The 72089-nt window shown below is 35.7% G+C and overlaps 4 protein-coding genes, 1 long non-coding RNA gene and 1 other non-coding gene across 11 annotated transcripts in view; 4 read left to right on the top strand and 2 right to left on the bottom strand.

The window, feature by feature from the left end:
• Positions 1 to 7841: 7841 nt before the first annotated feature.
• On the top strand, positions 7842 to 7914 carry TRNAK-UUU (transfer RNA lysine (anticodon UUU)). The gene has a single exon. It is a non-coding gene; the product is annotated as a tRNA-Lys (tRNA).
• Positions 7915 to 7981: 67 nt separating this feature from the next.
• Positions 7982 to 12907, top strand: LOC136207094 (peptidyl-prolyl cis-trans isomerase FKBP17-1, chloroplastic). Of its 5 annotated transcripts, XR_010676569.1 has the most exons (6): positions 7982 to 8308; positions 8405 to 8527; positions 9055 to 9171; positions 10304 to 10934; positions 12327 to 12369; positions 12561 to 12901. XR_010676569.1 is itself a non-coding variant. In XM_065998369.1 (4 exons), the coding sequence occupies exons 1-4, from the start codon at positions 8012 to 8014 to the stop codon at positions 10424 to 10426; spliced, it is 660 nt and encodes a 219-aa protein (XP_065854441.1). In that variant the 5' UTR covers positions 7982 to 8011; the 3' UTR covers positions 10427 to 12490. The 5 variants fall into 5 exon arrangements, 1 of the variants encoding a protein (XP_065854441.1); XR_010676567.1 differs by having other exon boundaries at positions 10304 to 12369; positions 12561 to 12907; XR_010676570.1 differs by lacking the exon at positions 12327 to 12369 and having other exon boundaries at positions 12561 to 12900.
• Positions 10728 to 15362, bottom strand: LOC136207410 (probable polygalacturonase At3g15720). The gene is made up of 8 exons (XM_065998672.1): positions 15303 to 15362; positions 14254 to 14496; positions 13247 to 13384; positions 12657 to 12833; positions 12136 to 12343; positions 11953 to 12034; positions 11200 to 11308; positions 10728 to 11087 (listed from the first exon to the last, which is right to left on the bottom strand). Exons 1-8 carry the CDS (start codon positions 15360 to 15362, stop codon positions 10728 to 10730), a joined length of 1377 nt encoding a protein of 458 aa, XP_065854744.1.
• Positions 15363 to 36351: 20989 nt separating this feature from the next.
• On the top strand, positions 36352 to 44486 carry LOC136205625 (vesicle-associated membrane protein 722-like). Its single transcript, XM_065996304.1, has 5 exons — positions 36352 to 36737; positions 37951 to 38092; positions 38169 to 38289; positions 44005 to 44067; positions 44163 to 44486. The coding sequence occupies exons 1-5, from the start codon at positions 36548 to 36550 to the stop codon at positions 44310 to 44312; spliced, it is 666 nt and encodes a 221-aa protein (XP_065852376.1). The 5' UTR covers positions 36352 to 36547; the 3' UTR covers positions 44313 to 44486.
• Positions 44487 to 48042: 3556 nt separating this feature from the next.
• LOC136205819 (uncharacterized) lies at positions 48043 to 52804 on the top strand. 2 transcript variants are annotated; one of them, XR_010676093.1, is made up of 3 exons: positions 48105 to 48638; positions 48731 to 48847; positions 51493 to 52804. It is a non-coding gene; the product is annotated as an uncharacterized lncRNA (long non-coding RNA). The 2 variants fall into 2 exon arrangements; XR_010676092.1 differs by having other exon boundaries at positions 48043 to 48638; positions 48731 to 52804.
• An 18983-nt stretch (positions 52805 to 71787) lies between these two features.
• Positions 71788 to 72089, bottom strand: part of LOC136205131 (BOI-related E3 ubiquitin-protein ligase 1) — a 5759-nt gene continuing 5457 nt past the window's right edge. Inside the window, exon 4 of the mRNA XM_065995616.1 lies at positions 71788 to 72089. This exon is cut by the window's right edge and continues 889 nt beyond it. The gene's annotated coding sequence lies outside the window, so the exon portion shown is untranslated.

Genomic DNA, 72089 nt, shown 5'->3' with positions numbered 1-72089 from the left:
AAAGCGTTAATTTTTAGCTTCTTTAGATCATCATATGTCCATCTATCCTCAATTTTTACGACTAGAGTCCCCTCTACTATTTCAGTAGGTTCATAAGGGCCTTTGGTTATTACTAACCAAGCGTTCATGCTCTGTGTTTGGATAAAAAAAATTCATTATGTTCTTCCACAATGTATAACAAATCTAATAAATAGAGGGGGTCTGGTAATGGATAGACCCTCCTGGATGATTTCGGTGGTCTCATTACTAGGGAGGTAACGTGTGTTGTTAGCATCCATTAGAGATCTTGAGCTCGAGTTAGTGTTATCTTTTAGATAGAGTTTAGGCTCTGATACCACTTTATTGGCCCCTTATGAGGTAGGATTAGTTCCAGGGGTGAATGGAACTATTGCTTAACTTTAACCTTTTTATAAATTTACTCACTTGGCGTTTTCTATTTGCTTAGCAGAGAGGAAAAATTCGGAGTCAGAAGCAAGTTCAGATCAACGACTAATACAGTCTACTAATCTTGACTCTGGTTCGGAAGAATGCACTCAACATATTGTTATTTGGATAGAGCTTCTGACTAAGCAGTGATTAAGATTTGCGTGTTAATTAGTTAGAGCTTAATATAGAAGATAAATATGTTAGAGAAAATAATATAATCAGAAGCAATAAAAGGCAGAGTTATGAAATCGCTACTCAATATATTTATACTAGTTCAACCTCTAGCGTACGTCCTTTCCTCAAAATACCTTCTTTTGAGCTTTAATCCACTAAAGCACTCTTTTACGGGTAGAGCATAAACCTTTATACAATAGGCAGAGCCTCTGTAAAGTACTTTCATTTACAATTTCATTCATCTATCTATCTCTCAACAATTTGCTTATAATTGAAGCAAACAACAGAGATTTTGAATATTATGAACATAAAATAAGTTCTAATGTAGAATATAATGAAGATCTAAATCTCTTTTTGGACGAACACAAATATAGAAATGATTGTGTATTACAAAAATTGCTCTAAAATCACTTGGAAGTTTTGATCTCTTTTCCAATTTATAATTTCATCAAGTTCACAATGAGCATGTCATTTGGTATTTATAATAGAGGTTGGACAAAAGTTCCATTTGAAATTCAAACTAGCCATTTAGAGGGAAACAACCCATATCAACATCAACATCAGCTTCTGACTTCTGTGTCTATATAGTCCAAAAGTTTTCCATAGCAAAAGGATGAGCTCTTCTATTAAATATGGCATTCACGTCAAAGATGACTTCACCATCCTTCATTTCGAACAGCTCGTAGAGTCTCATGTTCAGATTCACCTCTGACTCATTTACCTTACTGGTACCTTCACAGGTTACTTCCAGCTTATTCCAAATCTCCTAGGCCATTTCACAACCTGAGATCTTATTGTATTCTGCAGCATCTAAAGCGTAATGAAGCCTATTGATAGCTAAATCGTTAATTTTTAGCTTCTTTAGATCATCATATGTCCATCTATCCTCAATTTTTACGACTAGAGTCCCCTCTACTATTTCAGTAGGTTCATAAGGGCCTTTGGTTATTACTAACCAAGCGTTCATGCTCTGTGTTTGGATAAAAAAAATTCATTATGTTCTTCCACAATGTATAACAGATCTAATAAATAGAGGGGGTCTGGTAATGGATAGACCCTCCTAGAGGATTTCGGTGGTCTCATTACTAGGGAGGTAACGTGTGTTGTTAGCATCCATTAGAGATCTTGAGCTCGAGTTAGTGTTATCTTTTAGATAGAGTTTAGGCTCTGATACCACTTTATTGGCCCCTTATTAGGTAGGATTAGTTCCAGGGGGTGAATGGAACTATTGCTTAATTTTAACCTTTTTATAAATTTACTCACTTGGCGTTTTCTATTTGCTTAGCAGAGAGGAAAAATTCGGAGTCAGAAGCAAGTTCAGATCAACGACTAATACAGTCTACTAATCTTGACTCTGGTTCGGAAGAATGCACTCAACATATTGTTATTTGGATAGAGCTTCTGACTAAGCAGTGATTAATATTTGCGTGTTAATTAGTTAGAGCTTAATATAGAAGATAAATATGTTAGAGAAAATAATATAATCAGAAGCAATAAAAGGCAGAGTTATGAAATCGCTACTCAATATATTTATACTAGTTCAACCTCTAGCCTACGTCCTTTCCTCAAAATACCTTCTTTTGAGCTTTAATCCACTAAAGCAGTCTTTTACGGGTAGAGCATAAACCTTTATACAATAGGCAGAGCCTCTGTAAAGTACTTTCATTTACAATTTCATTCATCTATCTATCTCTCAGCAATTTGCTTATAATTGAAGCAAACAACAGAGATTTTGAATATTATGAACATAAAATAAGTTCTAATGTAGAATATAATGAAGATCTAAATCTCTTTTTGGACGAACACAAATATAGAAATGATTGTGTATTACAAAAATTGCTCTAAAATCACTTGGAAGTTTTGATCTCTTTTCCAATTTATAATTTCATCAAGTTCACAATGAGCATGTCATTTGGTATTTATAATAGAGGTTGGACAAAAGTTCCATTTGAAATTCAAACTAGCCATTTAGAGGGAAACAACCCATATCAACATCAACATCAGCTTCTGACTTCTGTGTCTATATAGTCCAAAAGTTTTCCATAGCAAAAGGATGAGCTCTTCTATTAAATATGGCATTCACGTCAAAGATGACTTCACCATCCTTCATTTCGAACAGCTCGTAGAGTCTCATGTTCAGATTCACCTTTGACTCATTTACCTTACTGGTACCTTCACATGTTACTTCCAGCTTATTCCAAATCTCCTAGGCCATTTCACAACCTGAGATCTTATTGTATTCTGCAGCATCTAAAGCGTAATGAAGCCTATTGATAGCTAAATCGTTAATTTTTAGCTTCTTTAGATCATCATATGTCCATCTATCCTCAATTTTTACGACTAGAGTCCCCTCTACTATTTCAGTAGGTTCATAAGGGCCTTTGGTTATTACTAACCAAGCGTTCATGCTCTGTGTTTGGATAAAAAAAATTCATTATGTTCTTCCACAATGTATAACAGATCTAATAAATAGAGGGGGTCTGGTAATGGATAGACCCTCCTAGAGGATTTTGGTGGTCTCATTACTAGGGAGGTAACGTGTGTTGTTAGCATCCATTAGAGATCTTGAGCTCGAGTTAGTGTTATCTTTTAGATAGAGTTTAGGCTCTGATACCACTTTATTGGCCCCTTATTAGGTAGGATTAGTTCCAGGGGGTGAATGGAACTATTGCTTAATTTTAACCTTTTTATAAATTTACTCACTTGGCGTTTTCTATTTGCTTAGCAGAGAGGAAAAATTCGGAGTCAGAAGCAAGTTCAGATCAACGACTAATACAGTCTACTAATCTTGACTCTGGTTCGGAAGAATGCACTCAACATATTGTTATTTGGATAGAGCTTCTGACTAAGCAGTGATTAATATTTGCGTGTTAATTAGTTAGAGCTTAATATAGAAGATAAATATGTTAGAGAAAATAATATAATCAGAAGCAATAAAAGGCAGAGTTATGAAATCGCTACTCAATATATTTATACTAGTTCAACCTCTAGCCTACGTCCTTTCCTCAAAATACCTTCTTTTGAGCTTTAATCCACTAAAGCACTCTTTTACGGGTAGAGCATAAACCTTTATACAATAGGCAGAGCCTCTGTAAAGTACTTTCATTTACAATTTCATTCATCTATCTATCTCTCAGTAATTTGCTTATAATTGAAGCAAACAACAGAGATTTTGAATATTATGAACATAAAATAAGTTCTAATGTAGAACATAATGAAGATCTAAATCTCTTTTTGGACGAACACAAATATAGAAATGATTGTGTATTACAAAAATTGCTCTAAAATCACTTGGAAGTTTTGATCTCTTTTCCAATTTATAATTTCATCAAGTTCACAATGAGCATGTCATTTGGTATTTATAATAGAGGTTGGACAAAAGTTCCATTTGAAATTCAAACTAGCCATTTAGAGGGAAACAACCCATATCTACATCAACATCAGCTTCTGACTTCTGTGTCTATATAGTCCAAAAGTTTTCCATAGCAAAAGGATGAGCTCTTCTATTAAATATGGCATTCACGTCAAAGATGACTTCACCATCCTTCATTTCGAACAGCTCGTAGAGTCTCATGTTCAGATTCACCTTTGACTCATTTACCTTACTGGTACCTTCACAGGTTACTTCCAGCTTATTCCAAATCTCCTAGGCCATTTCACAACCTGAGATCTTATTGTATTCTGCAGCATCTAAAGCGTAATGAAGCCTATTGATAGCTAAATCGTTAATTTTTAGCTTCTTTAGATCATCATATGTCCATCTATCCTCAATTTTTACGACTAGAGTCCCCTCTACTATTTCAGTAGGTTCATAAGGGCCTTTGGTTATTACTAACCAAGCGTTCATGCTCTGTGTTTGGATGAAAAAAATTCATTATGTTCTTCCACAATGTATAACAGATCTAATAAATAGAGGGGGTCTGGTAATGGATAGACCCTCCTAGAGGATTTCGGTGGTCTCATTACTAGGGAGGTAACGTGTGTTGTTAGCATCCATTAGAGATCTTGAGCTCGAGTTAGTGTTATCTTTTAGATAGAGTTTAGGCTCTGATACCACTTTATTGGCCCCTTATGAGGTAGGATTAGTTCCAGGGGGTGAATGGAACTATTGCTTAATTTTAACCTTTTTATAAATTTACTCACTTGGCGTTTTCTATTTGCTTAGCAGAGAGGAAAAATTCGGAGTCAGAAGCAAGTTCAGATCAACGACTAATACAGTCTACTAATCTTGACTCTGGTTCGGAAGAATGCACTCAACATATTGTTATTTGGATAGAGCTTCTGACTAAGCAGTGATTAATATTTGCGTGTTAATTAGTTAGAGCTTAATATAGAAGATAAATATGTTAGAGAAAATAATATAATCAGAAGCAATAAAAGGCAGAGTTATGAAATCGCTACTCAATATATTTATACTAGTTCAACCTCTAGCCTACGTCCTTTCCTCAAAATACCTTCTTTTGAGCTTTAATCCACTAAAGCACTCTTTTACGGGTAGAGCATAAACCTTTATACAATAGGCAGAGCCTCTGTAAAGTACTTTCATTTACAATTTCATTCATCTATCTATCTCTCAGCAATTTGCTTATAATTGAAGCAAACAACAGAGATTTTGAATATTATGAACATAAAATAAGTTCTAATGTAGAACATAATGAAGATCTAAATCTCTTTTTGGACGAACACAAATATAGAAATGATTGTGTATTACAAAAATTGCTCTAAAATCACTTGGAAGTTTTGATCTCTTTTCCAATTTATAATTTCATCAAGTTCACAATGAGCATGTCATTTGGTATTTATAATAGAGGTTGGACAAAAGTTCCATTTGAAATTCAAACTAGCCATTTAGAGGGAAACAACCCATATCAACATCAACATCAGCTTCTGACTTCTGTGTCTATATAGTCCAAAAGTTTTCCATAGCAAAAGGATGAGCTATTCTATCTTGAGCCACGTTTTTTTATAAAGCAGACCTACCATCTGCCAACTTTCCATCTTAGGTATGTGCAAAGAAACGTTGAGGGGACAAAGCTTCTGTAGCTTATACTTATTCCCATAATGGGGAATAGGCATGATGTGACAGGGTCAACGCCAGTTGTATACGTCTCTTTTTACTTCTAGGCTTCTAGTTCCTTTGGACTTCTCCTCTTAGTTCTAGAAATCAGCCAATGGGCCTTTGCCTTCTTTATGGCCTTTTGTATTTCTTTTGATTTAAAGCTTAGTATATAATCACTTAATAAATATATTAGCTTAAATCAAACTTAATTTAATTCTAGAATTTGAATGTTTTTGGGGATCTAATTTTCTTATTAATTTATTTTTGTTAGAATAAAAAAAACTCTTGGAAATTGTGTTTCAATGAAAATAACATCTGGATTGGAAACAATGCCAACAATGTTGGAGATTAAAGGCTTATTATCTAGCCAAGATTCCGTCCAAAAATGAGTAGTTCGACCATTATGGACCAAGCGTCTAACCCCATTAGTAAGAAGCTCACAACCTATCATATTGCTTTTTCCAAGTATAGGAGGATTTGCTCGAGAGATGAAAAATCTCTAAATTAGACCTTCCCTATCATACTTGGCCCGCACAACAGTCATCCAATCAGAATTCTCATCCATCAAGATACGACACCCAAGTTTAGAGAGTAAGGAAATATTCATTTCAAACATAGGGAAGATACAAAGCCCTCCATTGCATCAGAATAAAAAAAAAAACTCTTAGAAATTATGTTTCAATAAAAATAACATCCAGATTGAAAATTATTTTTTATTTTTTTTCTCTTCTTGTTTACTCTTGATCGCATACATTATCAAATTCTAAGTTGAGTCTAGATAGAAACTGTAGTAGCTGTTCTTCCCGTCATATATCATGTATGATCTTGCTGGATTCTCCACATTTACAATCAACTTCTGGTTTAAGAGTAAGATATCCATCCCACATACGCTTAATTTTGTTGAAGAATTGATCAAGAGTAGTGTCCTTGATTGACACTTCAAATCTCTTATCGAAAATGAAAAATCAAAGGATTATTGTTATCTCTGTACCTCTGTTCGATCTCCTTCTAGAGTTCATAACAAGATAGAGCGAAAAGGAAAACATCTGCTAATTCTCGAGATAAAGAATTGATTATATAAGAGAATACTAAATTATCACTTTCCTTCCAACAATGATATTCAACTGATGTGTAATGAGTTGGAACTTCATTTGTTTTTATGAAATTCATTTTTCTCTTTGCACTCAAAGCTGAGAGCATTGATCTTCTCCAGGAAATAATTTTTTTACCAATTAATACTGTTCTAACAAGAACATGACCTAGATTGTCATGATGATTCAAATTATGTGAGTTTCGATTCAATTGAGCTTCATCTTCCCGCGATTCATCAACATTGATGTTCTTCGATCCATTCTTTGACCCACTCTGGTTTGAGTCGTTTGATTTTGAAGCCATTGTTTGTGATTATAAAGTTTATAGATAATTTTTCTTCTTTGCGAACATGAACAATCAATTCACAGTTTTGATTTTTAGAGAATGATTCTGGATCAAAATCTAGTGCTCTGATACCCTGAAAAAAAGAAAAAAATTGATAATTGAATTAATTTTTTATTGATTTAACACATATTTGTGTCTATATATTAGTACAAACACAAAGTAATGAGAAATAGCAGAAAATAACAGAAGGTTAATGAGTTGTCCGTTAACTCTAACATTCTAATAAAAAAACTTTAAAGACTTTCAATAGTAATTCTTACTAAGAAAAAAAACATCACTTTTATTATAGTATGTTTTCTGTAATACTTTTTTACTCATAAATTGATATTTGACATATTAACTTAATTAATTATAATTATATACATTAAATTTCGATTTGATCCGACGACCATCAAATTCGGTCATACCAAATCAAAATAGACACATTTTGAACTAAGTTTTTTTTTATAGTTCATTTCTCATAAAGTCAATTAAATTGTTTTTTTTTTTGAAAAGCTAAAGTTAATTAAATTTTTAATAAAAAACATACAAGATGATATTTATTTAATTTTCAATATATTTATTTTGAACTAAGTTTAATATATCTAAAGAATTTTTGTTACAGGTATAACATATATAGAATACATGCTTACATCACAATAATTTGTTTCAAAGGCTCACTCAATAGTGCTAATCAATATAGAGTTAAATGTATGAAATTAAACTGTTATTATTTAAATAGGTATACTTGGATCAAATAACATCAGCCGTCTTAGCTCAGCTGGTAGAGCGCATGGCTTTTAACCATGTAGTCGTGGGTTCGATTCCCACAGACGGCGTTATTGGGTTTTCATGTTTAATTATAATTTATTTTTTATTTTCTTGTTTATTGGGCCATTACATTAGCCAATTTCCCAAAACAGAGCAGATAAGGAGATGGCGCTCAAGTACTGCGCGTCTGCACCATATGTTGATGCAGCCCAAAACGATAGGCTCCGTTTGGCAGCATCATCCTGCTGCGAATTCAGTCCAACAAAGAGAAGAGAAGTCATATGGAGTGGAGGATCATTTCTCATATCAATAGCAGCTCCACCTTTTCCATTCTCTGCTTCTGCTTCTACTTCTTCTTCTTCTACTTCAAGTAGTGTATTCTCGGAGCTCCCAAACTCCGGTGGAGTTAAGGCCTTGGATCTTCGCATTGGTTCTGGTGAAATCCCCGTTGATAGCGACCAGGTTTCCTCTCTTTATTCCTTTAATTACATTTACCGCACAATGCAATTCGATTCGGAGATGTGTAATTCTATTATCTTGTCATTTGAATTTAAAAAGGTTGCTATACATTACTATGGAAGATTGGCTGCGAAACAAGGATGGCGATTTGATTCAACTTATGATCACAAAGATGCTTCTGGTGAACCGATTCCTTTTGTTTTCATTCTCGGATCAGGAAAAGTGAGTTGCGTACATCCACACTCTTGTGATTTCTACTTTGAATTATATCGTTTTCTGTTATTTATATGGTATTGTAAAAAAAAAAAGGGCGGCCCGGTCGCATTACGCTTCCCCGCTGAGATTTATATGGTATTGTACTTTGTGAAAATGGCTTTTGATTAAGTTGTTGGACTTCGTTTAACTTCGTGCTCTGCTAGGAGTTGGACATGGAAATATGACAATTTCTTGGTGGTTTTGCTATCTCATTCTATTACTTTAAAGAAGGAATTTAAGTGTCTACCCGTTTGTTGTCAATCTTATGTGTCAGTTGAAGTAAAGAAAGAACAATCAGCTGAATTCAGGAAGATTGTCAATGAATGTATAAATGATAATTGAAGTGCCATTTTGGCCAAGAGCAGATTGCTATTTGAAGTAAAAAATGTGGAAAATTTGGTGTGAATTTAAAGTATCAATAAACACGTGAAGTTAAAATGTGGAATTACAAAGATAATTTAGAGGGATGTAATTCTGTTGAGAACTGTTTGCAGGTCATTTCAGGAATTGAAGGAGCTGTAAAATCGATGAAAGTTGGTGGCATTCGTAGAGTCATCATTCCGCCATCACAAGGATACCAAAATACAACACAAGAACCGTTACCTCCTGATGTATGTACATCGTCTTTCCCTGTGTTTTGTTGCTGTACCTTCATTTTGTTTTGTCATTTTTCATTTTGGGTTTGAATTTATTTATTACTTCGCCTTTTGCAATGCTACGTTTCTCTAGTTGTTATATACGAGCAACTTCTCATTTTCCTGATCTAACTTTCTACATCTGGCCTCCTTATATTTTCAAAATTGACATCAAATTCTATGCCCAAGATCGTTTTCTTCAGTACAAGTATCAAAATCCAAAACTGCTCTATTTGTTCTGATCATTTTGATTAGTTGAAAATTGTACCATAGGTGGGATGACAAGATAGCAGTAGTAGTTTTGGTAATAGCTGCATTGTTGGTCAACATAATACTTCATAAGTTTGGTGTTCAACCTTGGTGTGCTCTGAATTCTGATACCATAAAATATTGTGTGGAACAGTCATCGAAGCAACATAATTTTGGTACTACTGGTTATTATATTTAGTACTGCTTTGCTCTCTGATATTGTACTGAAGTAATTTCATTCTATTTAGAGTAGTATATTTTGTTTAGAAAGATTGGATTGGTCCCAATAATTCTGGACTATTCATATTCAACCAGCTCTCTCTGCTGCTGATGGCTAATGCAGGGAGATGAAAGTAACAAATATCTGATTCATTAGTATATTATCCGATCATGGTTAATGACTTACCTTGGGTCTAAATTATTAAAATCTGGAAGTCTTTTAGTTTCAAAAGTATTCAGCTATTAATACTTCCCAAATTTGTCAAGTGGGTTTCTCTGATATAACTAGCTCAAGCTGATAGTTAGGCTCCATAATAGATTTATTATAATCTCTGACACACCCCTCACGCGAATGCCTCTTGAGCTTGAAGCATGCACAACACATGTCCATCCCACCATGTGTTTTTAATTCCACCTTTTGGTGGAGGAGGCTCTTATACCATATCATGAAACTGTATGAACCAAAAGTTTAAACCGATAGTTAAGACCCACAGGTCATTCAGTTTAGTGCTCACAACAGCATGGATACTATTTCATAGAACAGAATTGTAATTTTTTGGTTGGTTTAGACGGGTCCCTGTTCAGCTTATTTTCTTTAGATTTACATGCAGACTCCTTCCATTTAACTCTTCCTCAATAGTTCTTTGACAGGCAGAGACTATTCACAACTATTTTCAATCCAACCCGTTTAGCAAATGGAGAAAGCTCTACATTGGGCACTTTAATATTTGATATTGAACTCGTCAACCTGAGGCACAAGTGATGTCGACTTTACATTCTTGAGGAATTACAGTGGTGTATATGGTAGTTTCTTTGAGCTGAATAAATTTTTGAGAATACTTTACTGTATCATAATAGTAAATTTGATTATTGTTTGGGAATTCACATGTTACAAATGGAAGTAAAAAAGATAAATGAAGGAATACTAACACCTTCATCCCATTCTAACTATGAATCCCTAAATATAGTTGACTATCATAGGTGGTTAAACAAAATGTTCTCCTAGCAAATGTAAAAGTTACCTATCTATCAAGTTCGAAGGGTTGAAAAAAGCCTCGAACAAACTATGCGGCTTTCATTGACAAGCAAGGCACATATGGAGAAGCAGAATAGGCAAATCCATCGGCATTGTTGCAGAAGGCACGTACTTGCATTTGAGGGGCTGCAGAAATGATGTCAACATTCTCCATTACAATGTTGCGACAACCTATGTTTCTTCCACAGTTCAAATCAATTGCTATCTCATCTGCTGAAGTTCCATGAATATCACGGTACGTAATGTCACTGATATGTACATCTGATGACTCTCTGTCTTCATACACTAAATGATGATTTATGTAGTTCTGATTTATAATGATAGGATTCTGGGAATCTATTAGTGTTATATGCTCAAATGAGATTCTCTTAGCGTATCCTGATCCACCCTGAAAATTGAAGTGCACGAAAGAAAATGGGAATCTAGAATCAGCATTGTTGTTAACAGTAGGCGCAGGTTATAAATTTGTATTTAATATATACTATCCTTTTCAATTGTACCTTCCATGTCTTGATTCTCACACCATTCTGAGTTTCCTTAAAGGTGCAATTTTGCACATGTACATCTTCCACTACTTCATAAGCTCCATCTTTTCCTAGGCTTCCAACACTGCTAGCAATGATCAAAACTCAAAAGATGCATATATACCACCATGAATTAAGATCAAGAAAAAGAAAACAAAAAGCGAATTGGGGTAAATTGCACGGATTGTCACTTAGGATTGGACAATGTCCCAATAAGGTCACAAAAGTTCATTTTTAAAAATGACTCATTTGCATTTTCTTTTACCAATACAGTCACTTTAAGCATTTTCAGGCTAAATTCCCGCCGGAAATGCTAACTAGAATACTTAGTCAATTCAACTAGGTCACATAAGTGACACTTGTATTAATTAATTTACTGCCATATGGCACCCATTTACTAGGTTAGTTAGGGTAACTGAGGTTAAATGAAGATTGAGAGAGGTAAGAGAAAACGGGTGTCACATAACATGGCAGTAAATTAATACACATAGTCTAGTTAAATTAACTAAGCATCCTAGTCAATATTTCTAGTGAGAATTTGGTATGAAAATGTTCGAAACAACTTTATTAGTACAAAATGCAAAAGATGAGTTATTTTATTGATACAAAATGAAATTTTGTGACCTTATTGGGACATTATCCAAACTTAAGTGAGGTGAGATTTACCCCAAGCGAATCGATATATTTCAGGTCTTGAATGTCTCTTAGTGTTCAAGTTACAAAACAGACCTTATTCCATGTCCTGGTCCACACGTCACACCAGCAATTTTGATCATTGAAGAGAAACCATTGATGGCTATACAGTCATCACCTAGTTGAACAAAAGAGAACAAACTTATTAGGCAAATTATTGAATTTGAATAGGAAAAGTATATTAAAAGAAAATTAATAATGTGGAAGAACTTGAATAACCTGTGCTGATAATAGAGTCTTTGATACTGATATGGGATGATGCAGATATGTCAATCCCATCAGTGTTTGGGCTATCTTTCGGTGCTATAATATATATACCAGAGATGTCAACTCTGTGGCAGCTATTTATACTTATGTGATTTCTTTGGCTGTTCATATGCTTCAATTGACTAAGCTGGAGACCATTGCAGTTGTGGAAACTTAGAGCCTGCACCATTTGAGTTATTTTTAGAGGTAACTAGTGATTACTTTATAGGGGTATCATAACATATTGTCGTGTTATTTTATTTGATGTATATATTCTACATGATTATATATGATATAAATGCAATAAAAATGATAATCATTTGATGTATATATTCTACATGATTATATATGATATAAATGCAATAAAAATGATAATCGTTTTAAACATGCCTTGTCAGGCGGGTTATTCTATTCTTTGGAGTAAAGATGTAAAAAGGAGAATGAAACGGATACTTAGAATCCGAAATAAATAGGTATTTTAGGCATAATCTTACTGTGGGTCTGGAGCAGCTTTGAGAATTGTGGCAAAGTTTCCACCAAATCTCTCCTTGCCCATCAATGGTGCCTCTTCCATCAATCAAGAGGCCATTAACTTCTTTGAATTGAATCCACTTGTCTGTGTCATCATCCCATGCATTGATATTGTTGGGTGCAACAATCCTTCCTTGAATCTGTACTTGAATAAATATTATACTTTAGCACAAAAATCACCCTACTAATGCTTTAGGTCATTTCTTTGGATGTGTTTTTTTAGGTGATTTTTCTTTTAAATGATTTCATGTTTGATATTAATTGTTTTTTATTTGAATTATGAAATATAACTTTTATTCTCAAAAGGGGAACTGTTTTCTCTCTCTCTCTCTCTCTCTCTTTTTTCTATTGACTGGCAAGGTCCAATGGACCGGGACCATAGTAGTATTTCTGTTTTTATAGAGTTCCCAAAATTAGAAAATAAAGAAAATATTATCCAGACGAAATATTTTTTTGTGAAACAAACGTAGTCTTAATTTTTTTGATTGTGAAAAAAAAAGCAAGTGGAATGGATAACTTAATTATCGAATAAATAGAGAGAATATCTTATGACCTGAAAATGAATATTTGTAGCGATGCAAGGACCTTCAAATATGAGAGGCTTAAGAAGGTATGTTCTACCCACTGGCACTTCTACTGTTGTCATCCTTCCTCTTAATTCACAGGCATCCCTCCATGCACTAAGAAATGCCTATTGAGCCAATTATATCATTGTATCAAAATTACTTAAATTAGACAAGAAATACTAGTATAAAATTATAAACAAAAATAATAGATATCTATATATATAAATAATTGGTGCGGAACTAGAATCCCATAGCCGATCTCTCTTTCTTTATCTCTCTTTCTAGATGAAGAGTTGCTTGGAACCACCATTCACAACAGTGACATATCAGGACTTGAGCACTCACTAGTCGTCCCTCTAAGTTATTTTTGTAACACTTTTGAGCTCATTTTTATAGTATCTCTTTTTTATAAAATGAGAAAAAAAAATTTAGTTTTAAGAACTAAATTAAATTTTATTTTATGAAAATTATAAAAAATTTACAACTACGAATAAAGAAATTTAGAAAACCGCTGTTTTTCCGGGGGTTTCAAAACAAAACCAAAACCAGGCGATAGCATTTAACTGCGAATTACCACTTTCCGTTCCGTTGCAGCATTCTAAAAGGATACCTAAATTGCCCCGAATCTTTTGTGTCAGGCTATTGTTCCCGGTAGGCCGATGCCAGATAAGATGAGGAATGATCACAGGCATAATAACGGGAAATCCCGGTAAAAGGGTGGTCCACGATCAGGTCCCTACTGCATTTCCTAAGAGCGGATGACTTGCCACAAATGATATTTGTGACACCGCTACTACTATTCTAACAGCTACCGATTCGCACCCGCCGGGAATAAAGAAAGGTAAAAATGTTATAATTTTTAAGAAATTAGAATTGATGAACACTTTTAAATTTTTAGCCAATACACAACCCTAACTTTTTTTTTGCCAACCCTGATAGGTTGAACCCTAGGTATAAATTTCTGGCTCTGCCCGCTGCTTTGCAAACAATATACCTGTGAGTCATCAGTAAGGGCATCTCCTTTAGCACCATATTGAAGCACATTAAAAGTAGTTGACCTTAAAAATCCATGATCAATAGATGGATTGGAAGAGTATTCCCTATGAAATTCTGGAATTCTGGATTTAAAATCCATAATTTCCTCTTCATCAGTTGTATCAAAATAATTTACTGTCCTTGCCTCCAGAAAATGACAAGACCATAATAAAGTATTAATCCAAAACAAAAACAAGGTTAACTGGAATATCATGATGTAATCAAGAAAAAAGAAATTGAAGAACAGAGGAAGATGTTCTTTTGGATATATAAGAAGAACGATGAATTGAGGCTTTGGATTTACAGTAGTAAGTACCAATTAATGGTAATAGTTTTATATACATAAAAAATAAAATTTTAAAAAAACTCCTTTTTTTGTCATCTCAAATCTTCTGTTACTATAAAAATTATGCAGTTTTTGCTACTTTGTAGCTTCCTCTAAAATTCTTAAATTAATGCTTAAAATAATTAATCATATTGATTGAAAAATAATAATAAATAATGGTGCATTTTAGGAAAATTTTATTTTATTCCTACCAAAGAAAAGGAAAATTTTATTTTATATTTCTTTTAATGAGCTGCTAAATACCGCTCCTAAATTACATATCATCGTCCCCATTTGGACTTTTTACCATTCTCATAATTTTGATCAAAAACTGAAAATTCTCTCTCCAAAATCATAAACCCGAACAACAATAATTGAAATTATGAAAATAATTGATGTGTGACAACCCGAACCCCGAAAATGGGTGATTACGAGTCGGAAACATTAAAATTTATATTTTTTATAAAAAAACTCATAAAAATAATACATATTTTTTCATGACGATTTTACATTTTTCGTCATAAAAAATTGGAGAATTTTGCAATTTTCGTCACAAAAAATTGAACGATTTAGTATTTTTCGTCACTAAATTTTTTACGATTTTGCACATTTCAAAATTTGGCCTAAACGGGTGCCGCATCCGTTCAGCCCATGGAGGGAACGGATGCCGCATCCGTTCTTACCATGGGCTCAACGGATGCAGCATCCGTTCCCACCATGGGTCGAACGGATGCGGCACCCATTTAGGCCAAATTTAGGCCGATTTTTTCAAATCTTTTTTTTTTCAGTTTTGAAAAAAAATTATGCAAAGGGTAAAATTGTCCAAATGGGGACAGTGATAAGTAATTTGGGGTGGTAAATAGCAAAACTCTTCTTTTATAAGGGCCAATTAGTGATATTTGTAACCAAAAAATTAGTAGCTTAAGGCCCTGTTTGGCAAATAGCTGATAGCTTATTAGATTAGTTGTTAGCTGATTACCTTTTCGGTTAGCTGATTATGTAAACTTGTTTGGCAAAACTTAGTTGATTGCTAATAGTTTGTGTAAAATGACAAATAAGGACATAATAGTGAAGTCTTTATTTGGGATTAAAGTGTAGTAAGTAGGGGTAAGAGATGGAGCAATAAACTAATTGAAGAAGCTCGTAAAAAACCCAGTTTTTTCAAAATTAGCTTTTTCAACTCAATAAGCTCCTTGAAACATCTCTTTACCAAACACTATTATTAGATATTTGACCAGTCAAAATCTCTAAAATAACTCAAATCTCTAATTTTATCCTTAAAAAACTTTTTACCAAACAGGGCTTTAGCCTTTGTTTGGGAGTTTGGAGGTTCATGTGTCACACCTGACCCTAGACGACCTCAATCGGCATCGGACGTGAAATAGAGAGATCACGATCACATTTAATAGTCTCCAAACATCATAAATATCACTTTTCTAGATATTCCTCTTAAATGTATATTCTAAATAAATCCATATTCCTATTACATTAAAACCTCAACATATTTACCAACTTCATCATATTACAATTAAATACTAAAGTTCTAACCATAAATCTAACCATAAGTAGCGAACTTCCAAATCTCGCCTAATCGGTCGGTAACCTTCTCTATACTTGTACTTTCTCATCTAAAAACATTAAAACATTTAAAAACGTGAGACAGAAATCTCAGTAAGAAACTATCAGATATAAAAACCCAACTTTACTTAACATAGCTACATATATACATTTGTAAAGGGATTTAATCAAAACCTTATAAAATATACTCAAACTTAAGTCTAGAAATTTAGACACGGACGTTACATCATGAATGTAAGAGTTAAAAGAGGTAATAGAAAGGGAAGGGAAGTGATGCAAAAGAAAGTTAAAAATTAACCTTGGTTGGAAGTTTACAGAATGTAAACGAGATTAAATGTTTAACTTCGTTTGAGAGTTTAAATATGGAGGGGAATGAAAGTTCAATTTACTCTGCAGAGACAAAATTTTTAAAAAAATTACATTACTCCAATTAATCCCTAATTTAGAGGTTAAAGTTTGGAGGTTAGAGGAAGTAATCATTTAACCCCATTAACCTTCATTTACTCTCAAAAAATAACTCCCAAATATTTAACCTTCCATTACTCCTATTTACTTCCATTAGTCCCATTCCAAACAAGGTCTTAGGACCCGTTTGGTAAGATGTAATGAGCTTTGTAATGGAATGCCTATTACATTGAAGGATCATTACCATGTTTGGTTGCACTTTAAAATTTTGTTGTAATGGAATGAGAAATTCATAGATTAAATTTTGTTTAACAACTATTGTAATCCCCATTACATAAAAAAATGTATTGAATTCTCATTACATCCAACAAGTAATCCTAACTTCTATTTTTAAAGTTCCATCTAACCTCTCATTTGTCAAATCTCACTTCTCATCATTCTCAAAAACGCAAAAACTAGAAAACCTAAAAACGAAAAAAAAAACAAAAAAAATGAAAAATAAGAAAATGACAAAATAGAAAAAAACGGTGAAAATGGAAAACGAAAAACGAGAAAAATGTAAAAAAAAATTACTATGAAAACACGGAAAATTATATACTAATTTCACGATTTTCATGTTTTTTTTTTGTGGATTTTAATTATGTAAATAAAATTTTGCGATTATATTTAACTAAACAAACATAAGTAATGTAATGCTAATTACATTTCATCATGGTAATGGAATCACCATTCTATTCCATTCCATTCCATTACAAATTTGATTACATTACATTGCATTACGTCATACCAAACGCATCCTTAGTGTTTTTTTCCCCTTATTTTGTTGTCTCAAATCTTATGTTGGTAGCTTCCTTTAGCATTCCTAAATCTACGGAGAAAAGTAATAATCATTAATTGATAAATAATAAATAGTGGTGCATTTTAGGGAAATTTTGTTTTATTTTTTCTATAAGGGTCAATTTAGTATTATTATATATAGCTTAAGGATTTTTTCTCTTCTTAGCTACGTAAAGTTTTTCCATTGCAATATTCGAGAATATCAAAACGGAAAAATAGATATATAATTTGTAGAAATTTTCCTAACAAAATCATATCCAACTAATTAATATTTTAATAACTTTCCTAAAGTCTTATTTTTATAGCCACTGTAAACCAAGTGTTGAAAGAATTTTATATAGGAAACTTATCACTGCTAAACAATGTTATCAAATTCGGATTGGATTGAGAATCGGCTAGATCTCCCGTCCAAGTCATGTTGGATTTGTTAATTTTTAACAACTTGGTAAGAATTGGGGTCAATTCGGAACCAGATGGTCCAACCAGAACCTATGGTGGCCCTGATCTTTTATTTTATTTTTTCAAGATTAAAAACTGTTATTTTTGGACAATTTTGGATTTTGAATCTCATTATTTTCACAATTAACTAAACCTTTTTCTTTCTACTTAGATAATAAAGAGGTTCCGTGTTGGTTGCAGGATACTTTTTGTTCCGATTTGATTCCTTAATTTATTTTTTTTTGGTAACAAAGGAGGGCCGAGCCCAGAGCAAACAGAAAGAAAACTAAAAGTTGATATTCCGACGTGCGGAACGTCCAAGTCGATCCGCACTCAGAATATCCTGGAGGCCTACAGGAGGCACATCACACTCGTGACGACCCAAAGAACAAGATCCTGCGAAGTTCGCCATCCAGTCAGCGGCCTTATTACCTTCTCTAAACACATGAACCAACCTAACCTCCCAACACCTCAAACGAAGCTCCTGACACTTCTTAATTAACCAGACGTACGGATGGTGCATTCCGCTCAACCCTAGTATGACATGAAGGAGGGCTTTTGAGTCAATTTTCATAATAATTTTCCTATACCCTTTATTCCAAGCCAGCTTCATGCCTAAGTAAATGTCCCAAAGTTCAGCAAGTGTGACCGTACAGACACCAAGATTAACCAAGAAACCACCTTTCCAATCTCCCTGATGATCACGGATCAGGCCTCCTGCTGAGGCATACCCGAGATTCCTTTTGCTAGCGCCATCAGAATTAGTTTATTGATTCTTTTTTCCTAAAAAAAAAAAAAAGATAATAAAAAGCTTAACTTTGAAATACTAATAGTTTGATGAAAAAATTATTGTAATAAGACCAAAACATAGTAGTGAATCCACAGTTGAAAATACAATTCAAATTTCCAAGGGATAAATAATTGGTGTATAATATTAAATTAACTATATATATAGATTATTTATTTATTTATTTATTACGTCATTTGGTCTGATCAATCCAAGTTATTTGGTTGAACTAAATGACTTATGATCCAATTTAAATCAGGTTTGATGTCAAGTCATTCTAATAATATAAGTTTCTAAGGTGGTATCTCGTGTACCTCAAGGAGTACTCACTTTTGTGAAAGAGAGATGACCTATATTATAATTCTTTGCCTTTTACTACTATGTGTGTCATTGTAGTTCGTCCGACTATGTCAGGTTAGATTGGTGTATACACTTATATTTTTAGAGAACATTTTATTTAATTAAGTAATTGTTTTTGATATATTTAATTAAGTATTTTGTAAACTAAATGTTACATAATTATCTTTTTGTATCACTAAAAAAAGTTCTTCTTTTGAGAGTGGATCTCAACTCAGCTAGGAGAAATTTTACAATACTCTACAAGTAATACTCCCGATCAATCAATACATGACATAGGTAACTAAAATTGTAATTTCACTTCACATTCTATTTCTTTTTTGGAATTGATATATATAAATATTACTCGCTCTAGCAGTGTCGAGTAGAGTAATTCAAAGCTAATTATACGAGACGCTTACTAGAAATGTTGAGTTTTCTTTACTAAATTTTTTGGTGCAATATGTTCATGCATGATTTTTGCATTCTAAACTTTTAAAGGCTATATTTAAATTTTTCCAAAAATGTTAGAGCATATTTATCCTTATCCCTCACCTTTCCATGTTTAAAAAATTAACTAGGATGATTAAATAAAAAAAAAAAACTAGGAAGACAATATAAATAAAAATATGACCCATGAAAATCATTAAATATGTATGTTTTTTTAATCTTCATTATGGTTTAGAGCCTTAAATATATCTATATTCTATGATTTTAAATATATCTATATTCGTGGTGAAGCTCTTAGCCTAGTGGTTGAGAGCTTACCTATGCCTTGGGAGGTCATGGGTTCAAACCACATCCGGGTCTGGTGGGGATTTTTCTTTCTTCTTTAAAAAAAATAATAAGAAAATTATAAATTATTAAGCCTCAACATTAATGTTGGTATTTTTAAGTATTTTTTTTATGGGGGTATTTTTTAAGTATATGATATAAAGTCTCTTGTCCGTGATTGTTCCAAATGAAAACAGAATATATAAATATTAAATATAAAATAGCATAAATTAAGTGAAAGTGTATGAAACACTTAAAACGGAATAAGAAGAACAAAGTCGGATAAAGATGGGGCCTATACTAACAGTCTCTTTAAAACAAATTTTATCGCTATTGAAGATCGTCTTCCAAAACATAACAAATTATATTACCGAATTTTTACCGTGCATAATGTGTTATCACCGGAAAGAGAAGAAGAACATTTTGAACAAACAAAGAGCAAAATAATTCCAGAAAGTAGATTCTGGAGTTTTGTGTTTTTTTGTAGTATATTGGAAACTGACATCGATTCTGTATAAATAGAACATGAATAACACGACTCATCACGAACAACGTCGAAGGCCCCCATTTGCGGCACTCACGTCGCCCACATTGTCACACCCGACCCAAATCGGCACCGGGTATGAATGGAAAATAGGATAACGAACGCCTATCGGTCTGAAACACGAATCTATCTTCTAATAGATAAAAATTATTTGAACTACCTAAAATTTATTTAATTATTTGGCTTGAACACGATAATTCTATCGAGCTTCCTACGTATCCCGAACATCTTTTAATCTTTTAAATCGGGAATCAAAGCCACGTAGTTCTACCTATTTTAGGTAGTTCTCTTAATTAGGTAGTTCTCTTAACTTATTAACTCATTTTAACTTATTGACACGTTAATTGATTTGCTAATAACTTAATTGTATATTTCACTTTATTACTATATAATTTAATATATATAAATCACTTTATCAAATTGAATAACGTTTTATCAAAACGAATCAAATCGAACAATGTTTTATCAAAACGAATCAAATCGAATAAACCGCTTTAACAAACTAACTCATAATCAAATAAATCGCTTACCAACCAACTCGTAACCAAATAAATCGCTTTAACAAATCAACTCGTAATCAAACAAACGTAAAATATCATAATTCAAATCATCAAACATTATCAAAACGTAATACAAAATTTGCGTGTGTCCATCCTCGAATTCCACCCGTGTAGCTTATCATAACATCAATCATATCAATAATCGAGATATCTCATTCATATCTCGCCTTGCCTAAGGTTAGGACTACCGGCCGTGCACTCTGGCCATACCGCCCTTAGGCATGGTCTTACAATTACAACCCCTACCCCGGGCAATCCAAGATGGACAAAACCATTTTTCTATCTTTCAAAATATCACAACATAAAAATTGTATTTGGACTTCACTCCAAATCACATAAATAATAACAATAACAATCCAAAACAATTCGTATAAAATAGTCAAATTCATTTTCTCGGCCCAATTCTCAAAATACCACAAATATAAAATTATACTTCAATTTAATCATTTTACAATCAAAATCAAAAGTAAATAATTTCAATCGTATATTTTCATAGAAATCATAAGTTGACAATTTCATCAATTTCGAGAATGAAAATCACTTAAATATGATATAAATACACTTAAATAAAATTTAAGACAAACATTGTTATCAGACTATTTTTATATATTTTTATCGGACTATTTTTATTTGTCATTGTCACCGGAATAGTTCATGTAATACTAAACCGATATCATTAATTTTGACCGAAGGTTCAGTTAGACTCGTTATATTAGGATAAGTTACTCGGACTAATTTTTATATTCAAAATTTGGTACGAATTTTATATTTGACTTTATACCGACTCTACTTGATAAATATCAGTATTAGTCCTTCTATTTCAAGGTATTTTAATTCTAACTATTAAAGTTATTTGACATATTTTATCAATACAATTTAAAATAATCAACTATTCTTATTGGTCTATTTTGGGTCAATGAGATAGTTATTTTAAACCGACGTTTTTATCAGACTATTTATGTTCGTCATCGAAATTGTACTCTGTAGCACTAAACTGGTATCCTTAATTCTGATAGAAGGTTCAGTTCGATTCGTGACACTGCTAGAAGTCTATCTGTACTAATTTTTATTATTCGTTTCTTTATATTATTATTATTTTTCAATATATAGAATTTCAGACTGACAATTTAATACTTAACTAATGTCATATATTTTCCGTGACCAAAACGTCTAATTGATCGTCTATTAAATTCTTTCCGTAAATTCGTTCCGTGACCGTGAGCTAAACCTCTCTCATTGATCATCTATTTTAATATGTAATTGTCTAAATTTTATATTTTTATTAATAACTTATTGACTTAATAAATCACTATTCATCAACGTATTGTAATTTAACGAAACTATCAGAACCAAACTAAAATCATACCTATAACATTTTTAAAAAATAATTTGGATTAAAAATACCGTTACCGAAATGTCGTCATCGGTCACTGAAAATTCATCGGTGTGAAGTGGTTCGCGTCGCTATCAGAAGTTCAACGATAGTGGTTTCGTGTCCTATTTCTTCATCGTTCGCTCGAATCGAACATTTAAATCCCAATTTTCCATTGTATCCCAATTTCCATAAAACAATGTATATGGAAAACACTTAAACTCCTATTTTTCTTTGATATTCTAAAATCCCTCTTTTTTTGTTATATATGATGAGATAACCTACATTATATGATGAATAAATTATTTTCCTTTCCACTCCCTTTTTTTCCTTTTACACTATCCTATTTATACTAATCCTTTATACTAATTAAAGGTTTAATGTGTCACTTGTACATACAAGTGAGAAATAATATATGACAAGTGTTTTTATTCTTTACACAATTTCAACAAGTGTTTTTACTTTTTTTTTTTATATAAATTTTTTCATATAAATTAATATGATATTTAATTGAATGGCAACATAACAATATTATATTTATATTCTTACATATGTAGTTGGTTTGAAATAGGAAAAATATGAATTTTAATCCTTTTCATTATAACTTTTTATAAAATTTACTCAATTCTTTTAATTTGCACCTAAAAATATTAAATTGAACTCAATAATATATTTAAAATCGTAATTAATTAGCGTTATTTATTTTGAAATAAATAAATATTAGAATTTTTAGACACGGACGTTACACACATTCCCATTTCGGTGCGGTATTTGTGTCGCCCCGTCGTGCGGATGCGCCCTAACCTGGTAGTGCTTCAACTATACCACTTGCGCGCGAAAGAGTCTTTCCCCTAGTAATTTGTTAAAGGTTTGTATTTACTTATCATTTCTTTCCTATGCGTGATAGAGAAGCTTAATTTTTTTTTATCATCTTTAGAACCATGTCAAGTGGTTAATTTGAGTATCAATTTCTCATTCATCACTTATTCATTTTGAGCTTATAGTATACCTTTAAAAAATATCTCATAGCATATAATGATCATGTTTGGTAAATAGCTTTTTGGAGTAAAATTAGAGGTTTGAGCCACTTTAGAGGTTTGGTGAAGAGAGGTTTGGAAAAGTTTATTGATCTAAAAAGCTAATTTTGAAAAGGCTAATTTTAAAAGCTTTTTCAATTAACTTTTAGCTCCATCTCTTTTTATGGATATTTTTATCCCTAATTAATATTTTTTAATCCCAAATAAATGATTTATCATGTCTTTATTTGCCATTTTACACAAATAACTACTAGCAACCAGCTAAGTTTTAATAAACAAGTTCACACAAATCCGCTAGTCAAATCCGTTAACCAAAAAGGTAATCAGCTAATAGCTAATTGTCAAACACGATTAATATATTGATCTATTATTCTAAATTCTATTTATCCGTTATATATTTAAATTAGTTGAAAAAAAGACCAACATTCTTATTTTAATATAAAATTTCCAATAATAAAATTTAAGTGGTGTATACTGTAATTTTTGTTTTTTGGAACGGCATAAGGTCATTTTCTAATTTTCTCATTGATGATAACCTAATGTTTTTAACTTTTGAATTTATTTTTGATAAAATATTATAATTATTATTCATAAATAATGAGAGAATTAATTTACAAAAAAAGTTCTATAAAAATATCTTTTTTTTTTATTACAGTTGAAAATACATCGATTAAATGTAGAGTAGAATCAAAATGAATAAATTGGAAAATTTTGTCAAATATATGTAAGAATTGCCCTTTTTTCCCCTTCTCTCGTAAAAAAACCCTTCTAACTTAGAAGAAAATACATTTTGAAGTAAGTATTTATCAGTCCATTAGATTTTTTTTGGAAAGATGTATGTACATTAGATTCATTAGTTAACAATTGGCAAAAAAAAAAAAAAATTTGATAAGGTGTGGGGACATTTTCCACATGGACCCGGAGGAAGGAGCAAATTCTGATACCGGCGACACGTCCCACGACAAGGAAAGGAGCTGCTGAAATTTCAATCCATGCCATGTGGGACCTTAAGACAGCTCATGCCCCTACACGGACGTGTGGAGGAGAGTCTTTCGGCCACATGCCCGTGTAAAGGAGGCCACACACCGTGTGGCTTGCCTGGAGCTGCATTCCGATCAGCTTTGTCCACGCTGCCATTTTCTACACCAAATCTGATTTCACTGTTTTGCCACCTTGAATTTTACTGTTTTGCAATTTGAGTTTAATCTCTCAAATGTCATTTATCCCGTTTGTCTCTTTATTACCCCTATGGTTTCATGATGTACCCCAGTGGGGACTTATTTGAGGTGTATATATATATATATATATATATATATATATATATATATATAGCAAGAAACATAATTTTTATGAATTAACTCTGTATTGTCGTGGGCTTGTTTTTCACACTTGTGATTTACTTGTCTCTGAATGATGAGAACCAACTATGTAGCATCTACATCGAGAATTTAAGTATTGTATACGTTATTAGACCGATCTTACTATTTCTCAATCATGCAAAAGAGATTAAAAAAAAAAACGCTTGCCCCTTCTTCTAAGGAGTTGTTGTGTAACAAGTGCACAAGCTTCTTCCGAAGCATACGGCTTTCTGGTTGGCATGTATGATACGTAAGTTGTCTAATCATGCCTTGCATAAATATGGATTCCAAACATTCATGATCTGTATATGAATGAGTTGAATTACTTATCCCTCGAGAAAAATAAATAACATGCTAAGAATATTTTAAAATCAACAAAACTCCCGCTAGATAATTATTGATAGGAATACCTTCTAAGATGTCAAATAATTTTCTTGTATTCTATATATTTAGAGAGAGAGAGAGAGAGTTAATATATGATTTATTTGAAGCTGCCACATGAAAGGGTGAAAAGAATCCCTATCGGGAGTGAAATAGAACATGAAATATTATCTTTTCGTAGAGGAACTCCCGAATATTTGGCGATCTTAGACTTTATTTTTTATTTTACTATTTTTTTTTTGTATGCGGAAGAAACGCTCATGCAGTATTAGCAACTGAGTATTTAACTTTTTTTAGAGTTTTTTTTGTCTAGAAAGGGAACTGGCTGAATGGTTAAAGCATCCAACTCATAATACTAAAAGAAACCCATAAACAGAAGAAAGCGAAGCCACTTTTATTCTTTCAGTCCTTCGCAAATCCTCTTGCATTCAAGTTAGGCTTGAGAAAAGTATCTGTGTGATTTAAGATTAAAATTCTCATTGACTATTGATCTGTATCATACGGTGTAAAAATAACTCTAAATATTGACCGTTGAGGTAATTTTATTTTTTAACGTTGATAACTTGCTGGATCCGCTTTGATATTCTTTGCCGGAGTTACCTGCAAAACAAAACCGGAGACAGGATCTCCGGGAAAACTCTCCGACGATTAAGTCAGTTTTTGTAAAAATGAGTCTATAATTTAGCAATAGCTTTGTGGGAAAAAATGTGAACGTACCTCCCCCCTTATTCTTAAGGCCTTTTATAAGTGTCTTTTGGGTAACCGCCGAGGGCGGTTACTCCTTAGTGGACCACGTTCTGAGGGCGGTTACCCCTTTTTAGGCCATGTCCCTTTCGTGGCTTTCATGGCAACGAACGTGGTTCTGAGTGAGAGTCTTGACGCTCCGTTTAGGAATTCGGGGCGGTTTACTCGCTGCGCCCGCTTCCTTCATTCGGGTCCCGTCCAATCTTAGCCCATGGGGTTTTAATATGGGCTGGGCTTGCGAAATGAATATAACCCGTTTTGGGCTTCGCGGGTTATCACATGCCTCCCCCTTGGTCTAGCAAGAGCCCTTTTAGGGTCTTTTTACAGGGGACGCTTCGTCTTTGTCCGATTATTTCAAAGTTTTGAATTTGTGCATTTCCCCTCTTTCGTTTTCTCCGACGTCGACCTTTTAGTTCCGTTACTTCTTTTCCGGCGTTGACCTCTTAATCCCGTCACTTCACTGTGTTGTCTTTTTCATGTAAGTTTTTCTTTTCACATTTGTTCCTTGTTCGGCTTTTTGCTTCTGTTTTCCTTTTATCGATCATGTCAAACCTCGACTTCGCGCCGTTTGACGACGATTATGTCCGCGAGGTCTCTAACGAGGTCGAAGAGATGGTTGAGGAAGCTTCAACCAGCTCTCCTGGGTGTAATTCTCATCCCGCCGACTTCCTTCATCTGGCGAATACAACCGATGAGGGTTTAGGTTTTGATCCCAAAAAGTTGATTCCGCCACCTGTCCCAACCCCTCGTTTGTTACCAAAGAAGGACAGGTCGGGAAGTCTGGTTTGTCAAGAGACAATCGATGATTTGCGGGAGCATTATCCCTGGCTCCGAGGTCTCGAGACTATCATTCCTGGGGAGGATAGGGGACCGGGCGATTACCCAAAGGGGTACTTCACTATTTTCGTGGCCCAGATTATCTGCGGCTTCACTTATCCGCTGGCGGATGAGATTGCTTCCGTCCTAGGCGGTTACGGAATCGCGCCCGGGCAATTGCATCCTAACGGCTGGGCCGATTTGACTCTGGACAAATTCTTGGCGGATTGTTTGGAGGTTCCCTTTTCGCCCAAAATCTTCTCCAAGCTCCACCAATTCAAAAGCTCGGCGGGGTATTTCACTTTCATCCGCCAGAGCGGATACTATTGTTTTGACGAGAAGCTGAACAAGATCCGCGAGTGGGATCGATCTTACTTTTTTATCAAGTTTAATGAGGAAAACCTGAACTTCCTTCGTTGCTGGAGCCGACCCAACGCAAAGAGTTTGAACTTCGGGTATCCCAGCAAGGAAGAATCCGCCGTTATCAAGTTCCTGAAGAGCACTCCTCCTTTTGTATGGACATACGATCAGGCCTTTCATATGCTAAGGAGCCGAGTAGCGATTGCGTACCGCGAGGGGGATCGCGTTGTCTATATTCCTTATCGCGTTTTTGTGCAAGGTACTTTTTATTTCCAAGTTGATGGTTTCTTTTAACCCTTTGCAGGGGTGATCCTTTATCTCAAATCGCTGCAGATCGGGAGGCTAAAGCCCTGGCGAGAAGAAAGAAGCGGATGATGGAAACCGCTTCTGTTGTAGGGGCGGATCCTTCTGGAGGGACGATTCCTTCTATTGGGGCGGCTTCCCCGGTTAGGGCTTCCGCTTCACAAGGTCCCGCTTCTGCCTCCGAGGATCTTCCTTTAACCAGGAAGCGGAAGATAAGTGCGGATACAGAGTCTTCTCGTTCTAAAAAGAAGAACACTTCTGTGTCCCTTACTGTTGGCGGCGCACCTGTATCCGCCTCGTCTAAAGGAAAGAGCAGTACCCCCATTCATGAGGTATCTTGATCTGCTCCCTCTCGTATTGCTACTTTTTCCTCATGAGCTATCTGCCGTTCTCTTGATATTTTTCTTTATGCTTTTGCAGCCAATCCCCGATATTAGCGGATGGTGGACTAGGACTTTCGGCCTGGCCGTGAACTTCTCTTGCAAGGATATTGTATCTTCCATATGCAATGTCCTCGGGCGACTTCCCTCTGCCTCCCGTGTGCGTGAGCAAGTACCGCTCCCTACTGCTGTGGAAGGGATCGAGAAGCGTTATGTAGAGGTATATTATTGCTTTGTCCTTCGCTTTCAAATATCTTGTGTTCATTGTAACCGCATATTTCTATTCGCCCATTTTTATTTGTGAGACGTGTTATATGCAGATTATCAATTTCGCTGAGGGCATTCTCCGAAGGGATGCAAAGCGAGCCAAGGAGTTGGAAAGTCTTGGTACGGAATTGGCGACTCAGAAGTCGCTTTATGATGATGTCCAAGGGAAGGTGAAGGTCCTAGAGGGCACCTGTCAGAAGGCCGTGGGCGAGAAGGAGGAGGCCCTTAAATCCCTTCAGGCCAAGTCCGATGAACTGCAAAAAGCCCTCGACGACCTAGCTGCTTTCAAGGAGGCCCAAAAGAAGAGGGTTGAGGAGATTTTGGCTGAAGATGGCGCCCGCATCTACTGGTATGGGGAGCGGATTCATGCGGCTTATGAGCACGGGCATCAGGGTCTAGTACTTAACTGCCCCAAAGTTCCCATCCCTGAAAAGGATTTAACTGGGGAGTGGGATAAGCTGGAAGCCGAGGATGCTGATATGGATGAGGTACTCTTCTTAGATTGGAAGAGTCTTCAGGATCCTCCGATTAGCTGCGAGACCCCTATTCAGCCCGCGGAAGGAGAGGCACCCCAAGCCGTTTCTCAACCTGTGCAAGAGGTACCTCTCACCGAAGAGGTTACTGAAGCGGTTACCGATTCAAGGGTTGAGGATTCGCTTGAAGTAGATCCTCCTACCGGAGGAGATGAGGGAGTCGCCGCAGTCCAGGAGGGCATTAGGGGCGAAGGAGAGGAAGCTGTAGCATAGCTTAACTTATATTTGGACTTTTGTATGTAAAAACCATGTAACAAACCGCTCTGATATATATATTTTCTTTCGGTTGTTGCTTTTCATATGTGTGTGATTGTCACTTTTTTGCCCTTTATATGTGCCCTTTGTCCTTTTGCCGACTCCATATTTGTGTTTCTTCATAGCTAGGGTGGCCAGACCCTTTTTGCAATTTTGAGTACTCGTTTATTCGCTTAATTTTATGCCTTAACTTATAATTCTTCTTTCGAAAATAATCATAAGTTTTGATCATAAGGTTTTGCGAGTGATGCGTAATCATGCATCCGCCTTTTTTTAATAGGCAACACATTTATGTGTTTTTTGAGTTTAACCCTAAGGGTTTTGCGAGTGATGCGTAACCATGCATCCGCCTTTCTTTAATAGGCAACACATTTATGTGTTTTTTGAGTTTAACCCTAAGGGTTTTGCGAGTGATGCGTAACCATGCATCCGCCTTTCTTTAATAGGCAACACATTTATGTGTTTTTTGAGTTTAACCCTAAGGTTTTTTGCGAGTGATGCGTAATCATGCATCCGCCTTTCTTTAAGAGGCAACACATTTATGTGTTTTTGTAAAGAATCCGCATTTTGTTGTAACATACTAAGTGAATGTAATAACTTTTATTGATGACGAGAAAAAGTTTATTACATATGTGCGGGATCGAAGCCTCATTAAAACCTTTTATCAGAAAACCCAGTGGGAAAAACTCATAAAAGGAAAAAGAGTACTCGTCATTTCCTCGAACTACTCGGCCTTTCTATATAGGCGTAGATTCTCTAGATTCCAGGTGCGCGGGAGCTTCTTTCCACTCATTTCTTCTATTTCGAAAGTGGTCGGTCCCATTTTCTTGGATACTTTGTATGGCCCGATCCAGTTGACGCCTAGCTTGCCTTTGCCATCTCTAGACTGTATTTTATCTGCTTTTTTCAAGACCAAGTCGTTTTCGTTGATCATTACTTTTCGCACTCTTCTGTCATGGTATTTCTTGATTCTATTGCTGTACATTGCCATTCGCATGTAAGCTTTTTCTCTTTGTTCCTCCACAGAATCCAAAGCATCTTTGATGTTGATAGGATTTTGTGTGTCGCAATAATAAATTGTCCGATCTGTGGGCGACTTGATTTCAACAGGTAGGACTGCTTCGGCTCCATAAACTAGCGAGAAAGGTGTTTCGCCTGTTGCTGCTTTTACAGAGGTTCTGTATGCCCACAACATATGGGGTATCTCATCCGCCCAACCTGTTTTTTTGTCACCCAGCCGCTTCTTGATGCCTTGAACCATGGCCCTGTTGGTAACCTCCGTCATACCATTTGATTGAGGATGGTTTACAGAAGAAAAATGATTCTTGATTCCCATGCTTTCGCAGTATGCTTTGAACTTGGCACAGTTGAACTGGGTGCCATTGTCGGTTATAAGCTTCTGCGGGATCCCAAATCGCATGATAATGTTCTCTCGTAAGAACTCGATCATTCGCTCAGGTGTTTGTGCGGTTACTGCCTCCGCTTCTACCCATTTGCTGAAGTGGTCCACTGCGACTATCAAATACTTCCTTTTCTTTGTTGTTTCTGGGAATGGACCCACTATATCAATTCCCCATGTTGCGAATGGCCACGCCGTCATTATAGTGATTTGTTCAGCTCCGGGAACATGCTTTTCATTCGCATGGATTTGACAGTTGTGACATTCCGCAACCATCTTCTGGGAATCTTCCACCACCTTGGGCCAGTAGTATCCCATCAGTTTGACCTTTCTTGCCAATGCCGCCGAAGCTTCGTGCGCGCCACAAATTCCTTCGTGTAGTTCTCGCAGCACATAGTCTCCTTCATTGCGACTAACGCATTTCAACCATGGACATGTGTACGATTTCCGATACAAAGTTCCATCCCGCATTGAGTATCGTGCCGACTGCCCAATTATTTTTCTGGCTAAGCTCTTATCAACCGGTAAATCTCCCTGCTCCAGATATTGACGGATTGGCATCCGCCAATCTTCATCGTCTTCCAGTTCCTCGATGATCATAATCTGATCAACCTCGAATGCTGGTGCCGATTTTATTTCCAAGCTGCATGCTTTTTGACTCCATGGTTCTCTACTTGCCGCTGCTTTTGCCAATTCGTCAGCTTTTGCATTTTGGCCTCGTGGAACATGCACCATCTCCCAAACGACTCCCTTGTGCGTTAACTCTTATGTCAATCGGCTGACCACCTGATGGTATTTTACTAGCTCCTCCTGTTTCACTAGATAATTTTTTGTGATCTGGTTTATCATGAGTTTGGAATCGCTGTAGATTACCACTCTTTCTGGGGTGAGTTCATTGAGCAACCTCAATCCACATATCATAGCCTCGTATTCTGCGGCATTATTGGTAGTTTTGAAAGTTAATTTTGCTGCATAGTACAGGCGGATAACCTCCGGACCTTTGATGACGATTCCTAGCCCAGCTCCGTCTGCAGATAAGGCCCCATCTGTGTACATGCTCCACTCTTCTTTTTGTGCCTTTGGACATTCATCATCATCCCAGGTGAATTCGTTCACGAAGTCGGCGAGCACTTGGCTCTTTAGCGCTGGTCTTCCTTCATAGCGGATATCGAATTCGCCCAGGCGAATTGACCATTCCATCAACCGGCCGGATGCGTCAGGTTTCTGCAGTACCTTTCGCATTGGGATGCCAGTTCTCACAATGACAGTATGCGCCTGAAAATATGGTTTTAATCTAGTCGCCGTGGTTATCACCGCAAGGGCCATTTTGTCCAACTTCGAATACCGGAGTTCTGCGTCCTTCAAGACTTTGCTCACGTAGTATACTGGATATTGTTGCCCTTCTTCTTCTCGCACCATCACAGTGCATATCGCCATGCTAGTGACGGATACATAAAGAAACAAATCTTCTCCGTCTTTCGGCCTGCTCATTAAGGGCGGATAACATAGTAATCGCTTTATCCCCTCAAATGCTTCTTGACAATCCGGCGTCCATTCAAAGGACTTGGATTTTTTGATGGCATTGTAGAAAGGTAGACATCGCCTAGCTGAGCATGATATGAATCGCCCTAATGCCACCAACCGCCCGTTCAGTCTCTGTACATCCCTTATGTTCCTTGGCGTCTTCATCTCCATTACTGCTTTAACCTTCTCAGGATTCGCCTCAACCCCTTTGCCGCTAACAATGAAACCCAGGAACTTTCCCGCTCTTGCTCCGAATGTGCATTTCTCTGGGTTCAATTTGAGGCCATATTTGATCAACACTTCTAGGATTTCTTTGATATCCCGCGGATGGTCTTGCATTTTCTTGCTTTTGATGATCATGTCATCAACATAGATCGAAAAGTTCTCACCGGATTTGTCTGAAAATATCTTGTTCATCATCCTCTGGTATGTTGCTCCCGCATTTTTCAATCCAAAGGGCATCACCTTGAAGCAATAAGTCGCCTGGTGAGTTATGAATGATGTTTTGATTTAATCCGCCTTCTCCATGGGTATCTGATGGTAACTGGATTTCACGTCGGTGAATGATAAAGCTTCATATCCTGCAGTTCCATCTACCAATATATCAATGTTAGGAAGTGGATACATATCTTTCGGACATGCCTTGTTCAAGTCTTTGAAGTCGACGCACATTCTGTACGTTCCATTCGGCTTTTTGACTAGCACCATATTGGCTAGCCATTCCGGATAGGTGACTTCTCGAATCGCATCCGATCTTAGCAAGTCCGCCACTGCTTTTTCAATCGCCTTTTGCCGCTCAGGAGCATGTCCCCTCTTCTTTTACCGCACTGGGGTTGCCCCTTTGTCTACATTCAACCGATGGGTTGCTACGTCTGGGCTTATTCCTTTTAGCACTTCATTTGGGGCGGCAAATGCCGACTCACATTGGATCAATACCTCGGTAATGGCTTTCTTTGTTTCTTCTGAGAGTCCAGCCGCTATTCGCACGTTCTTGTCATTCGAGATGGCGAATAGTTCCGTTTCTCCCAATGCTTCCGCCGGCAGCTTCTCTTCGACTTTATCCTCCTCTTCCGGTTTTGGTTCAAGTGATAATGTATAGGCCTGTTGAGATACAAGTTGATCACCTTCAACTATGACTCGCCCTTGGTGTGTTGGCAAATGTAACGTTAAATGCTTCATTGAGATGAGCGACTCCGTCTCCGACAGGAATGGCCGTCCCAGAATTATGTTGTAGGCCAGTGGGAGATCAACAATTGCGAATTCTAAATCACCTCGCCATTTTAGATTCTTATCGCCCATTTCTGCCTCCAACACCACCTGCCCACTTGTTTGGGAGGATTGACCCCCAAAACCAGTTACATCCATGAAGGTGTGTTCCACCCGCTCGTCGTTGATTCCCAACTTGTTGAATGCTGTCCGGGTAATGACGTTGCAAGAACTGCCTGTGTCGATAAGGACCCGCTTGACGTCCCATCCTTCAACGGCCATCATGATCACCAAAGCATCCGCATGCGGCTCCATGATTCGCGCGAATGAGTAATTGAGGGCATCCCCCCTATGAGTGTTGCTTTTTCGCTGTTCACGGCGAGCTCTTTTTGTTGGAGGCTCATAGATCCCGCCGGCTATCACGTTTATCACTCCTTTTTTCTGCTTCTTTTCGGGCCTTGCCTCTTCTTCATGTGGTAACATTGCTTTCTCGTTACTAGTCTCCTTTCGTACAAATTGATTCAGCTTGCCCCTTTCGATCAGCCTTTCAATCTCCTTCTTCAATTCATAGCAATCGTTCGTGTCGTGGCCATTCAATCTGTGGAACCTGCAATATTTGTTAGGATGTCGCCCCAAACTGGTTCGACCTTTTACCTCGGGGAACCGCACATCCTTCTTCAGGGGGCTCTTTTCGATCCAAAGTAACACCTCCTGGCGAGTCGTGTTTAATGGTGTCTGATATCCGCCACTTTGAAAGGGGCGATCGCCTCTTCGAACAAAATTACTTTTGGACTGGGTCTGGCGCCGATTGTCCGAAGTGGATCTAGCGGCATCTCTTTCTCGCCGGGTTTGAGCCCTATGTTCCCTGTTGACATCATCCACTTCCATGAATTCCTTTGCTATTTTCATGAGTTCGGCCACTGTGCGCGGCTTGTTGCGGATGATTTCCTCCCGCATACTCCAATCTGTGGTTCCATCTGCCATGATGTTGCGGATGCTCACGATATCCGGGTTTTGCAATCGCACCAGAATATCATTGAATGCGACAACAAATTCCCTTAGGGAATTATAGTTCCTCTGTTTGATCTCCTTCAGCTGCCTATCCGTCACATCCGCTGCTTTACAGCCCACAAATTTCGCACATAAATCCCGACTATATTGATGCCAATTGTGAATAGATTATGCGGGTAAAGATCGAAACCAATCAGATGCGGCTCCGCCCAAAGTTGTCGAGAATAACCTGCAAATGATGCTTTCACTCGCTCCTGCAACATCCATTAGTTCTCTGTAGTTCCTGACATGAGCCTCAGGATCAGAATTTGGATCCCCATAGTATTTAGGTATCGCGGGCGCTTTGATTCTGTGATCTGGAATGAATTCCCGCAACGAAGGGGCAAAAGGTGAATCGCTCTGGACCTCTGCTCTCGGCCTAGGCGAGTACCCCATTCGCTCCATCATGCTTCGTAATTGATCTTCTAAGTCAATATCGGGTATTCGCCGGACTTCTTCCATCCGCTGCTGGTGAATTCTGGGTGGCATCCACCCGCCCATCGGTGTTGAGACGTGTGCCTGTTGGGGGACTAACCGCTGTCCCGTTATAGGATCAAAGTTCCATGTGTGCTCTCGCCCAGGAGTCATCAACTCCGAATGTCTGTGAGGAAAAGGTTCCACTTGCTGTAGCGGAAGAGTGCCTTGCACTCCTGGCAACGGTTGGGATGGCTGCTAGGTCGGATGTATCGTCGTAATGAGATCTGGGTGCGAGTAGTTGCTCGGGTGGCTGTGTGGGTTTGTGCGACTACTCTGGCCCACTTGATTTGGCGCCTGAGATTGCTGCGGGAGGGCCGATATGACAGGGATAGTCGGTGATTGTGTTGAGATAACCACAGGTTCTTGAGGCGCAGCCGCCACGACGGTATTGTGTTCGGCGAGGGCAGTTAGTAAATTAATCATTCGATCTCCAGCCGCCTGGCTCATGTTCGAAGCCAAGACTTGTCCTGCCATCTGCACGAAATCACTATTGGACATTTCCATCTCAGTTTGCACTTGGACTTCCAATAAGGGACTCAATTGTCCCGAAGGACCCGATGAGCTAGGCACCACAGGCTGTGTACTTGCAGGTTGCGAATTCGCAATCCGTCTGGAGTTCATACTGGTTGATCTAGTGGTAACGCTGGTCGTTCGTGATGGTTCTAACATGTTCTTCGCGTACCTTTAACCAAATGTTGGTAAAAAAGGTCCACGTTCACCACACCAATGATAACTTGCTGGATCCGCTTTGATATTCTTTGCCGGAGTTACCTGCAAAACAAAACCGGAGACAGGATCTCCGGGAAAACTCTCCGACGATCAAGTCAGTTTTTGTAAAAATGAGTCTATAATTTAGCAATAGCTTTGTGGGAAAAAATGTGAACGTACCTCCCCCCTTATTCTTAAGGCCTTTTATAGGTGTCTTTTGGGTAACCGCCGAGGGCGGTTACTCCTTAGTGGGCCACGTTCTGAGGGCGGTTACCCCTTTTTAGGTCATGTCCCTTTCGTGGCTTTCATGGCAACGAACGTGGTTCTGAGTGGGAGTCTTGACGCTCCGTTTAGGAATTCGGGGCGGTTTACTCGCTGCGCCCGCTTCCTTCATTCGGATCCCGTCCAATCTTAGCCCATGGGGTTTTAATATAGGCTGGGCTTGCGAAATGAATATAACCCGTTTTGGGCTTCGCGGGTTATCAAACGTGTATAATTTTATTAATGTTAGTAGTCAAAAATAAATTTATTTCTAATGTTGACAAGTTGGATCAATTTGAGACATCTTTATAAAATACGGATATTTTATTTTATTGCTTATTCTGCATATGTTTTCTATCAATTGGTTCTAAAAAATGATTTCACATATTTTTTTATATAAGTTGTACAAAATATATTATAATTTTTTATTAAATTTTTTCACATATATTTATATGGTTATATATTATTGGTAGATAACACGATTCATGATTGGAAAGACAATTTGATGAATTATTTCTTACTAAAGTTAAGAGTAAATTTATATTATTTTAGACGTTAAAGATAAAATTGCTCATAATTATCAATGTTAAGGTACCTTTTTAATAAATTTTTAAATATATAATTATTCATTTTACAACTAACGTATAATTATTTTTTTGATCTTAAAACGTATAATTATCTAGCTCAGTTTTCTCTCATCGCTTTCTTGTTTTCGCTTTTGTTTTCTGTTTGCTTGTCCGGGCTTGTAAGCCTTCCATTCTTACCAAAAAAAAATATTAAAATTTACATTCAATTAAAATAAAAAATTGAAACAAATAAATTTAAACCTATTAACTTTAAAACTCAATACGAATATATATTTAAAGAAGTTAATTTTTTATTCTGATTAAAAATTAATTTTTAAATTAAATAGATTATTTATTTATTAATTTCTTTTAAAATTTGGTTTTTCATTAAAGACCGGAATATATCTATACATGTAAGAAGATGATAGAGTAGAATAAAAGCGGACAGCCAGAGGCTCATTTACGGTATATATAATAATATCTTTGAAAATATTGAAACGCACTTTTCTTGTTCAATGCTCTTTCTTTCTCTTCTCCTTCTACAGTAAAACCTCATCTCTCTCTCTCTGTCTGTCTGGAAAAAGCAAAAAGGCGAGGAGGAAGAGAGACGCTCTATATTCATATCTCAGATCTCTGCCTCCAAACTTCAATTGCTTTTTTATTACTTCGAAAATGAGTCAGAAATCCTTGATCTACGCCTTCGTTTCTCGTGGAACTGTGGTTCTTGCCGAGTACACTGAATTTAGTGGCAATTTCAACTCGATTGCATTTCAGTGCCTTCAGAAACTTCCTTCTACTAATAATAAGTTCACTTACAACTGCGATGCTCACACCTTCAATTACCTCGTCGATAATGGCTTCAGTGAGCTTCTTTCCCCCCTTTCTCTTTCTTTTTCTGTTTTCTTATAGTTTCCGTTAAATTGAGTGTTGGAACTTGAAATACAGTGAGTTTTTGAAATGAATGAATAATTTGATGTTCTGTGCGGTATTGTATAGTTGCCGGAATTAGGGTCAGGTTGGTTTATTGTCTTGGAAGATTGTTTAGATTGTTCGGAGATGGGTTTATTTGAATTTTTTTTTATCCCCCCCTAAAAATCAGACGGAAAACAAGGTTGACCTATTTTTTAGTGTTTTTCACTTAAAATTTTCTTTTCTTTGTGAAATGGGAAGCATATGGTTTGTAAGGATATGATCATTTTGTTTCTGGACTCCATGGATTTATTGTTAAAAAGAGAAAGTGTATCTGTGTGCTCGATTTATGCATTAGTTGTTGAAACATTGGGGATGTTAGATGGTTGGATGAACTGCACTGCACTGCGCTGCACGATTTAAAAAGACCTAAGAGTCTTCCAGTTTGATGTTTTCCCTGAAGAACAGTGTGAATTCATCATAAGTGAATGCAGTACTAGTCTTTGATGCTAGCTTTTTGTTATTATTCTATATTTTACTTTGGTGCATTGTCAATGGGCATGCTATTTTTAGGAATGGATAGGATCCTGATGCCTTCCTTCGCTTTTATGTTCTGCACGCAAAAGATTGAAAAGTTATTGCTACAGTTGGATGGTCAGTTGGGGTTCTGCTTGTTTTCCGGCTTGCCCTGTAAATGCAGTTATATACATTAGGCAATGAAAACATGAATAGATTATGATTTAACGCTAACGAATTGATGGAAAAAAGCTAATTCTGTGATATTATGGAGTGTGAATAAGGCTTTTGTACGTGACAATATTTAGATTGAAACATTGAATAATATGTAGGGAACATTGTAATGGAATATTGGAAATACTGAATTAATGGTTGTTATTTCATGTAAAATTATAACTTGATGATTTGTATAAAAGTATACTTAAAACATTGCTGCTGAACTCTTGATTATTAGAAGAGATGCTTATGCTTATATTTGGTTGTAGATATAGTGGTGACAAGACAGGCCTTTTAGTGATTTTTCTTGTAAAATCTGAGTTAGTTGTTGATTAAATTCAGTCTTTCTAGTATATACTGTGGAATCCTTCTTCATCATGGTATGCAAATTATTTTATTCTCTTTAGTTAAATTAACTATGCTATGTTCTGCAGCATACTGTGTAGTTGCAGATGAAACAGCAGGAAGACAAATACCTATGGCTTTTCTGGAACGTGTCAAGCAAGATTTTGTGACAAAATATGGGAGTGGAAAAGCTGCCGCTGCTCCTGCTAACAGCCTTGACAAAGAGTTTGGGTATTGTACTCTTGCAAAATCATTGAGCACAAACAATTTCTCTATTACATTTAGCTAACTATTTATTCTTTTGCAGACCAAAACTGAAGGAACATATGCAATATTGTGTTGATCATCCTGAAGAGGTAAGCAAGCTTGCAAAGGTGAAAGCTCAGGTGTCAGAAGTTAAAGGGGTCATGATGGAAAACATTGAAAAGGTAGGAAACTTAATTATTTGACTTTTTTTTTTCTTGGATTTCTTTTGTTTAAAAGCTGGTCTCAATAAGCAAATTAGATGGCAACTATGCAATCATAATATTACACACACACACATATATATATAATGGCTACTACTTGAACGGTTGTTCAATACATACCTATAATTAATTGCTAATATAGGCCATTTGAGCTCATCTGTCGTGTATGACTGTAAATATAAATAGGAACTACCAAAATGAACAGAAAAAAAACCTTCACAACCATAGCCATGATAACATTGGATAACTCCATGTTCACCATCCAACTTTAACCTAGCATTAGACTACAAATAAAATTGGATAAAAGAAACCAAGGTAAAATTTATTTGGAATCTGTAATCATGTATTGCACAAAATCAGTAACTCTATGGCATCAAATTCTAGTGACTGTTTAATGTGTTCAAGTATTTGTTCATGTTGTTTTACATCCTGGAATTGTAAATCTGACATATATGTTCGGGAAAGAAGAAACATATAGAAAGGCTAAGGAATTTAGAAAAAGAAGTTACATTCAATCTTTACTACCTCCTATTGAGAGCGCAGGACACATTTCCAGAATGACATGGTACTACGATGATTAATTCATCTGGTTCCTCAAATACTAGTTTATATCCTTTTTGTAAAATCTTTCTATGGTGCAATCTTTCCATAGTGTTTGATAATTTGGTGTTTTCTTCTTTGCACTGGACTTGGATAATAGTTAGCCTTAATAACTGTTTAAATTCTTGTCTTACTGGTATACATGCCTAGTTGCATACTTATGTTTTAATCCATTAGACTTCTTAGTTTAGTGTTTATTGTATATAAATATCTTGCTTGTGGTTAGCTTAAGCACGATTCTCAACAACTTATATACAGAAGCTTTATCCTATATGCATCACTGTGTCCTTTGTTTCTATCAAGTTCTTCTGAAGTTTAAATGCCTGAGGTTATGGAGTGAACGTTCTGTATGTAGCTACTGCTTTCGTGTGCACGATGTCTCTTTCTCCTTAAAACTGTGATTTATAGGTTATTCATATTTATGCTAATTGCTACAAATGCTTGGAAATTTAATTTACACCTCCACAGATCAGTGCTCAATTATGCCAATTACTTAATGTGAAAGAAGTGGCCATGGTTAATAATTTGTGAAATGAATGCGTTGCTCTAGCTATATCATCACCTAGGAGATGTTTCAATCTCTTACCCCCGTCTTACTGTTGTTGATTGTGTAAATTAGTGTATAGAAATCATCGGTACTTTTATTATTAGTTCATTATTTTTCTTTTCTTTGATACTTTGACTTAATGACGTAGTCCTGCTTGTACAGATTGTACCTTTAGGTTTATATATATTGTATAGGCTAGGATGAATGGAAAATTATGTAAAACCTGGAAAATGAAGTGATGGGGCTAGTTTACTCTTGAAATGATAACAAGATAAAGGTTCTAACTATTAGAATAAGGGATCACCTGACTCAGAGAATCAATTATTAATTTTTTTTATAATTGATTGAAAAAGTGAATTAAAAGAAAAAATATTAAGCATGGGTATTTCCCAACCTAATCTAGTCTTGAGCCTTTAAAAAACTATGATGAAGTTAAATCGAAATACTAAAGATTTGGATTCCTATAGAAAGCTAAAAGAGATCATTTTTCCTAATATGAATCAGAGGTAGACCTTAACAGAAAAATAGAGCCATAAGTAACACCTAAATTGAGGTGCCAAAAGAACTGGAAATCACAAATACCCTTCAGTAGCTAATTGATTAAAGTAAACATGATTAACTTTCTCGGCTTCATTGTTAATTGCATTATTCTCCTATGTTTGTTGAGTTTTGAACTGCCTAAATAGTAAAACTTTGTTCATATGCTTCTTCCGTCTTGTGGAAATTAAATCGACACGTTACTAATTGTACCCAGATTAAGAAATTACAATGAAGTCATAATCCTTTGAATTGAACTGTTTAATTTGTATTCAAGTATAAAGTCAATGAGGGTAAATAATGAGCTGCATTCCTTCAATAATTCTCAAGTAATGCTTATGTTTCTTTTGCAAAATCACCTTTGTTTATTGAATTCCTATCACGCATAATAGGTTCTGCTGGGTCTTCAGCTTTGAGGGGATTGATTTAAATCTGGAACAGTGTGTGTTGCTTAGGAATTTTAAATGTTAATTTCTTTCTTCTTCTTTTTCTCCCCTTCCTTTCAAGCTGTCCTTTTTGCAAGTCCCCTCATGTTGCTGCATTTGATGATCCACTCTTAATTATTGCTGACAAAGTTATTTTGATTTTGCTTACTTTCCTAAAGTTCATGCATTCAAAACTTGGTCCTCTGTGTACTTTTGAATCACAACTACGGCATCTGTAGGTAAATCAAGTGTTTTAGCAGTATTGTTAAGATCCATAACATTTCATTAGAAGTAGTTACGTAGGGTGTTCAAAGAGCCCAGACCAAACCAAACTGTTTTGAAAATTGCAGTTCCATAATTTTGACCGCGTGGTTTGATTGAAAATGAAAATAAAAAGTATCAGTATGGCATGCAGTTTTACTGTTGTCAGATATTATTATAAATTGGGCCTTAACTACCCGCTTAAGCTTGTAGTTCAATTGGTTCCATGACATGGTATCAAAACATCTTTGACCACGTGATTAAGTGTTCGATTCCTGGCAATCCCATTTATTGATTTAATTTCACATGGTAAGATGGGCCTGTGTTGTTCACGCTTCAAGCCCAGTTGACATTCACTTGTGGGCGTGTGTTGGATATTTATATGAATTGGGGCTTAACTATTAGCTTAACCTTTTAGTTCAAGTGGTTCTATGCCATGGGTATCAGAGCCTCTTAGACGAAATGATCAAGGGTTTCTTTTCCTGGGAAACCCATTTGTTGATTTAATTCCAACACATGGTAAGATGTGCCTATATTGTACACGCGTCAAGCCCAGTGGGCATTTGCGTGCGAGGGTGTGTCAAATATTAATATGAATTGGACCTTAACTATTAGCTTAAACTTTTAGTTCAATTGGTTCCATGACAACTGTAAAACTGTCTAATCAAACTAAATAATAAATATTATTATTGTGATTATTGTTATATAATCTCATAATTGTTTAAGTTGTTCTTTGGACTTTTTTTCTTTAGCAAAAAGTGTGGCAAAATATCGGAGAACTTTTTTTATATCAATCAGAATTTATGTTTCATTATTAGATTAATGTTGAACTACTGGTAATTGACTTGGAATGTAGACTTGATACTATTGTTATATGGTAGTACAAAAGCTAAAATGTATTCAAGCTTTAGGCTCAAATAAAAATTGTAACAAATCATTTTAAAATGCCAGCTAAGCTGAAACCGTTCTACTATTCAGGATTTGATTAAAGTTAGGTGGTTTGATGGGGTATACGTTTTTCTTGAATTGTCAAGCTCAGTTCGGTTTAGATGTTATCCTCTAAATGGAACCAAATAAAACTGAACACGTCTAATTTACATGGTGTTGATTGTTTTTATGCTTAACCTGCAATCGAAGAAAGATTTTGGAGTATTAGTTTTGTCATAAACTTGCTAAGTTGTAGATTTAAATTGCTAAAAACTTATCTTTTAACATTTTAGTAACTTCTATTCTTGTTTATGCTAACTTTGCTTTCTTAGCTGAATCTTCTTGAACTACCTGTTGCATGACCCATTTTGTTGGCAGTTCTGATATTTGATCGTCCTACCTGCTTTTGAATTTTATCTAACCTATGTTGTTCTTTTTCAAGACTTCAGTCTTGATCTCTTGCAACATATTTTTCTCATAATCTCATAATTTCTTCAACCAAGAGGGACAGTATTGAGAACCTCCTTGCATGCCTTTTAGACAATTCAATTCTGTTGTGCATGAATCTAGAGCATTGATTTCAGTTTCAATAGTTGAAATTTGTTTAGAAGAATCCTCCACTTTGACTAATCTCCTAGGACATTGAGATTTGATTTTTTAGGCTTATGTTTAGGTTAAAATGGATGGACAATTAGGTAAACACTCAAGAAGAAGTGACAAGCCCTTGTTTATGCTAGAAACTAGAAAGAAGAGGTGGTTTAGGGTTTTAAAAGATAAAATGAACCTACAACTCCCTAAGAGTTACATAAGGTGTTTATGGGAAACACGGGCGATAGTCACTGAAAATTTTAAGGTCTGTTTCAGAAATGTCTATCAACTTTGTTTTCTTTCTGTAAAGTCAGTGAATTGTACGTTTGATTTCAATAAAGACATTCTGGCCAATTTGTGTACAAAAACTCACTGAAATATTGATGTGGTATAGAAGAGAATTAACTATATGTTAACTAAGCACGATACTGAATATGTCTTAACTTTCATGGCTGATGTAGCAGAAATATGACAGCCACGTTTGACACACTTCTGCCATGTGACACATACTAAGTCACAATTTTTTTTTAATATCACATTGTTGTCCGAGAGGGCGAGCCTTGGCGTATTGTCGTGTGACCAAGAGGTCACGGGTTCGAGTCTTAGGAGCGGCCTCTTGCCAAATAAATTGGCAGGGGAAGGCTTTGCCCCCAGTACACCCTTGTGGTGGGACCCCTCCCCGGACCCTCGCTCAGCGGGGACGCGTAGTGCGACCGGGCCGCCCTTTTTTTTTATCACATTGTTGTCCGATGTGACACTTGGGTGTCTTTTGATAAAACTGAAAATTAAGTATTGAAAAAATAAGTACTGAATTTTAAGTGTTAAATATTATAAGTGCTGAAATTATTAAATGATATAAGTGTTTGATAAATATTAAAAATAAGTGCCGAACATTAAAATATTAGTTGATAATGTTTAACTTAAAATTTTAAGTTAAATATTTTGACTTATCAAAATAAGTGATATGTAGCTTAATTGAATAATTTAAGTGGTTAATAAAAAGCCATTATCAAACACACTTAAATTAAATAAGTGCTTAATTTAAGTGATTTTTATTGTTATCAAACGGGGCCTTAGTTGGGATATAGTCAACTGTCTTCTATGCCAAGTCAACATTTCGGTTAAGCCAAAATGGTTTTATTAAAATCAAATGTGAACTTCTGTGTTTATAGAAAGAAAATAAAGTTCAATGACGGCATTGGATTATCTGATCCTCATTTGTATTTCTATAGTAAGGATTGAAATAAGACCTAAGATGAAGACTCATTAATAAGTCTATACTATTGTTCATGTAGAGCTGAAAATACAAAAACATCCCTCATGATCAAGTTTTATTGACTTTATCGTTGGTATTAGGCCTTAGTACATCCATCCTAAACCTCAAACTTGTCTAGAAAAGTCAAATGAGCCCTCCAACTTTGAAAACGATCAATCATCCCCTTGATGTATTTTAAAGTGACATGCGCCTTATGTGGCAGAGCAAGTGGAGATTTGGACAAGTTGAAGCGCGCGTCATTTTAAGCAAATTCAGGGGCCAACAGTCAATCTAAGCATGTTCAGAAGCTAATCAGTTGTTTTCAAAGTTTGGCGGGAGGGCAATCGGCTTTTAAGGCCAATTTGGAAGGGCTATGTATGTATTAGGGCTTTCTATCACATAGGATGTTCGCATTGATGATATCATATACCTTGTTGTGTTATTAATATTGAGAAACCTAACAGATTGATTTCCAGGACATTCTTGGCGGATAAACCTAACAGATGTTCATTTTATTTACATATATATATATATAGGTGTTAGATAGAGGGGAAAAAATTGAACTTCTGGTCGATAAGACGGAGAACCTGCATAACCAGGTCAGTAATGCTTTCCTCCCAATTCATCTATCTTTCTGTCTATGTAATCTATAGAGGGAGTTGTGTTTAAAATTTCAGAAAATTTGTACTTACAGGCACAGGATTTTCGAAGCTCAGGGACGAAGATCCGGCGGAAAATGTGGCTGCAGAATATGAAGATGAAGCTGATTGTTTTGGGAATACTGATTGCCCTGATCCTGATTATAGTCCTCTCAGTTTGCAAAGGTTTCAACTGTGGCAAATGAGTGGAATATCCCAAGGCTTTTTGTTTTATATATATACTTTAGAGCTTTGGTGAGTTATATAAGCTGTATAATATTTGAATGATATATATATATTTTGTTATAGCTGTTTGTAGTAACAGACAACAGTTTCTTGATATTTTTGGTCTTGCATAATTACTTTGGCATTTGGATTTATTTAACCTTCTGTTATTGTGATACCATAAAAATGCCTTACCAGTTGAAAATGCTATGCATTTCAAATCTTATTAATGGCAAAAAGCATCCTGAAGCTCCTGATCACTGGGCTTCTGATCTTTTATTTCAGTATATTAGGTCGGTGATCTTTTATTTTAGAGCATATTAAGCTTTTTATAACTCAAAAAAGTCAACTTTTAACATATTTTAGAATTTGTTTTTTAAACATTCGGAAAGAATTTTTTTATACATGTGCGTTATGGAAAAATTGTTATGTAGTTATAGAAAAATTGTTACGTAGTTAAAGAAAAATTGTAATAATCTTATTTTGAATGGTGAAATGAATGATGTTTTGTTAATTGAATTTTATGTTTATATTTAACTAATTTGTCAACATAAAGATTTGATGTGATAAAAATAAGGGGGCGTTTGGTTTGGGGTAGGGTTTCATTCCCTTTGTTCTTGTTTGTTTACAAAAAAAAAAAACTCATTCTCTTTACCCACTTTAGATTAAGCCATTACCCCACTTTAGGTTAAGCCATTACCCCATGCCTTCTAGGGAATTGGATTCCCTTTACCTCATTCCCTTTTCTAAACATATCCAAACACATAGAGGAATTAATGGTTATTCCTTTCCTTTTCTTTAGTTTCTCTTTCTTGATTCATTTTCCCTTACTCCTTGTGAACCAAACGCCCCCTAAAAATAAAAGATCAAACTGGTTATGGTATTAAAATCTGGTGTATATGTTTATTCAGCATCCTCGAAGCTTTTGCTCTAGTTTACTCATTTCATTGCCTTTACTAATTTTTTTTTTTTATAAAAATACCATATCTCATTTCATTAACTTAAAAGATACATAATACAACACACGAAAATAAACCCATTATAAAAAATTTAAAAAATTTAAAAAAAAAATGGTAAAAATGTTATTATACTTTTTTTAGAAACTAACATTGAACTAATAGAAAATTAAATATATTTACTCTTTTCATGTTGGACACTTTTAATGTTTTAGCGAACACACCATCGTTTTGGTATGTTTGCTAAAACATTAAAAGTGTCTGACGGTGTGATTGCAGCCTTTACTAATCTTGCTGCGTTGGTCTTCTGTTATTTTTTAAGAGGCCTGTGTTAAGTGTAGATATGATTTTAAGGTATGAAATAGTTTAAATTTAATTTTACTGTTTCTAAGCAAGATCAATTTTAGTCTCATGTTGTCAAAAATTTGGAAAGATAGGTTCGATTGTTATTTAACTATTACACCGAACTTTCTAAATATCAATTATGTCGAAAATTTGAAAAGATTGGTTTGACGGTTAATGTGTCAATATAGTAACACTAAAGGTGACAATTATTGAGTTTGTGTCTCAATTTCATATTAGTGTTAGAATGAGTCAACTCTAACTCAACCTAAAACTTTCTTATCATAATTTTGCTAACCTAATTGGATTAGTATTGATTTCGTATTGTGTTTTCGTGTCACATAAAAGTTTACTATGTACGTATATTAGTGATGACTTTTAAAAATATAAGAGGATATAATACCATTTTAAAATATTTTATATCATTTTTGGATTAAAATGTTAACACTAACTATTCAAAAATCCGCTAATATAATGTTGAAGGGTCATGTAATGGGTTTAGAACAATATAGGAGGCTCGAGTCTTTTTTTTTTTTTTTTGATGGAAATAGTTGTATCTTCAATAGATGAACAAACACCAAGTACAACAAACAAACATAAGGTATAAAAACCTTACAAGATCCATAAAGGTACTAAAATGACTACAAAGAGCATAAATAACCATAAAAAGTATTAACAGCATAAAAGAACAAGAAAAAATATACTTTTCATAAATCCAAATCCGTAAAAAATCATTTGCAATCCACTCATCATCATTTAAGCCATTCTGAACATTCGGATGTAAATCATTTGTTTTGTTGCAACCACGTAGATCTATTGATCCACGAACAAGATAAGTCGTTTCCGCTCGTGCTAAATTCAAAAAAGGTATAAACGAAAAAATAATAGAGAACTGATACAATTCAAGCGAATAAAGAGATCAGATGAAGTATAATAAAAGTGACATGTAGAAATATGAGAAAAAATAAAAATAATTTTAAATATTCGTGTCATTTCAGTTGGCATGTCAACACGAACTTAACCTAAAAGTTTGTGTGTCAATTTCGTGACAACCACAAAATGACACGTTACCTACTAAGCTAAACTCAAACACTAAAAGTGCATGTCGAATGAAGCAGCCATATCATGGTGCGTAATGTTCATTCCTATACTAATTCTTTTATTCATTTACACATTCATGTATTCATTAGAAGCATCCTAACTCGGGAGGCTTCACCAATTTTTTTAATAAAATGTTCGATATTCCTCTTCAAAAAAAAAAGTGCATATCGATTTCGTGTCATATGATCGGGTCTTATATGTTTTTGCCACCTCTAACTAATACAATTGAAAAAAACTTGTTAAGATGCTAACAACTAAATCACAGTTAATCATAATTTTTTTTTTCTAATGTGCCTAAAATAGTTACAAATACCAATAAAAAATGTTTCAAACTGCTTCAATACCTATTCTTACTCATTATTTTGTTAAACTTTTAATAATTTTTATCAATCTTTTTATAAAAGCTTAATACCTTCACAATCCCTTCAAGTTGTCCCAATACTGCAACTAACCCCCCAAACTTAGACTTGCGACAACTAATCCCTTCAACTTGGTTAATTCGAACAAATAACCCCTCAAATAGGTTATTTCATGAGTTTTTTTGCTTTTTACTTAATGTACCACTAGATTAGTTAGATATAGCAATCGATAATTTGAAATCTTTTATTTATGATGTAATATTATGTTGAATATTTTTTTGGGTTTATGGGTTATTTGTTCTAAATAAGCAACTTGGAAAGTTATTTGTTCCAATTGAGCAATTTGAAAGGTCATGTTCCAAATAAGCAAGTTGAGTGGGTTAGTTATCACAAGTCTAAATTTGAGAAATCAGTTGCAGTATTGGAACAACTTGAAGGGGACTGAGAAGATATTAAACCTTTTATAAAATATAAAGTTTAAAGCATTTATATCAAAAAATTAAAGTTTAACTATAATGTTAGTAACATTATATTTAAGAGATTATGAATTTCCATATATAAAATAAAGAATTCAAATTGCATCTTAAAACTTATTGTATGTACTAAGAATTCATTTTGTTTTACACGTTTACATTAAAAAAATTCTAAAAAAAAAAAGTCAAATAGAAATAAAGAATGGAGTAAATAAAAGTATAAGACTCTATTCTTTTTTACTGAAAATAAATAAACGGAACTGAACTGAATTCTAGTAGAGCTGTATACCCTTTAAAAATAACAATAATTAAAATAAAACATTTATAAAAATAATAAAAAATAAATATAATAAACTGAACTAAAATTATTGTAATTAATAATTAAATGACAAAGCAGAGGAACCTAACATAATAAAATAATATTAAAGAACAAAATTTGCCTTCTGCAAGAATAGGTGAGATGGTAAAACAACATGGTTGCTGAGGAAACCAGTGTTCGAATCTCGTGGTTACCAATTAAGATAATATTTCTACAGTTTATTGATATTAAACCTCACCCTCTCCCTCTCTCTCCTCAAATCGCTGTTAACGTTTTTCTTCTCTCTGTTTTTCTTTTCCCTCTCAATTTCTCTGCAACTTTTCACCATTTCCGTATTCTCCCAAACCTCGCATCTCCTTTTGCTTCTTCTTTCAAATTTCATATACGTACTCTCGTCTGGAAATTCCGGCAGCCACTTCGGAATCATCTCAGAATTCAAAATCGGCCGCGACGGAGGATTCGGAATTGGAATCGAAGTCGGAGCCGGCCTCGGAATCGGTTTGGCGAAAGGTATTTCGTCGTTGATTTTTACGAAAACTGATAAATCTTTCATTACTTTTGAACTCAATAATCGACTGCTGTGAACGTCGGGTGCTCCGACGAAGCCCTGCGGCAAAGCGAGGTCGTGGAGGGCATTGATGATGTCAAAGAGATTTGATTGAGTACGATTTGATCTGTTGGAATAAGATGCGGCGGTTTCTGCGACGGATTTGATGAAGAGAGTCGCTATGTGAGATAAACTTTGAAGAGATGAAAGGTGAGTGGATTTGAATCCAACTGATTCACAGATTTGAGAGACTGCGATTTTTGTTATTTCGAAATGGAAATCTGATGGATTTGAATCTGTAGGAAGGTGAGTTACGAGTTTCTTCTGGCTTGATCGAGTTTTCATGGCGATTCAATTGGAACTCGCCAAGCCAAACCAGAAGATGAAGAAGATGATGTCCCTCCTTAAAACCCTAATTGGTTAGTCCGCACCTTTATCTCGCCTTTTCAGCTTTTAAGTGGGTTTTGATGTCATTTAGTGAGTTATGTAGGGAGTTTTTCATAATTTGCCTATATAAAAACTTTTGCTTTTCAAAAAAAAAAAAAAAAAAAAGAACTCTTTGTAAAAATAATTAAGTATATTTTTTATTTAAATATGCGGACATTAACATTATTACTTCCGACCTCAAAAAAAAAAAAAACAATATTCTTTAAAGAAATTGATTAAATTCATTTCAAAAAACAAAAAGCAATTGATTAAATTCTTCTTCAAACTATAAAATAAACAATAGTATTATTTAAGTACGGCTTTAAGCGGGACAAAATCCAGTTAAAAGGGGTGAAAGTGTGATTGTATTTCAAGACTATTCGTTTTTGAAAGGGTATATTCAAAACTTTATATGCTAAAATTTGTTCAAATTATTTCAATTTAATTTTAAACTACCTAAAAGCTGAAATTGCATTTAATTTTAAACTACCTAAAAGCTGAAATTGCCATACCACACATGTTTAGTGCTTGTTTAGTTCCAATTTTTATAACTATTTTTTATCTTTTAATTTTAAACATGTTTAAAATTTCGTTACTTTTAGAAAAAAAAAAAAAAAAAACTAATATCTAAGTAAGTAATGGTAAACAACAACAACTAAACATACCTTACATCACGTTTTAAAAGAATCCACACTAGACCCTACCTAAAAAAAAAAAGGAATCCACACTAGAAATGTAATTATGTTGGTATATAATACTTTAATTACTTAAATATTTGGTGATCTTAATATTAGTTGTATCTATTTCTGAATAGAAGTTCTAATTTCACTCGGCCCACTCAGGCCCACATTCCTTGGAAAGTTTGAACAAGGAAAATTGATATCCCTGCCAGTTTTTGAGACGAACTTAGAATTTTATAAAAAAAAGAAAAAAGAGAAATTTATATAGAAATTCACTTTTGAAAAACTATTTACAGTTATGTTTTATAATTTTGAATTATGTCAAACTGGTAAAATTATTATTTTTAAAGATTAAAGTTTATAAACTATAGGTCTAAAATATATTATTAAGAGTTTGAGATTTATGAACTGGGTTTTATACTTTTTAAATTAGGTGTAAAAGTATATTTTATTTGGTATATAAAAAAAATTACATATTAAGAATTAAGTTTGATGATACTTGTAACTTTATGGTAATGCAAAAAGCCTAAAAAGAGCATGGTCTAACATGTCTTCAGCTTCAACCCAATACGGTTCGAACCTGGCATTGGGCTGGGCTTTATGGAAACTCACTGGGCCCAGCCGAAGACCGTTCCACTCCAACCTGTGTACTAATAAATTCTTGAGTTTCAAACTAATTAATAAGTGTATATATTTGATAAAATCAATTAATATGTATTAATTAAATAAAAACGTCATGTAGTATTAAAAACAGAATATCTAGAAAAGAGAATAATATCCTTTAAGAAAAATAAGGTCTAAAATTATTTTAGATATTAGTTAAAGTTTTTATTTTTTTTTAGTAGTAGAATTGAAAATTAATATTTTTAAATTCAATAAAATATGTGGATTTTTTTATCAACTCGTATAAAATATAGTATATTTTTTTTCATGTGTTCGTGAGAAGACATGTTGATGAAGTGTAAATGACAAAATGTGTTATTGAGAAAACAGTTTGATAAATTATTTCTCAAATTTACCAACATTAGAGTTAAAATTGCTCTTTGTTGCCAACAGTAGGAGTAAAATTGCATGGCTTAAAGCATTATTTGATCTTTGACTTATCTAAAATTTTATCATTTGGCTCCTGATGCATTATTTGTTTACATTTGACCCCTGATCTATTCCAATTAGTGAAACTTCACCCACTTTGTATGAATACTTAACGGAATCGTTATTCATTGACAAGTACCGATATTTTGATACTTGAACTTGACACGTGATATTTCATAAAGTTTTTTTTTGCCACACTATATGGAAATAATTAATTAGATTAACAAAATAAAAAACAAATCTTAAACAAAAATCTATTAAGTTCAAGTGTCAAAATATTATTACTTATCAATGATATAACGATTCGGTAAAGTTTTAATACAAATTGGATGAAATTTCACCAACTGGGATAGATCAGGGACCAACTGTGACCAAATAATAGATGAGCGGTCAAATGATAAAATTTTGGATAGATCAGTGACCAAATAGTGCTTTAAGCCAAAATTGCACGTTTGAAGTAAAATCGATCCTAGTTATAAACTTTAGGTGTATTCTTTTGCACCATATCCTTAAAAAACAGAGCAATTTTTTTTTGAAAGGATATGTAATGCAAAATTTCCTATTTTTGAAAGAATTTCTTGTTATAAAATCAAGATGATATTTGGTATTCTTTTCCAAATTTATCCTTCTTTAATTTTTCTGTAAGAGTTAAACAATTTGTCTAGAATACATCAATAGTGATTTACTAGGATTAGGGAAGGTAAATGACTTTTATGGGATTGATGATTTAACTATTGTGGCTACAGATAATTTTGGATAGTAAGAGGGTGTTTGGTTGCTGCTTTTTCGACCTTTTGTTTGCCTTTTCATTTTAAAAATGAGAGTTTTAGGTGTTTGGTTAGACATCTCATGTTTTCCTTTTGTAGCCGAAAAGTAGCTTTTTTATAAAAGCAGGGAATCCCTGTTTTTTGGAAAAGCAGCCTTTTCAAACAGCAACCGTAACAGGAAATAGCAAACAGCAACAACAAACAGCAGGTAAAACAAATGGACCCTAAAACTGCATTAAGTGTCCATTTTGGTTCCATTTTGAAATCGCTACTTAAAAAAATGTTTGTTAAATTTTTGAAATAGCTATTTTAATAGAAAAATCAATGAACATCTACCATTTATAAGGCCAAGAAGAAAAGATAAATATTAGTCTTTTCTTTTATATTTAACTGCGTTTTTTAGTAAGTTGAGCTTTTATATGTTATACTCCGTCGCTAATATCCCATTATATAAGTTGTTTTAGAAAGTGATTTTTTTTTTCTAAAATATAAATCGTTTTAGTTTTTCAAGAATTTCTTAGTTGGATTTTCGGTCTAAACATTGAATTTTTATCTTGGTTTACAATGTACCCATGTATTTTTTAACGTTCTAAGACTTATTCTACAATAGTGATATGAGATAAAAAAAAATAAAAAAAGAGGTTAACCAATATAAATTCATTAATTTAACTTTATATTAATTGTATTTTTTTTTTTAGAAACTAGACTTTATTTAAGAATTACATCATTGGATAAAAGCTGATAAATCAGAAAGGGAATATTATGCCAAAGTACAGTAGACCTGTCAGATAAAGCAAAACTAGCAAGCTCATGTGTAACTTTATTAGCTGAGTGATCCACCGAAACAATGGAGATTGTGGGGCAAGAATCAAGAGTCTAATGGCATGCCTCGATAACTAACCCAAACTCCGAACGTTCCTCAGTCCCAAACTGGATAGCCATGATGATCTAATCCGCATCCATCTCCATAATAACTCGAGACTAGCCGCCCTCTAAGAGGAAATGTAAAGCACACTGAAGACCTATCATCTCAGCCAATCTAGTACCAGTTTGACATTCAGAGTAGGCTCGTTTGGAGGAACCCTCACCATCACAAAGAATACCATCGAGACCCACGAAGATCTTTGATGGGCTGCATCCAGCATTGATATTAAGCTTTAGGAATCCCGCCAACGTAGTGGTCCAATTTGCAACTCCTTAGACCGCCTTAGAAAAACTGAGCAAGATAATCAGTAAAGAGTTTTGCGATAATGTAAATTCATTAATTTAATTCTATTTTAATTGTATTTCTTAATTTGTGTGAAAAATACTAGAATGATTTATATAACGAAGAGAGTAATAAATAGATAGATATGTTTACATTTATTAGATCCTTATATTTATTAAGTTGTCAATCACTCTTAATTTTGTTCGTTAGTAGTTTCTTTCACACTTTTCTATATTTATGATCTGTTTGTTTTACCTATTTTTTATTATTTGCTGTTGGAAAATACTGTTTTTTCATAAAGCATGTCTATTTTTTTTTATAAAAAGACTACTTTTCAGATATAAAAAGTAAACAGGAGGTGACTAACTGAATAGAATGTGAAAAATCAAGACTAACCGAATAGGAATGTGAAAAATCAATTAGGTGTTGAAAATAAACTTAAAATTGGAGAATAAACAAAGTAAATAAAAGAGAAAAATTGATTGTTTTTTATTAGTAGTTTCCATACTATTTAACCGAATCAAAATGAAGATATTTATAGTCTAACATGATCCACTAAAATGCACTGCTCTTCGCAAAACAATACGACTCTTTACTAAAACCCACAACTCTTTATTATGGCTCTTCATTGTAATTTTGTCCAAATTAATTTATCTAATGCCAACAGTGCATCTTTTAAATTAAACTTGCTCCTTACCCCCAAACTTTCTATATTTTCTTCAAAAATTTGTCTACCATGTGGCTTTGTGAAAATATCCACCATTTGATCCCCTATCTCGAAATGCTCAATATGATGTAGATTAATGACGAGTGAGTTGATTTTAATCGTAAATCAATTAAGTGGTTTTTTTCTCTAGTTAAACTAGGAGTTAATCTCAATATTTACGAGTTAAAACCCGTAGGAATCGAAGATCTCCACTGATAAAAGGGATGAACCCCTAATACATCCCAAAGAGAAAGATAATAAATTAATTGATAAAAAGGTTAAGTTTTACCAATGAAATAGATGAATTTATATCATCTCTAAACCTAAAGATGAAATTACAGGCTTAATAGGTATCCAACCCCCTAAACTTGTAACTTTTTTCCATCTGGCCCCCTCAACTTAGGGGACAACCTCTTAACCCCCTCAACTCTCCAAAAATATCACATACAGCCCCTTATACCCCTATGTTCGGTCAAAATATTGACCCGTGTAGAAAACGCGTTTGACTGTTGACCACACCCATGTCACGTGTCATTTTTGTAACAATCACTTGGATACATTTCACCTCGACGACCACTACCGCCAACCTCAGCACCTCGATAAGGTTGCGACGACAAACAGCGACAGCACCTCGCACGAATATGGAAAAATTTAATAAAAAAATGACACGTGGCATTGGTGTGGTCAATAGTCAAACGCGTTTTCTACACGGGTCAATATTTTGACCAAACATAGTGGTGTAAGGGGTTGTATGTGATGTTTTTGGAGAGTTGAGGGGGTTGAGAGGTTGTCCCCTAAGTTGAGGGGGTCAAGTGAAAAAAAGTTACAAGTTTAGGGGGTTGGATGTGTATTAAGCCTACATAAAAAGGTAAATGCATACAACTAAAATAGATGAAACTTAAAAAGGTAAAATGAGATAGAGGTAAGGAGTAATGAATTGTAAACAAGTGGTGGTAAAGTTGTAATTAAGAGAAAGCTCGAGTGAGAGGCAAGATTGCTCTTTTACAGCATTTTAAAAGTCCACACTGTGTGTGGATATTTTAAATCGAACGGGAACTGCTGGTTTTAGTAGCCCACGAGGCGTGTGAGATTCTCACATGGCATGTGGGATTACTGCTGAACCTCTGATGTTCATTTCAGTAATCCACAAGGCGTGTAATGTCTAATTTCACATAAATGATCTTTGCTTTGTCTAGGTGTGTTGTCCATTTAACCCCGCTTCTTTCACCACTCGTCTCCTCTCGTCTAATCGATTGGATGCTCGCATCACAACATAAATATCACCTTTATTCATGGATCGTAAAGAAAAAAAGCAGGTAAACAAACACTCCCAGTTCCACTTTTAAGGGTGATTGAAATAAACGTATCATATAAAAGTCGATTTAGCAATTGTTATAAATAATAAGTAAAAGAGAAAGTGTGGCTGCCGGTGATGTTGGGACAAAAGGTAATAAAATGGTAGGGAAGGGAAGGGAAGGGAAGGGAAGGGAAGGGACCCATTTATAATTATTCCCTAAAATCCCACATGTACCTTTCAATATGGACCAAAACCAACCCTAAATAAATATATATATTTATCTGAGTGGATGATATGATATGATATGGTAGGCACATTGATTGGAATTTGGAAGGATTAAATAATAATAAACCACAGTTTAATAAAGTATGATATGATGATGATTTCCACTTTACCATATCTCGTATTCATCGTATGTATCATCATATTGTTTTAGTGCTGGATTACGACTCTAATTATTATTTTAAATTAACTCTTTATTAGTAGCATTTATGTTTCGATGCAATTATTATATATGAAATGCAGTTTATTCCAAAAACAAATTATTTGAATGATGCACCTTCCTCAAGCAACTTGATATTTCTTTTCTTTTCTTTTCATATATTAGGAAATAATAATCAAATGATAAATATAATTATCAGAAAATTTACTAAATTCCTCAAAGTAACTGGATATTTTGGTTCCTAATATATTATTTACAAAATATCACATATGAATATTGGGCTGAAACTTAGGGAAAAAAGGGGTTCTTTTTCAATGTGAAAGCCATAATTTTATAAATTATGCACTAACATTGTTACTTTTTTATATATTTTAATAATATAGTACACCAAGAAGAAGAGTTGTTACAACTTGAGTAAGACACGTTAGAAATTCTATTCAAGTAACAAGAAATATTGAATTTTACGGTGAAAAAAGTTAACCCCATTCTTTTTTCCTACGTGCCAATCTAAATCCAGCGTGTCGTTTACGCGTGCAACACACATTCTACATGTAGTTTACTTTTTTTTGGAAACTATAGATTAATTGATTATATTTTAAGCAAGTTGGAAACGTTATCATTACAGTTTGAAAGTTTATGGAGTCAAATAAACTTTTTTGACAAGTTCAAAGGCGATGTATTTAACCTAAAAATAAACTATATACTCAAAATATAGAAGTCATGATTAAACTGATGGTTATTAAAATTTGGGTATGTTTCGAAAAAGTTATTGAACTACATTTCTTTCAATGAGGTTGCAATAAGGTTGTTGAATTTTCATTTTATTTTAATAACAACATTCCAACTAATTCAGATAAAAAATTCATCACAATAATTAAGTAATAGTCATGTCCAATATAACTAACTTTTATATATAACATGTAAAACAAAAGTCATTATATTTTTATTTATTTAACTCAACTGATTAATAATGCCACGTGACAACTAAACCATGTAATTTTTTTAATTATTTTTCCGCCACATGACACACGTGATATCCATGTCTATCATATATAAAAGTAGACATGTTCACGGATCTGGGTATCCGTCTGATCTGCCCAGGCCCATCTCATTTGGACCGGGCTTTAACACTAAAATTGATTTTAGTCCATTCCGATCTAGTCCAACTAAAGTTCGTCTATTTTTTAGACGGGTTTAAGATTGATAAAAAAAATAGCACAGACCGAACCGGTTCAGATCGGCCCGTCTTATTAATTTTAATTAGTAATTTATATATTTATAGTTAAATATTTATTTTTAAATATAAATTTTATTTTTTATAATTAAAACTTATACATATATATTTTTAAGTGGATTTATATGGGCTGAGTTTAGAATTCGATTTTTAAGCCCGAATCCGTCTAAATTAATAGCGGATTGGATGACTTTTGGATGAGAATTTCTATATAAAAAAGCCTGTTAGATCCAGCCTAACTCAATCAATAAACATATCTATATAAAAGTAAGATATTTTTCTAATGTGGCTATCATATCACTATCCCAATCAATTTTTCTATCTAAAATGGCATGAAGTTAGAATTAAAATTTTCAAACAAATCCCAAAATATGTTATGCTATTTCACAAGAATGTCAACTACCCTTTTGTTGACATCACTTCTCAATCTATAGTATACCACTCTTGTGCATTTCACACTATATTATGCTATTTGAATAAATATTTTTCATTTTCATTTTAATAAATAATATATGATAGTGGAGAGAGTTCATGATTATGGTTGAGTTGGCTTTGTTAATTTAATTTATACCAACCAAGTTGGAGAAAATGACACAAATTTTATAAGTACACAACACAAGAATAATGCAATGATAATGATGTTTTCCTGAAATTTTATTTCTTTTCTTTCTAGTATAAAAAGTTTCTTTATAGTCATTAGATAGATAGAGATTTTGATTGAACTATTAATAAAAAAGATAATTAAATTAAAATATAGATAATTCACTTTTTCAATCTATATGTTTTTCATACTAAGATTCCAATTACAACTTTAGAAGTCAAAAAAATGGTGCAAAATTGAAAAAAATCATCAAAATCCTACTTTGAAAGAGGATACCAAATCATATCATATCAACCCTACCACCTCACTTTTGTTTCCTTCCTTACCTAATTTAAACATCAATCCCTCTTTTCAAATTATTATCCTTTTTATCTATTTTTTTTTTTATTTTTCTAAAAGTCTATTCGAGATATTGATAAGATATTTCACACTATTAGCTTTTTCTACAAGAATAGGTGGAAAGGCTCCAAATTAAGTTCTTCATTTAAATATGACACCACAATGTTGATGTGGCGGATGATGCTATGGGAAGCAAAGATCTATCAAAGGATCTCACTACTTACCGACTCTGATCATGGCTAGATCTCAGGAAATGGGCCAGAGACTTTATGAAATGGGATAACATCGACACAATCCACTTTTGAAGGAAAAAAAAGGAGGTCAGAAATATCAACGTCGTTCAGAATGGAAAAGATTACTGCGGGAATGTCTGGAGTGAGACTTTATACCTCTCATCGCTCCACATATAAAAGTCCTATATTATGTAAAAAAAAAACATGCAACAAACTAAATACTCTTCCAAGCTTAAGAGTTTTGGACAATGAAACAATGATGAAATTTATTACGAGTTTCACAAGAGTGAGGGGTTTAATACCAAAAGTTGTAGGCAACTAGCTCCCGAGCTGGATAAGATGGCTGGAAAGGATTGGTAAATTGTTTTCTTAAGAAGCCATTAAAAGAACTTGATCATGAATAATAGGCTCCCCAACCTTCAATCTAGGCACATCGATGGGTAATCAACATCATTGTCGAAGGACCTATCAAAGACGGGATGGCAAAGCTAGAATGGAGCTTTGAAGATAGGGCAGTTAAGGGTCCAAATAGCCTTTAAAGTTCGCAAGCATGATCAATTTAGTCCAAATTGAAATTTATGTATTAACTCAACCATGAAATGGTCAATATTTGACAAAATTAGTCCAAATACAATCAGTTTCAATACATAAATGTTTGTCAAATTTGGACTAATTTGTCAACTATTGTTAATTTCAGGATTGAGTTGATACCTAAACATTAATTTGGGCCAAACTGGTCCTGTTTTCCAACTTCAAATGCCATTTCGACCCTTAATTCAAATATAGACACTTTGCATGGGTGCAAGTTAGAGTTTTCTTTTCAAAACTTAAAAAATGTTCCTAAGAAAACATATGTGAATGCTTTGGTAACCCAAATGCAAATTGAGAACTTCATAGTTTAGAGGGTACTTATTGACTTAGTGAGCTTAACTAATATAATTATGCAAAAGGCATATGAACCACTTTAGGTAGCACCAGACAAGCTGTTCCCGGCCCTAGCTCCACTGCTGCGAATTACTGGACACGGCATACCAATCCTAAGGAGCATCATAATGAAGGTAGAAATAAGGGGCCATCATCCAAAGTGACGGTCGATACTAAATTCTTATTAGTCAACACTACACTCCCCAGTATATAATGTGATCATAGGCCAAATTCTCCTATTTGAATCGGTCGGAGCCCAATCCATTTATCATTTAGCTTGACACATCCCCACTCAAGAGGGAATGAAAGTCCCCCAAGGAAACCAAATGTTAGCCCAATAGACATACACAGAAGCACTATAGTTAAGCTAGTTGAACTGGAGATCATGGATGGAGAAGAAGGGGAAAAGCTTCTCAAAACACTCATGTTGGCCGATAAAAAATAGTTCAAACAAAAATAAGGCTCATGAAAGAGATAAAGAAGGAAGCATCCAAAATCTTGAAGTGAAACGTTGTATTTATGTGTTTATATACAACATGAGTCTAATAGGAGAATTTGGCACGAAACAAAATCCTTTAGGGTATCATAAAAGTGAAGTATTGTAGAAGCCTAGAGCTATTTATCCCGAGTTGAAGAGGCTCGCCTATGGGGAATGTTGAAACACCTTTCCACATAATTTTGATTTGACAAAATTGTTTAAGTATAATTGAAATACATATTCTAAACACACTAAGTTTAAATGCTTTGATTTATTCTACTAATGTGTTTGTTCAATGTTGAGTTAAATTGATTATAAGACACAAGAATTAAAAGGCCCAAGCCCAATACAAGTGTCAAAGCCCAAGTCAAACAACTCAGTACAACTCGGCCAGCTTTTATCAAAACGTTGCCGTTTTGGACAAAACGCAACTCAGCAAAAGAAGGATCTAGAAGACCTTCGGGAACAACTTCAAGATGAAGTTGCTGAGTAGATTGGACAAACGTACAAAGACAGCAGCTGGCTAAGGAAAACTTCCAGACAAAGTATTTCCTCTTTGGGTAAAGTTCAGACGACACAGTATGCTGTCCAGTTGACTTTACCATAAAAAGAGAGACAGTCTGCTGAGCTGACCGAGGACAGAAGATACACAAATCTGATTGGCCGAGAGCTCTGAGCAAGTCAGGATGACAACGACAGGAAGCCGTTTTCCCTCCAACTGTTATTTCGAAATTCGAAATGACCGATGCCCAGACGTCTCTATAAATAGTGCCATCAGAAGCTTCATTCCACACAGAACTTGATCAAGCCATTACGCTGACCAAATTTCTACACAAGTTCTGCAAGCAAAAAGCAAAGCAAATCTTACACTACAATTCATACATTTGTGTAAAAGTCTAGAGTGATTATTTCAATCGTCTAAAGTGTCTTAGAAAATCATTGTATAGGACAAACACTTATCATTTCTAGAGATAGAAAGGAGAGGCTGAGTACTCGATTATAGTACTCAGCAGGATTGAGTAGAGGTATAGAGGAAGGTACTCTTGTTATACTCAGTTGCTAAGATTGTAAAAGGTTTGAGGCTCTACCTTTAAAGAGCTCAATAGAGGATTCGAAATCTCGGAACGTGTTCCGGGGACAGGACGTAGGCTTAGAAGAAGCCGAACCTGGATAAAAATGCTGAGTAAAGTATTTCTTACCTTTAACTCCTTATATATATTGCTTGCTTAAAATAACCAAAAACTGACCAAGTAAAGAGGTCAAGTTGAGTTGTGCGTGTTGAACATCTGAGCTCAGGAATAGACTCTAAGTGCTATCTCCTGACTCAAGCTAAGAAACTGACCTAGTCACCAGTTGACTAAGCCAGTATCTTGTTGTTTACTCAGCGCCGCTGTTAAAACCTTTTTCCTTAGAAAAAGAAGTCTGCCCTAATTGCGAAAAAGTTTAAATAGTTCCTAACCCCCCCTTGGAACTATACTTGCAACCTTACAAGGGACCAACAAGTGGTATCAGAGCTTAAAAGCTCACTGTAAAAGGTCTAACAACCTTGAGCTGATCCCTACCATGGGCGAAAACAGCACTCGGTTTCTCCCTGGAAACCAAACAACTCAGATATTGCCTGAGGGGCTGTCCATTACTAGGCCTCCCCTATTCTTCGGGTCAAACTATACCTTCTGGAAGAATAGGATGAAAAATTTCATTCAGGCTACAAACATGAGTGCCTGGCTATCTATAGTCCAAGACCCATTTGTACCTGTCGAAGTTGTGGCTGGCCAAACAGTTGTAAAAGCTGAGGCCAAATGGACAGAGGATGATCTTAAGAAGCTCCAAAATCACGCTTCGGCTATCAATATACTTCACTATGCGCTCGATGCTGCAGAATATAATAAAATCTCAGGTTGTGAGTCGGCACAAGAGATCTAGAAAAAGCTGGAAGTCACCTACGAGGGAACCAATAAAGTAAAGGAGTCCAAGGTGTATCAGCAGATGAGACTGTACGAGCTGTTCGAGATGAACAATGATGATGGCATTTCAGATATGAATGCAAGGTTCACCAACATCATTAATGAGCTCAAGAGACTTGGGAAAATCTTCACTGAGGAAGAACAAGTCAAAAAGATACTCAGGAGTCTTCCTAAAGACTGGCAAGCAAAGAAGACAGCTGTTGAGGAAGCTCAGGATTTAACCACCTACAAATATGACGAACTCATCGGCTCGTTGCTGACCCATGAGATATCCATGAAAAACTTCGAGGTGAAGGAAAAATCTGAAGACAAGAAGCAGAAATCCCTTGTCATGAAAGCTGACTCCACTGACGGGAGCTCAACTGATGATGAGGAGATGGCTATGTTCACAAGGAAGATGAAAAGGCTATTCAGGAAAAATGACAAATACTCTAAGAAGCCTTACAGAAAGTTTGATAAGTATAAAGTTGACTCAAGCGACAGCAAATACAAAAAGGATAGCTCAAAGTCCATTACATGCTTTGAGTGCCATCAAACTGGCCATATTAAGTCAAGCTGCCCCACACTGAGGAAAGATAAGAAGAGCAGTAAAAAGGCAATGGTGGCTACATGGAGCGACAGTGATGAGTCTTCATCTACAGAAACTGAGGCCACCGAGTCAGCGAAGATATGCTTCATGGCTGACGAACTTGCTGAGCCGTGCGTCTCTGAGCATGCTGACCTATCCGTTGCATCAGATGACGAAGAGCAATCAAATGAGGTAATTACTCTTCCCCAGCTCAGAAACGATATGGTTAATGCCCTGAGTGATCTCTACACACTTGTCAAGAAGTGTAATAAGAAAGTTAGAGCACTTAGCAGGCGGTGTGACGAAGTGGAAGAGGTCAAACTGAGTGACCTCAGATTCCTTCTTCAGGACAACTCAACTCTGCATGATAACATGAAGATCATACATGAGTCTGTCTCTGAAGTCCAATCAGTTTCATTGAAACTGAGAAAGGACGTCACAACTATCCAGAACCAACTAAAGGTTCCAGATAAAAGAAACATTCCTCTGAGAACTCAGTACCAAGGTACTCAGCAGAGATGGAATCCCCAGCGAAAAGTCCAGTGTGACTTTTGTGGGAAGATAGGACACACCACTAAGGTGTGCTGGCACGCTCAGCACTAAGGTGCTGACAAGTCAGTGAAACATCCTAAACAGAAGGTCAGCTGTGACTTCTGTGGAAAGAATGGCCATACTGTCCAAGTATGTCGCCATAAAATAAAATATGATGCTTTACCTGTTGCACCTAACAAGCAAGGACCCAAAAAGAATTGGGTACCTAAAAGTAACTAGTTACAATGCAGGTAAGCCTGAGATGTGCTGAGAAGTCAAAGATGTGGTATATTGACGGCGCATGCTCGAGGCATATAACTGGTGATGAAACTCAGTTCATCACGGTTGAGCGTAAACGAGGAGGAAGTGTAAGTTTTGGAGACAACAAGAAGGGTAAGATAGTAGGGTCAGGAACCATCGGAGGTAATCCTACTATTGAATCTGTCTCCCTAGTCAGCGGACTCAAATATAACTTACTCAGCATAGCTCAGCTATGTGACAATGGGAGAAAAGTTATATTTGATGCTACTGGATGTAAAATATACGAGGGTAAAACAAATGAGTTAATCTTAACTGCCCTTCGCATAGATAATGTCTTTATGCTAGACTTATAGAAAAAGTTTTCAAAAACTGTGTGCTTAGTATCAAAGGAAGAGAATTCCTGGCTATGGCACAGGAGACTTGGTCATGTAAGCATGGACCTCCTGGCCAAACTAGCAAGAAAGCAATTGGTTGAGGGACTGCCTGAACTTAAATTTGAAAAAGATCAATTATGCTACGCTTGCCAAGCTGGAAAACAAACCAAACAATCTTTTCACAGCAAAAATATTGTCTCAACTAAGCGTCCGTTAGAGTTACTACACTTGGATCTCTTCGGTCCAGTCCAACCGCTGAGTCTGGGTGGAAGAAGATTTTCCTTGGTCATTATAGATGACTTCTCTCGGTATACGTGGGTCATCTTGCTGACCAGCAAGGATGAAACCTTTGAGACATTTTCAAATTTGGTTAGAAAAATTGAAAATGGTAAAGACCTAAAATTAGCTCACATCCGTAGCGATAATGGTGGAGAATTCAAAAACCAAAAGTTTGTTGAATTCTGTGAAGCCAGCGACATTGACCACAATTTCTCTGCTCCTAGAACACCTCAACAAAATGGGGTTGTAGAAAGGAAGAACAGAACTCTGGTTGAAATAGCCAGGACAATGCTGGATGAGCATAGGCTTCCAAAGTATTTTTGGGGAGAGGTTGTCAACACAGCATGCTATATTCTTAATAGGGCTCTAGTTAGACCTATATTAAAGAAAACCCCCTATGAACTTTGGAAAGGACGAAAGCCCAACATTGGATACTTTCGTGCCTTTGGCTGTAAATGTTTTATTTTAAATACCAAAGATAGCTTAGCAAAGTTTGATTCAAAAGCTGATGATGCTATCTTTTTGGGCTACTCAACAAACAGCAAAGCATACAGAGTCTTTAATAAGCGAACTCAAGTTTTAGAAGAGTCAGTACATGTAGAGTTTGACGAAACTAACCCTGCAGGTAGATACCAGCCGCTGACCGAAGATGATCCACACTCAGTAACCACCGCTGACCAAGAACCAGCTACTGAGTCATTCACTAAAAGGCTGACCAAGAGTAAGAGTGAACCTAAGATTACTTTTACTGGCCCATCTACTTCTGCAGAGATTGTTGAAACAGAAACAGCACAAGACATAAATCTACCTAAAGAGATAAGGATTCCAAGAGGGCACTCAGAAAGTGCAATCCTTGATTCCGCTAGGAATACCCTGATGACGAGGAATCAACTCAGGAAGTACCTCAGCAATGTTGCCTTCGTCTCAGTTCAAGAACCGAAGAATTTCGCTGAAGCTGAGTACGATGAATTCTGGATGAACACAATGCAAGAGGAGCTCGATCAATTCAGAAGAAATGATGTATGGGAGCTAGTGCCTCATCCAAAGAGTCAAAAGACCATTGGAACAAGATGGGTCTTCAGGAACAAGATGGATGAACAACGGAATGTAGTCAGGAACAAAGCAAGGCTTGTAGCTCAGGGCTACAGTCAGCAAGAAGGTATTGACTACGGTGAGACCTTTGCCCCAGTGGCAAGGCTAGAGGCAATTAGAATTCTATGTGCATATGCATCTTACATGAACTTTAAATTATTCCAAATGGATGTCAAAAGTGCATTTCTTAATGGAGTTATAAACGAGGAGTTTTATGTTAATCAACCTCCAGGTTTTGAGGACCCTAAATTCCCAAACCATGTTTACAAACTCAAAAAGGCTCTGTACGGCCTCAAGCAAGCACCACGTGCTTGGTATGAGAGGCTGACCAGTTTCCTGCTGACTAGAAATTACGTCAGGGGCAAAGCTGATACAACCTTATTCATTAAGAGAAAGGGTAAAGATACCCTGCTGGCCCAAATTTATGTTGATGATATAATATTTGGTGCAACTAACGAATCAATGTGCAAGGAGTTTAGCAAACAAATGCAGACTGAGTTTGAAATGTCCATGATGGGAGAACTCAACTTCTTCCTCGGTCTTCAAATTAAACAAGGAAAGAACGACATCTTCATCAGTCAAGCCAAATATGCCAAGGAGATATTAAAGAAATATGACTTGGAAAATTGCAAGCCAATATCCACTCCTATGGGCACTGACACTGTCCTCTGCACTGACGAGAATGGTAAGTCAGTAGACAGCAAATTATATCGAGGTATGATAGGCTCTCTACTTTACTTAACAGCCAGTAGATCGGACATTCAGTTTTCAGTATGCTACTGTGCTAGATATCAATCTAACCCTAAGGAATCTCATTACATTGCTTGAAAAAGAATCTTTAGATATTTGCAAAGCTCAGTGAACGCAGGTTTATGGTATCCCAATAATCATGACTTCACACTCATCGGATACACTGACGCTGACTATGGACGGGATAAGCTGGAACGTAAAAGCACCTCTGGAGGATGTCACTTCTTAGGAAGCTGTCTTGTATCCTGGTTCAGCAAAAAGCAGGCGTCAGTAGCCTTGTCTATCACTGAAGCTGAGTACATTGCTGCTGGTCATTCTGTTGCTCAAGTCCTATGGATTAAGCAACAGCTTGAAGACTATGGTGTTCAAACGAAGACAATTGAAGTCAAATGTGACAACAAAAGTGCAATTGATCTTTCAAAGAACCCAATTCAACACAGCAGAATGAAGCATGTCAGCATCAGACATCACTTCATTAGAGACCATGTACTTAAGGGTGAGATCAAGCTGACCTTTGTCCCAACGGACGAGCAGCTTGCGGATATCTTCACGAAGCCACTGGCTCGTGAGCAGTTCAGCATACTGAGAGAAGCTATTGGTATGTTTAATCCTCTTCAGTAAATTCCTGAACTAAATGAATATGCATGCTGAGTGAATTATTATGCTGAATGATTGTTTTTGCTGTGTACTCATTGAAATTAATTAAACAGCAAATACTGAGTAAACTTGCATACTGAATAAGTTAGCTTTAAACTTAGAAATCATCCGTTTATGCAATACTGACCACTCAGAATATCAAACGCTTAGTATTCTAAACGCTGAGTGTTAGATCCGTTAAAATAAATGCAAAAGCACGCGTATAGCCTTTAGGATGACGTATACGCCGTATGTGTCATAAATGCCAGGATCTTTGTCGGTTCACAATCCCAAGGAAAAACTGACACATGGATTCGATTAAATCCACACCACACATCACCTCTATAAATAATGGGTAATTCCCCATTTTTATTTTTTACGATTATCGAGCTCTCTGGCAAAGAAATTCTCTCTCTCTCTCTCTAAGATTTCCATACTTTCTTCTCCTAAGCTATGACTAAAGCTTCCTTCAACATCTCCGGCAATGGTCACTCTAAACCTAGCTCCGATGAACCTACAAGGAATCCTCCCACACCCAGCAAAGGAAAAGCTGGTCAGGGAAACCCTGTAAAAATCAGGACCTACTCAAAGGTTTTCGAAAACGTCCGAGAATGGAAATTTGAGCCCTCAAGATGGGTATCTGAAGCCTTCGTACAAAACGAACAACCCTTCTGCGAGTGGATTTCACAGAATGGATGGACTGGGCTATTTTCAGTTAGGGATCATACCTACCCTGACCTTGTGAGGGAATTTTACCACAACCTTCGCGTTGCTGACGACAACCAGGACTACCTGGTCACCGAGGTGAAAAAGAAAACCATCTTCATCAACCCTCTATACCTAGGAAATTTGCTCCAGTTAAAGACTGAGGGAACAAGGCTAAGAAGATCAGGAGATCAGGATGGCACTGGGTACGAGATCAACTTCTACAAACCTGAGGGTCACTCAGGAGAAGTCTCAGCTTCTTCCATGGGTCAGCACCAAAATATGGCTCATTATCTGCTGACCTATTTCATCTATCCGAAGATCAACTGCACTACCTCAGCAACGAACTTCGAGCAATGCTTTATATGGCATATGTTGACGTACACACCAATTAATCTGCCAGTCTTTCTTGTCGCTGGCTTCCTACGAAGTACTGGTACGATGAGGCTAGGATCGATCATCACCAGAATCCTAATTGACCACAAAGTTGATCTTGTAAATGAGGAGATGACTCGAGGATCTGAGATCACAGCGGCTTCGCTGAGAGCATTAAAATTTGGACAGCCTTTGAAGAAAGGTAAAACTGCTGCTGCTGCGACTACTGAACAGCAAGCTGAGGGAACTGCTGTCCCACAGAAAGGAAGAAGGACTAAGGCCCCAGCTTCTCGGAAAAGAAAAGCTGCTGAGACTCCTTCCAAAAATGTTGAGTCTCCAGCTAAAAGACAGAAGTCAGCTGCTAAGTCAGCTGAGAAACGAAGCAGGCAAGTTGAGCCTGGAACTGAGGAAACTACTGAGCAACCTCAGAAGAAGTAGAAGCCTTCTACACTGACTCCCCTCAACGCCATACCTACAGACTTTGTTGTACCGGGTGACTCCCACTTCACACAATGTCAAGGTACAGTAGCTGAGCATGACGAAACTGAGGTGCATTTGGACGATCAGTTCATTGCACAAGTTGAGGAAGAACTCGATGGTGACAGTACAGAAGAAGAAGAAGAAGAAGAAGAGGCTAGCGGTCAGAATGACGCTGAGGACTCTGAAGAGACAGCCAGTGAACATGAGACTGAGCATGCTGCTGGAGAAGAGCAAGTACTTGACCAACACAATGTTGATCAAGTCCAAGTGCAAACTGACCAACCTGATGATGAGCAACATGAATCTTCTCCTTCTCACTCAGGAGATGCTATTCACGGTAACACTCCACCACGAAGAAGAAGAAAATTAGTTAAGGCCAGTGAGAAGACTGACAGTGAACTTCCTGTGCCCCCACCAACTCTTCCTGACTTTGTTATTTCAAAGCCAACCAAGGACCCCTCCACAGTTAAGCTCAAATTTTTCAAACGCCAACCAACTTCTACTGCATCGGCGTCCTTAGAAAAGCAAGCCTCTGTTTCTTCCCAACAGGAACATGCCGACCAAAATGCTTCTGCCACCTCAACCAGTCAGGTTGAGCCGATTATTGTGAATGCTATTTCTTCAAGCATGGTGCTGACTCCACACACTTCTGCCCCCGTCAGCACAGACAGTATTCGTATTACTACTTCTCCAACTCATCTCTCTGCCGATCAATCAACCATCCCAGAACCACAAGTGCAGATTGACAACACTATTCGAGTCACTGACCATGTCACTCCTTTCACTCCTCTTCCTTCCGGTCACATTGATGTCCCTGAATGCTCTCAAAGCTATCTGAATGCCACTGAGTCCGGCAAAAAGATCATTGAATCAGTGCAAGCGTTGATTAGAGACCTTCAACAGTCCACTCCTCTTGCTGCTGGGTCTTCATCTATTGAGACCACTCAGCTCTCCCAGGTCACTCAGCTTCTCAATGAAGTTAAGGGACTCAAGGACTTGCTGAATGTCATCATTTCTTTTCAAACACAGCAAGCTAAGCAGGATTCAATCGCCAGGCTGGCTAAAATCCAGCTGACAACTGTGCAACACTTGAACTCTTTACAACAACAAGTTCAGAAGTTGTCAGCTGTGAACACCGACTATGCCACCTCATCTGAAGTCAAGATGCTCTTTGCTCAGCTTCACACCGAGCAACTCAAGACCAATGAGCAAATGGTCTCTTACAATCAGTGCTCAGTGGAGCAAATCGGTGAGGCTGTTCGCTTGCTGAATCTGAATAAGCAAGAGATGGATACTGACGCAATGAAACAGAATGAGATGCTGTCTATCACACGACAAACCTTCAACCACATTTGTCATACCAATATTCAACGTCAGTATTACGACACAGCTCTTTTAAAGACCTTTCACCAAGTCATGCTGGTCTTACTGAAGCACTCATCTGGCAAGGCAAAGCTCAAGCGTTTAACGTCAACATGATCAGTGCTGCTGAACTCAACATACCCAAAGAGGTATCTACTGATGGAGTTGCAATTTTTGACGGCGTCAATGAAAGCGCTGAGAAACTTAAGGAGCTGTCCCAAGAACTGACTCGAGCTGTCTTAACTGATGCCTTCAAACTTCCTCCTCCTGATGCTAACAAAACGGGGGAGAAAGAACAAGCAGCTAGAGCTCAGCATGAGCGTAGTCAGTCTCAACAAAAGAAAAAGAAATAGATAGGCTAGCTCAGTATAGACTAAGTCAGATGTAATCTATATGCCTTATCTATAAGTTCTGTTGTGTAAACACTGACTACTATCAATATATCATATCTGCATCTTTAATTCTATTCCTGAGTTATGATATATGTTACTGTGTACTGAGTCATTATGTATCTTCAATTAAATCAGCTATGTTTAATACTTATAAATCTTATTGACTGAATCAAATGCTGATAACATGTTTGACATTGACCTATGTGTTTATAAAATTGTCTGTTAAGAACTCATTGAACAACAAATTACTCAGCGCACTCTATATGATTAAACCTTCCGCTTAATACTGAGTAAATAGAATATGATGAATAAACTGACCTATATCTGAAAACTGACCTTAGACTTACTCGATTAAACCTTTAAATGTTTAGAGTAAAACTAAGTCAGTAGCTCAACCCTTACGGGGGAGTTTGCTAAGTTATAATAGGTCAACTATCATGGGGGAGCTCAATACTGAGTTCCTCGCTGAATAGTTTTGCCAACATCAAAATGGGGGAGTTTGTTGAAACACCTTTCCACATAATTTTTATTTGACAAAATTGTTTAAGTATAATTGAAATACATATTCTAAACACACTAAGTTTAAATGCTTTGATTTATTCTACTAATGTGTTTGTTCAATGTTGAGTTAACTTGATTATAAGACACAAGAATTAAAAGGCCCAAGCCCAATACAAGTGTCAAATCCCAAGTCAAACAACTTAGTACAACTCGGCCCACTTTTATCAAAACGTTGCCGTTTTGGACAAAACGCAACTCAGCAAAAGAAGGATCTAGAACACCTTCGGGAACAACTTCAAGATGAAGCTGCTGAGTAGATTGGACAAATGTACAAAGACAGCAGCTGGCTAAGGAAAACTTCCAGACAAAGTATTTCCTCTTTGGGTAAAGTTCAGACGACACAGTATGCTGTCCAGTTGACTTTACCATAAAAAGAGAGACAGTCTGCTGAGCTGACCGAGGACAGAAGATACACAAATCTGATTGGCCGAGAGCTCTGAGCAAGTCAGGATGACAACGACAGGAAGCCGTTTTCCCTCCAATGGTTATTTCGAAATTCGAAATGACCGATGCCCAGACGTCTCTATAAATAGTGCCATCAGAAGCTTCATTCCATACAGAACTTGATCAAGCCATTACGCTGACCAAATTTCTACACAAGTTCTGCAAGCAAGAAGCAAAGCAATTCTTACACTAAAATTCATACATTTGTGTAAAAGTCTAGAGTGATTATTTCAATCGTCTAAAGTGTCTTAGCAAATCATTGTATAGGACAAACACTTATCATTTCTAGAGATAGAAAGGAGAGGCTGAGTACTCGGTTATAGTACTCAGCAAAAGATTAGGATTGAGTAGAGGTATAGAGGAAGGTACTCTTGTTATACTCAGTTGCTAAGATTGTAAAAGGTTTGAGGCTCTACCTTTAAAGAGCTCAATAGAGGATTCAAAATCTCGGAACGTGTTCCGGGGACAGGACGTAGGCTTAGAAGAAGCCGAACCTGGATAAATCTGCTGAGTAAAGTATTTCTTACCTTTAACTCCTTATATATATTGCTTGCTTAAAATAACCAAAAACTGACCAAGTAAAGAGGTCAAGTTGAGTTGTGCGTGTTGAACATCTGAGCTCAGGAATAGACTCTAAGTGCTATCTCCTGACTCAAGCTAAGAAACTGACCTATTCACCAGTTGACTAAGCCAGTATCTTGTTGTTTACTCAGCGCCGCTGTTAAAACCTTTTTCCTTAGAAAAAGAAGTCTGCCCTAATTGCGAAAAAGTTTAATAGTTCCTAACCCCCCCTTGGAACTATACTTGCAACCTTACAAGGGACCAACAGGGAAGTCATAGCATCCCAAGAGTTAGAAACAAATCGCATTCCCAAAAAGGAGAATTACAAGTTGGATCATTTAGTTAAAACCGTTTTGACCCCAAACGAGTCTCAAACACCCTCATACAAAATAGAGATCATTTAGTTAAGACCATTATAAACTCAAAGTGATGAATGGTTCCCTTAGATTTTATTTTATTTCTAAGACAAATATTTCATTAGAGGGCAAAATCAAGAAAGCAAAACCATTCGAACACCAAACCAATGCTCGATAGCCGAAACCATCCTATGTCGAAGACCTTTCATCCCTTTACGATATAAATATATCATATTCATCAAAGGCACCCATGTACTAAAAAATGCGTGAAGACAACGGGAGTCATGAGGGAAAAGAATCTTCATCATAGAAGATTTCAGCTTCAAAGATTATATCAGCCCAATAGGATAAAAGATGCAAAGGACTTGTCTAAAGGTGTCAAACACCCAGAGTACATGGCTCAAGTAAGAAGACAAACATAATAAGACATATCGTAGCATTTCTAGAAGTAAAAAAAATCTCGAAAATCCAGGAGCTTCATGAGTAGATAAAGAGGTGCCACCTTATAGGACCAAAGTCTTCATCCCAATAAAAGTTGAAGCTTCAAATCTGAGTGATATACTACTTGGAATCTAGCAATGAAAAGAACTTGCGGAATAACTTAGACCCACTAAAAGAGAAAGGCTATATGGAAACAAGAATAGAAACCTACTGATAACAAAAAAGATACAACACTCGCTAAACCATGTCAACTTAGTCTTAATGGCTTGGCTCCCCAAAGCACCAAAGCCTCACGTTCCACACAAGGACGAGGCAGGATGTGCGGCTATTGGGAAGGCCCCTACAAAGTCCAAGAACATGCTAAATCGCACAAATTAGCAAAAAGAGCTCACAAACAAACATGTTCCTAAAAGTAGAAGTTCTTCATTCTCATTTCTTCTTATTTCCCTAAGTTCTCCTTTTGAGTAGTCAACCACATTGTATTGCCATTATGTAAAGAAATTAAAAAACTATTAAAGTTTGCATTCAAAATATCTTTTAGATCACTAAACGTCGGTCATATGCACGCTAAAAGATCTGGTTCACAATCTACATTGCAAATACATTCTGAATTTGCTCTGTTTTAAACATATCGGTCTAAATACCTTTGATTATATATTTTCTTTTCTAAGATTGGCGAAAGCTCAATCACAATCATAACCTTAGTAAAATTTAATAAAATCAATTAAAACACTTGGATTATAAGAACAAACACAGTTTCATTTCATTAAATGAAGTACAAGAGGAGAGAAAAAGTAAAAGAAAAAAATACAAAAAGGGGCAAATAAGGGAACTCGCAAAATGAAAACCCATCAGCCTCTTCATGCTATTCCAGAGGCCATACATCGTCCCAAAAGGAGAATTTATCATTAGGAAACTGGCCCTCATCAATCATAAAATATTGGTTCGATAACGGTTAAGCCTCTGAAACCTTATGTATGTTGCCTCTGTAATAGCCTCTTCCTTAGTGATCTGATGGCCAATTATCATGTAGACATTCTTGATCTTCACCTTATCCATGTCCCTCTTCAATTGATCAGTGGATTCCCCAATCTCCCCCTACC

The sequence above is a fragment of the Euphorbia lathyris genome, chromosome 9, assembly GCF_963576675.1.
Source record: "Euphorbia lathyris chromosome 9, ddEupLath1.1, whole genome shotgun sequence".
Lineage (NCBI taxonomy): Eukaryota > Viridiplantae > Streptophyta > Magnoliopsida > Malpighiales > Euphorbiaceae > Euphorbia > Euphorbia lathyris.
This window is presented reverse-complemented; position numbering and strand designations above follow the sequence as displayed.

What these genes read in the sequence shown, in the direction of transcription:
- LOC136207094 (XM_065998369.1), top strand. Translation starts at nt 8,012, where the DNA reads ATGGCGCTCAAGTACTGCGCGTCTGCACCATATGTTGATGCAGCCCAA. An exon ending in TCCCCGTTGATAGCGACCAG is followed by an intron (nt 8,309 to 8,404) that starts GTTTCCTCTCTT and finishes GAATTTAAAAAG; the next exon opens with GTTGCTATACATTACTATGG. An exon ending in AAGAACCGTTACCTCCTGAT is followed by an intron (nt 9,172 to 10,303) that starts GTATGTACATCG and finishes CTTCCTCAATAG; the next exon opens with TTCTTTGACAGGCAGAGACT.
- LOC136207410 (XM_065998672.1), bottom strand. Translation starts at nt 15,362, where the DNA reads ATGGGTGCCGCATCCGTTCGACCCATGGTGGGAACGGATGCTGCATCC. An exon ending in CCCTTACTGATGACTCACAG is followed by an intron (nt 13,385 to 14,253) that starts GTATATTGTTTG and finishes TTGGCTCAATAG; the next exon opens with GCATTTCTTAGTGCATGGAG. An exon ending in AAAGCTGCTCCAGACCCACA is followed by an intron (nt 12,344 to 12,656) that starts GTAAGATTATGC and finishes CAAATGGTGCAG; the next exon opens with GCTCTAAGTTTCCACAACTG.
- LOC136205625 (XM_065996304.1), top strand. Translation starts at nt 36,548, where the DNA reads ATGAGTCAGAAATCCTTGATCTACGCCTTCGTTTCTCGTGGAACTGTG. An exon ending in CCTCGTCGATAATGGCTTCA is followed by an intron (nt 36,738 to 37,950) that starts GTGAGCTTCTTT and finishes TATGTTCTGCAG; the next exon opens with CATACTGTGTAGTTGCAGAT. An exon ending in TGATGGAAAACATTGAAAAG is followed by an intron (nt 38,290 to 44,004) that starts GTAGGAAACTTA and finishes ATATATATATAG; the next exon opens with GTGTTAGATAGAGGGGAAAA.